The sequence below is a fragment of the Rhinolophus hipposideros genome, assembly GCF_964194185.1.
Source record: "Rhinolophus hipposideros genome assembly, chromosome: 1".
In the NCBI taxonomy this organism is placed as follows: Eukaryota; Metazoa; Chordata; class Mammalia; order Chiroptera; family Rhinolophidae; genus Rhinolophus; species Rhinolophus hipposideros.
In genome coordinates, this window is record NC_138047.1 from 110,572,897 (window position 1) to 110,626,533 (window position 53,637).

At 58.8% G+C, this 53,637-nt stretch overlaps 2 protein-coding genes across 2 annotated transcripts; one reads left to right on the forward strand and one right to left on the reverse strand.

The window, feature by feature from the left end:
* Positions 1–4,576: 4,576 nt before the first annotated feature.
* Positions 4,577–7,853, forward strand: NKX1-1 (NK1 homeobox 1; the record flags this gene model as incomplete). The annotated part of the gene is made up of 2 exons (XM_081053064.1): positions 4,577–4,988; positions 6,976–7,853. The coding sequence occupies 2 exons, from the start codon at positions 4,577–4,579 to the stop codon at positions 7,851–7,853; spliced, it is 1,290 nt and encodes a 429-aa protein (XP_080909190.1).
* A 12,072-nt stretch (positions 7,854–19,925) lies between these two features.
* Positions 19,926–47,655, reverse strand: UVSSA (UV stimulated scaffold protein A). Its single transcript, XM_081026213.1, has 14 exons — positions 47,622–47,655; positions 46,855–47,211; positions 45,439–45,769; positions 44,416–44,536; positions 43,329–43,688; positions 42,306–42,418; positions 42,092–42,220; positions 33,987–34,107; positions 26,954–27,080; positions 26,483–26,608; positions 25,792–25,975; positions 25,444–25,555; positions 22,879–23,053; positions 19,926–21,468 (listed from the first exon to the last, which is right to left on the reverse strand). The coding sequence occupies exons 2-14, from the start codon at positions 46,950–46,952 to the stop codon at positions 21,375–21,377; spliced, it is 2,091 nt and encodes a 696-aa protein (XP_080882339.1). The 5' UTR covers positions 46,953–47,211; positions 47,622–47,655; the 3' UTR covers positions 19,926–21,374.
* Between the last annotated feature and the right edge of the window lie 5,982 nt (positions 47,656–53,637).

The window sequence follows — 53,637 nt, forward strand, 5'->3', positions numbered from 1 at the left end:
CCAGTTGTTGGCTTCTGTTTTACGCTTAAAGGGTTTAAACATGACCTTTGCACCTGGCTGACCCCTTGCCATGAGCCAGGCCCAGCTCCATGCAGGAGGATTCAAGCCCAGGCAGCACAAGCCTTGTCAAAGTTTGCTGGGTCCTGGCTCGGCCGTGCTCAGTGGTCTGGCTTCTAATCTGGGCTGAGCATACCACACACACGGCCTGCCGCCCTCTTCCTCCTCTGGGGTACCCCGGAGTCTGGGGAAGAGAACCAAGGACGGGGCATAGACGTCGGAGAGCGGGTGGGCACCGAGAGAGCGGAGGCGCCGGGCCTGTGGAGCTGTCCGCCGTGCTGAAAGTGGGCGCGGCGAGCCGGGCACGGCCAAGCGGGCGCGCTGTCCGTGGTGCTGAAGATGCCCCGGTGCGAGCCGCGCGCGACGCGGACCCTCGTGTTCCCAGAGCTGGAGTGATCTGGGGGCATCAGCAACCCATATTCCCTCTCTTCTCTGCTGTTCTGAGTGTGGGGCCCCGTTTCTCGGGGAGTCAAGAGATCCCAGGGAAGATATACCTCAGAGAAGGTGAATGAAGAAACCAATCAGTAGAAAAGGTCATTTTCCAAACTCTGGGTGAGCAATAGGGACCCCCATGGAGCAGAGGGGTGCAGAGGTGAGAGGGGGAGCATAGGAGCCTTCTGTCCCATTCTCCTCCCCTGCCTCCTGCACCTTTCCTGCCGGTGCAGGAGAAGGTAGCCAGTTCAGAGACCCACGATGTCAGCAGCACCACCCAGAACCGTCTCTAGCTTGCAGGTGGGGATGGTAGTCCCTGCCCTGGCTATTTCACAGCGCTATTGGGAGGACCCCGGGGGGTCTGGGGTGGGCTGTGCTTTGCTTGAAGCAAACATTATACAAAGTGAGGGTTATTTATCCATGTGATCCTGCAGACCCCTGAACACTGCTCCCTTCCAGATTGTCCAATAAAGTTTTCCAGGCGCAAGAGAAGGTAAGCCCCCACCCCTTCCACCATGTGTGACGCACGCTGTGATCTTGTCATCATTCGACCCTTAAAGGGGAGGGTATAAGGACCTTAGAAGTCACATGGAATCCAACCCTAACAATTACAGATGGAAAACTGAGGCGGGGGTCCAGAAACACATGATGAGTTAGTGGCAGACGTGGTCGAGTATCCCTCCTGCTCTGGTCTCACAAAAACGGTCCCAAACCCAGGTGCTGGGGAGAGGATACAGGACATGGATTGAAAGGGCTGGGTGCTCAGCTCCTCCCATCCCTCTCCCTCAGACACCCCCTCCTTGTTCTGCACAATCTCAGCCGTCACCCACTCCTTTTGCTGGGTCCACTTCTAAGGCCGTTTACCACCAGTCCCTCCCCCAGATTTCTATCCTTGTCCCATGTCGGTTCTTGCCTTGACACCCCTCTTCCCAGCCCGCCAATGACCCCATCTGGTCCTGACTGATGTGCAGTGGGTGGGGGCTTGGCAATGAAGGGGTGTTTTCTGTCCACTGGGTAGGCAGGCGACCCCAGCTCAGGCGTTGATTTTCACCTGTCAGTGCCCACCTGGGGCCCCGCAAGTGAAGCTGGTGGCTTGGAGATAACCCGATATGGCAGATGGGCAAAGATTGCACAAATGAGGGTCTAATTGACAATCAATTGTGATTAGGAGCAAAAGAATGTCTTTATAACACCAGACGCTCTGGTTGAAGTTGGGGGGAGGGAAGTGTGGTTGAGGGTATCTGGGAGAACAGGAGGGGCGTTGTCCACCTGTCTGACTTGGGCTGTCCCTTAGAGGTTGGGGGTACAGACGGGCAGGAGAGGGTGTGAGGATCTCCCTGAGGCTTGTCCATACACAAGACCCCCCCTTCCCATGGGAAAGCGACTTGAGGTCCCCGATGCAGCTCTGGAGGTCTGTCCTCACATCCGGTTGCCCCAGGCCTGCTCCCCGGGGCCGCCATTTCCCTGCCTGCTGCAGCTCCTATTGGAATGTTGCAGGAAGGGGAGAGAGGGGAGCGCACGACCAAGGAGGGGAAGCTTGGCACCTCCAAACTCCAGGACAGTCACAGCGCTTCCTTCCGAGTGGCACAGCCGTGACCCAGCTCCCACCTCCCAGCAGGGACAGAATTCTGCTTGCTGAGTGTGTGCGCGTTTGGGGGAGAACACCGGGTGGTTGTATACTACGACTTATTGTTTCATTACGCCTATTACACATCATACTTAATATGCTGTATCCTATTGACTGCTTTAGTGATGCCCACCATGCATTGGGGTACATCTGCGTCATACAAAACATCGTTTCACGCGTGTTTGTGTTCGTGTGGAATGAAAGTTGTGCCATGCGAGCTCACACTTCTCACCTGCCAGCGTCTAATGTGTGTGGTGGGAGTGAGAGCAGAGCCAGCAGGGTGTGGGTGCCAGGGCGGGCGTGTTTGCCCCTCCCCTGGTGACTTGCGGTAGGGACAGACGACAGACGCTGTGGCATGGAGTGTGAGTGCTTGAGGGGACTGTGATGCTCTGTGTCACACCGAGACCACCGGGAGCCAGGCCGGAGGTCTGCACCGGGACCTGCCCCCAGGTGCCCAGCAGGTCTGCCACCTGGGGCTGCAGCGTGGCTGCTCGGGGCCAGGAATGGGGGGCGGCGCCAAGGCCAGCGCCTGGGGGAGGCTGGCTGCAGGGATGAGTGCCGTTGTCGTGGGTCATGTGCCCCAGGTGGCGTGCCTGGGTGCTCATGAATGAATTTGCGCACATGTATGGTGCGTGCTGGTGAATGAGTGTGTGTGTGTGTGTGTGAATGGGGTGTGCACATCTATATTCAAACTTAGCTGGGGGAGGGGTGAAAAGAGCCTAAGAGTCCCTCCAGGAAGGTGGGGGCGGGAAGGAGATAATTACCTCCCTGAGATGAGAGATTATCCACCCTCCTTCCCCAGCGGTGATTTATAATTTAAAGATAAAGTATAATCAGGTGCCGCCGAGGAAGGACACAGCGTCGTGGGCCTGATTAGAATCTCGGCTGGACGGCACGCGGGGGAGGGCGCGGGCTGGCGGAGCGCAGGCCTCTACTCCCCCAGTCCCAGGCTCCCTGAGGCTCAGCATGTCCGAGCTTGGCCCAAATTACAGCCGATCGGCCCCCATTATTTCTCCCAACTTTTAATTTCTGCTTCCAAAGGATCATTGCCCGCGGTAATTGCGAAGGACCCGTCCTTCTGCGCGGAGCAGGCTCCGGGGACCGCAGCGTGAGGGGCGCGCACACCGCTCGTGCACACGCCAGCGCACACTCACCCCTGTCACACACGGCCGCACGCCCTGGAGACACTCGCACCGGGCTCCCAGCCGGGTCCCACCGGCGGCCGGTGTGCGCGTGGGCGCGAGCAGGTGTGGTGGGAGGAGGGCGCGGGCGCAGGAGCCGTGGTGCCGCCCGCGGACACCAGCCGCAGCGGTCCCTGCGAGGGCAGCAGGCTCTGCGGTGCGGAGCTCCCCGCTGCAGATAAACGTGCACAAATAGCGCCCTGGACCGAGGGCGTCCTGGGCGTCCGGGCGTGGGAAGGGAGAGCTTGCCTTCATGTTTCCCCGTACTTGAAGAGTATCGATTTTTGTGCAGGTCGCCTGCCGTGGGTACGATTCTGCGGTCCCCATTTTGGGGGCGGGGCGGGGGCAGGAGGGCCGTCCAGCCGTCGTCCTTTTCCGTTCGGCTCCTAAGGAGCGACCCGGGGGGCCGCCGGCCCCGCCCCGCGCGGAGAAACCAGGCGGGGCCCTAATTTGACGAAGCGAAGGGGGCGGGCGCCGGAGGGGATGGAGGGGCAGAGACCCTGGGCGAGGAGCCCCCGAGATGCGAGTGGAGACTCCGAGCCGAGCGGCCGAGGGAGGCGGGAGCGAGCTCCACGGCACGAGTGGGAGGGGGCGGAAGACGCGGCGAAGACTGCAAGAGTCGGGCCGCGCGGACCCCAGCCCCGCCCCAGCCGCCGCGGGCGCCGGCGCCTCCCGAGCCGACTGGGCGCCGGGGCCGGTGGGGGAGCAGAGCCCGCGGGCGCCGCGTCCCGCGCCGGGATGTCCCAGCCCACTCCGAGCGCGCGGCCGCCCGTGCGCCCCGGGGCCCCCGCAGCCCCTCCGCCGATTGATCCCGCAATTATTTAAAAGCCGGACTGTCTCCTCCCCTTTCGCCCAGGAGGCGGGAGCGCCGTTTCCGGACGAGCGGAGGCGCGGCGGACGCCGCTGACCACCGAGCCGCTCCCGGCTGCGCGTCTGTAGGTCCGGCCGGGTCCGTCCGAGTGTCCCGCGCGGGGCCCGCCTCCTTCGCCCGGGATCGTTCGCAGCCAATTAGGCGCGCGCGCTAACGAGGGCGGCGGAGCCCCGCGGCCGCCTGCGGGCGCACGTGTGTGCGGCGTGTGGGCTCGTGGGCGCCGCTGGCGGGGTCGCCATAAATGCGCGGGCCGGGCGCGGCGGGCGCCTGAGGCGGCGGCAGAGGCAGCGCCAGGCGGCACCGGCCGAGTGCGGCGCGCGGCGCGGGGAGCGAGCTGAGCCGCGGCCGCCGGGGATGGGAGCCCAGTAGCCGGCGGGGCCCGAGCGGCCGGACTGGCTGGAGGCCGGCATGAGCGCGAGCGGCCCGGCAGCTCCCGGGGACGGCCCCGCTCCCGCCGCTCCCGCCCGGGACGCCATGGACGGGCACGCTGAGCTGCCTGCCTTCCCCCGGGTTGGGGCCCCGCCGCTAGCTGCCAGCGACACGGTGCCCGCGGTGCCCGAGGGGGCCGGGGCGGCCCGTCCCGCCCCGCCGCCGCGCCCCACTTCCTTCTCGGTGCTGGACATCCTGGACCCCAACAAGTTCAATAGCAGACGCCGCCGCTGTGTGCTGCTGGGCCCTGTGGCGCCCGCCGCGTGCGCCCCGGCCCCGTGCGCCCCCGTCGCCGCAGCCCCCGGGCGCCCACCGCGCGCAGAGGAGCTGGAGCGCCGCGCCCTCGCCGCCGCCAGAGAAGCCGGAGCCGCCACTGGAGCTGAGCCCCCGCGTGAGTAGGACACCGCTGGCGCCGGGTCGCGGGGGCCGGGGGCCGGGCCGTGTCTAAGCCTTACGCTCCCGGGACCCCTCCGCGAGCCTAGAGGGCCGGGGACCGAGGCTCGGTGGAAAGTTCGCAGCGCGCGGGGTCCGTCCCACCCGGACTCTGGGGCCCACACGGCACGGCGCCTCGCGATGGCTCTGCCGGGCGGGCCCAGGGCTGCAGGACTGCAAGGCCGGCCCGGGTTTGGACAGCGCGCGTCTCCAGCCTTGGGTGGGAGGGTAGTGGGTGCCAGAGAAGGAGACGCGCGCAGCGGCCGGCCCGTGCTCTCCCCACCCCCACCGCAGCCGCCTGAGGCCTCCTTTCCTCGCTCTTTTTTTTTTTTTTTTTGGACAAATCAGACTAATTGTGACAAAATGCTGGTTATCTCTGGAAAAACAATTAAATCCCTTCGATTACAGTTAAGGGGAAATGTGCTTAGCGGAGGAAAGCGGCCGGTAATGGGGCGGCCCGCGCCCCGGCGCGGTCGATATCCCATTACGGCGGCATGCATATCTCTTTCAAGCACCTTGCTAACTCCCCCCGAACATCTAAATTATAGGGTCAAAATTCGGATAATTACTCGATTAAAACCTATTACACTTATTAGGGGCCGCTATTGATCGAGAATTGCATTCGACCGGCTCTTGATTGCTTTTGGTTGCGCCCCCAGCCCTTCCTCCCTCCAATTTCCAGGCCCCTCGCTGGAGGGACCGGGAGCGCAGGGCGGGTAGGACTGGGGCCTGGGTACCTGCGCGCCTCTTCTTCCGGGTGACGAAGGAGCAGCAGCCCAGGCGGCCGCAGGGGACCCTGGCTGCTGTCTGCCCGGCCGGGGCTCTGGGAGTGTGCACGCGGAGCCTCCACCCGCATGGGGAACCCGTGCCAGGAGGAAGGCCCAGGCTCTTGCTGGTTCAGGGTGGAAGCTGAGCCCAAACTCCTCCGTCTTCAGACCAGCCCTGGACAGGACAGGGGCTGGACGGCAAGGTGCTGTCAGCGTCCGCGCTCCTGCTATGGGGCGTGGGCTTGGAGGCCGGGACTCCTGCTCTGTGGGCTTCCAAACCTCTGCTGTTGCCCTGGAGGAATCGGCCAGGGCCGGATTTGTGCCTAATTTCCTGGTTTCTCGGTGCCAACCTGACCGCACCGTGGGGCCGTGGTGCCCGCCTGAGCAGCGTGCTGTAGGGTGCCTGTCCTGGCTTCTCTCGAGGTGGTACAACCATTGGTGGGGCTGGGAGCTGCACAGATGCCCCCCAAGCCCTGCCCAGGACACTTTCTTCCAAATTTCCGAGACTCAAACAAAATGCAGCCACCGCTGGGCCTGTCCTTGAACTTGGTCAGTGGGTCTACCGGGGACTGCCACCCCGCTCGGGCCCAGCACTGCTCAGGAGCCCCAGCTGCTAGGCCAGATCGGCGGGGGCCTCGGCGGGAGCCAAGTTCCAGGGCCGGAGCCGTGAGGTAGAGACCGGGCCGGCGCGGCCGATTTGGGTGCCCAGAAGTCCCTTCCCGGTGGCGGCCTGTGGCCCCGCGGTCATTGGCTGGCCCCGCGCCGTGCCGTAATTGGAGGGTAATATACGCCGAAATAAATTAAATGGCCCTTAACTCGTTTGTACATTACACAAAATGAGTTTAATTAAGTTTGTATCTGCACCGCGGATCGATCTGGGTTTTCGCTCCGCCGGAAACTGCACGGCACCGGCGGGTCCCGCTCGTGCAAAGGCGCGGGGCTCGGCGACCGCGGGACACAAGGACAGGAGGGCCGCACGCGGGGAGGCGCGGCGGGCGGGGCGGGCGCAGGGGCAGGGAAGGGAGCGGAGGAAAGGGCAGGAGGCAGGTAAACGGGGAGAAGCAGCGGACGGGGAGGCAGCCGTTGCGGGGGAGCGGGACTGGCCGAGGGGCGCGCGGGCGTGGAGGGGCGCGCGTCTAACTGTGCTGTCCCCCGTCCCTGTCCCGCCCCCGCCCGCAGACGCCGGCGGCCCCCACCAGGCGGAGGAAGCCGAGGCCAACGGCTACAGCAGCGGCGGCGGCGGGGGCCGCAGCCCGAGCGCGGACAGCGGGGACGAGGCGCCCGACGACGACGACGACGACGACCAGGACGAGAAGCCGGAGGCGGGGGCGTCGCGCCGCGCGGAGGAGGCGCGGGGAGGCGGCGGCGGCCTCGGGGCCCGCGGGTCGGGCTGCTCGGGCGCGGCCGAGGCCGAAGCGGCGCCCGGCACCGTCGACGAGGCCGCGGTCGCCGGTCCCCGCGGGAACTCGCCCGGGGTCCCCGGCCCCCCCGGGGCCGTGGCGGCGCCGGGAAGCGCGGGGACCACCCCGCAGGGCGCGGCGACGGCGCCCAAGCCCAAGCGGAAGCGCACGGGCTCCGACTCCAAGTCCGGGAAGCCGCGGCGCGCGCGCACCGCCTTCACGTACGAGCAGCTCGTGGCGCTGGAGAACAAGTTCAAGGCGACGCGCTACCTGTCGGTGTGCGAGCGCCTCAACCTGGCGCTGTCGCTCAGCCTCACCGAGACCCAGGTGAAGATCTGGTTCCAGAACCGCCGCACCAAGTGGAAGAAGCAGAACCCGGGCGCCGACACCAGCGCCCCGGCCGGCGGCGGCGGGGGCCCGGGCCCGGGCGCGGGGCCCGGCGCGGGGCTGCCCGGCGGCCTCAGCCCGCTCAGCCCGTCGCCGCCGCTGGGCGCGCCGCTCGCCATGCACGGCCCGGCCGCGTTCCCGGCGCACGGCCCCGGCGGCCTGGTGTGCGCCGCGCAGCTGCCCTTCCTGCCCAGCCCGGCCGTGCTCTCGCCCTTCGTGCTGGGCTCGCAGACCTACGGCGCGCCCGCCTTCTACGCGCCGCACCTCTGAGCGGCCGGCGCCCGGCAGGCGGGTCCGGGCTGGCACACGGCCGTCGCCGCGAAGAGCTCTAAGTTTGTAAACGACTGTCGCGTCGGGCCGGGCTCGGCCGCTCGCCGGCACGTTGCCGAGCTTGACTCAATCAATAAAGCGCAGGAGGCCGCGCCCGCGTCCCTCAGGCTCCCGCTCCGCCCGCGCCCGGCCCGCCTCGCCTCCACGCGGTGGGGACGCTGGCGCGACCCAGGCGCCCCGGGGGTGTTCGACCGGCGCGGGGCTCGGGCCGCACTTTCCTCGCGGGCTCAGCGTCCCGCAGCCAAACTCGCCCGTTGCGATGTTGCCCGGGTCCCCCAACGAGCTCGGGGCTGCGCGAGCTGAGGTTCTGGTCCGAGACGCCCCTCTTACGCCTTCCCTGTCCCGGACCCCGACCCCGCAACCTCGGAACGTCCCTGCTCTCCCTCCTGCAGCCTCAGGCGGGGCTTGGGGTGCAGGGATGCGGGGTGCGACGGAGCGGCGCGGGGTCGGGCTGGGCGCAGCGCTCTCCCCCGCAGCCCCTGCGCCGCTCAGCACCAGGCCCGGGCAGCCCGCGTGGGGCGCACCCGCCTGCCGGCCGGCTAGGCCGGGGCTCCTGCAGGGGGGCGGTGGGAGGAGGCGGGGGAGGGGAGGGGAAGAGGGGGAGGGGGAGGGGGAGGGGGGGCCAGGGCGCGCCGGGGTTGAGCGGCCGACCTGAGGACTCCCACCCACAGGAGTCCACTGCTCGGGCCGGCGCGGCCACTCTCCTCAGTGACCTGCGGGGTCCCTTCTGGGCGCAGTCCCCACGTAGGATTCTGAAGCCCTGAGCCAGGTGGCTGCGAGGACGCAGGCATCACTGTTCGGTGACGAGGGGTCCCCACGGCAGCACCGCCCAGGACTCAGAAAGGACTCATAGGGGTCACAAAATGCTGAGCTTGGTGGGGCGGCGTGCCTGCCCATGTGGCTGGTCCCCAGGCCCGAACCCTGTGCCCTCCGAGGGATCGGGCCTCACTAGGCCCACGTCCTCCAGGTGTTCCCGCTGAGCCAACTGAGCTCTCTGAGGGGCTGTCCCTGCACCAGTCAGCCCGTTGCCACCACTGCTACAGGGCTGTGGTCTGATAATGGGGTTGGGGAGCAAGATGACCCTGCGGGGGGGGGGGGCAGTGACCCTACCTCGCCCCAGGCAGGAATGCCAGAGAGCACCCCACGGTGACTTCTTCATCAGCAGAGGGCAAAGGGTGGGTGGGGAAGCCCAGCCCTGCTCGTGCTGACACCCCCATGGCTTAGGGTGCCCTCCACGCTCAGATCCCCAGGTTCCACACATGTGGCACCCTCCTCCTCTGCTGTCCTTTCTGGCACAGCCAGAAGGATCATGAGCCCCGAGGCCTGACTCCCTGTTTCCCAGAGCATCACACTACCGGGGAGTAACAGGAGGGGCACAGGAGGGTGCGGCCTCCAGGGCGTAGCAGCTGACTGAGGAGCCCCAAGAGGCTCTTGGCCTCCCATGAAATCAGCAGCAGTCCTGGGCTCTTAGCCTGAGCTGGGCGCAAGAGGCTGCAGACCAGGTGTCTCAGCCTCCACCTCCGGCAGCTGGCGGGGGCCAGGGCAGGGTGCACCCACCAGGGCCTGGAAGGAGCCGGGTCTGCCCCCAAGGACTCCTTGGTGAGCTCATTGGGCTTAGAAGACCAGACACAGACACATGGGGATCCCAGCCCCAGCCCCTGGGTGGTGCTCAGACCTCGGTCCACCGTCCCTGCCTGACCTCTACCTGCCAAGCTGCACCCACCTCCACACAGCCTGGCAATCCCCCACCATGCACCAGAGAGGCAGGTAGGGGGAGAAGGACAGAGTTTCGGACAAAGACCGGCCTGCTCTGGCCTCCCTCTCCTCACCCCACATCCTGTCTTCACCCACGGAGGCTGACCCATCTTCCAAGTTCACCCAGAAGCACAGTGGCCACACATGTGGACCCTGAAACACCAACCCTGGCTGTGGAGCAGGGGTGCAGGGTGGGTTAGAGGCCATGAAGCCAGGGGAGCAACAGCCCCAGGGCCGTGCCCTCTCCTCCACCTCCAGGCTCCCGACTTGGCCACACTGCTGGCAGCTGGGAGGTCCTGCTGTGTGTGTGTGGCTGTCCCTGGCACATCCCTTCTGTCTCCGTGGTGCAGACCTAGCGTGTGCTGACCTTAGCAGGGACTGGCCTATGTCAGCCCATCCGAACTGTGGTTATCTGCACATTACAGGGGCGCAAACTGAGGCCTTGGAGATTATGGGGCTTGCTGGGGGCGGCCCTCACACTGGCCCCAGCCTGGGGGCTCCTGCTCCATCCTGGAGAAGCCCAGGTCAGGCCCGGCTCCAGCACCAGCTCTCCAGCTCACTGTCTCATCGGGTCCCCAGAATCCACTGTGCAGCTGGAGAGCTGGGGGGCACAGGCTCCCTTGGCTGCTTTCCCGGGAAACGCAGGCTGGCCCCACCATTCCCGCTCCCACTAGATTTGGAGGCCCGGCTGCCTGCCCAGCTTCCAGCCTCGGGTTCCTGTGTCTGACTCAGGGTTCCAGCTTCCCGGGCCCTGAGCTGGAGGCAGAGGTGAGCGGTGACCTTGCTGTTCCCTCATCCCTGTCGTGTGTCCTCCCCCCTCCCGTGATCCCACTTTGGTCTGTGTCTTGAGGGGCTGTCTCAGCCCCAGGATCTGACTGAACCTTGGGATGGGTCCTCCTAAAGTTGCTAGGCCCAGTCCTGGCCCAGACAGCATCAAGCCCACAATCCCAGAACTGCACCCATGTGGTTTCCACAACAAAGCCACCCACGTGGAAGGAGCCTCCTGTCCATAAACGAGGCACAGCCTCCGCAGGTGCCAGCCCAGATATGTGCAGGCCCAGCCGAAGGCCTCCCGGGGCTCCGCCCCCTCCGTGCCCAGCCCACAGCCCACAGCTGGCATGCTGGCGTCCCTTGCTGTGCGTTAGGATTGGCTTTGGCTGCAGAAAAGACAAAATCTGAATGAACAGAAGTTGAAAGAAGATTTTCTCTTGTGTGAGGGAATTTTGGCCCTGGACAGCTATGACACCTTCACCGAGTCCTTGGAGACCCTACTCTGTCCAGCTGCCTGCTACACAATCCCTGGGCGGGATCCTCATCCCCAAGGACCCAGGTGGAGAGCAATGCTCCAGCCATCACATCCCAATTCCAGTTAGCAAACAGGAAGGGAGAAGGGCACACCCTTTTCCTTTTAAGGAGCTTTCCCAGAACTCGGTGTGAATAGCTGCTCACATCTTATTGGCCAGAGCTTGGTCATATGACCACCCCTAGCCAAAGGAGGCTGGGAAATGTAGTTTTTTTAGGCTGATACTGCTATTATTTCCTGTAATAAGGGGAGAATGGGTATGGGGGCAGATAGCAGACCTGCCACCTCTGCAAAGAACCCTTGCCCATTTCCCTGGCCAGCTTAAGTTTAACCAGCTTTGTTCCGCTCCTGGAAACCCCTTGTTGCTGGGCATGTTGGGGACTGTGGGTCTCATCCAGCCATGGCCACACCCTCGAGTGGGCACTCACCTGGCCAGTAGCCTGCTCCCCATGCCACTGTGTTCACTTACCTCTCTCAGGACCCCTACCCCCACCCCTCCCACAGCACATTCCTGCTGTGTGCCCTCCCGCCCACATGCACCACCCCACACCCTCTCATCACCCACAACTCTCTGCTGGGCTCTCAAACTTGACCCAACCCGTATGGCTCCCAGCTGCCGTGGCTCAGCCCGTTTCAGGGCCAAAATTACCAAAATAGCTGCCTATACTCTTCTCTGCACCACGTCTCCACTTCCGTCACCCTGCTCCCTTGCAGGGGTCCCCAGCGGCTCCCTACATCCTGATGCCGGGTTCCTTCTCAAAACCACGGGGAACCCAGGGATCGCGGACCCCTCATGCCCACCTGCTGTCCTGCAGAGGCAAGATGAGCCCCGAGGGCCAGGCCCGGCTCCTTCCCATCTGGGACCGCAGCCCCAGCCCCACTTCACCTCACAGTAAGTCCTGGAGGCCTGGTGTGTCCTTGCCCACCTGCCAGCCAAGGCCGTGGCGCCACGTCCCCAGAGTGCCCTGCTCACGCAGGAGCAGAGGGCTCTTCTGTGGGTGCCTGTCCAGGCTGCCCAGCAGCCCCCACTCATTGGTGCCCCTCCTGTCTCTCCTCCCTCACCCGCCCCCTTTGTCACTTGTTGCGTACCCCTGGCTCCTGGTCAGCTGGCCTGAAATGACACGTCTACCATCCGAGGGTAGCACCCAGGACCCAGAGCAGAGTCCCTAGGTCTCTGTCCTGTGGCAGCATGAAGTGTCACTCAGCTCAGAGGGACCTTCCCCAGCCCCATGGGGGAGCAGGAGAGGCCTTCTGAGGGGTGGGCAGGAGGGAATGACAGCAGGCTAACAGTGGGGTGAAGCAGGCCATCCTTAGGGATACAGGGTGTGTCACAAGGGAGGCCATGGGGCTGAGGCCCACAGGCCCACAAGGGGGTCTCGTCCACTCCAGGGCACCATCCCCCACAGGCGGCTGCCAACTCCAGGAAGCCATGTCCCATGGCCCACCCATCTTACACAGTCCCCTGTAGTGGCCCCTGTGGAGCAGCCTGGTGGGGTGCTGGGGGCAGGCTGAGCCGCGGGTTAGCCGGCCCAGATGGCTGCTTCACCAGCTGCTCTGGAGCCCTGCTGGCATGGGGCCCACAGCCTCTAGGCCGTCTGCCACTGCCCCATTAGGGGGCACTCCTCCCACAGATGGGCTCATGCTGCTGGCTCCAAAGGCCCCTGCTGGCCAGGCCGTCCAGGCCCCTGCCCCTTCCTGACTCAGAGGGACCCAACCAGTTTGACAAGTACAGGTGGAAAAGGGGCTGCTGAGGACATGACTGGGGCCTGAGGCAAGTGGGGCCCTCCCCCAGGACTCCCAGCACCCAGTCACTTGACACCCTGGACCCCGAGTGGTGGAGTCTGCACTGAGCCCCCACTGCGGCACTGCCCTCTCCCCCAGTGGCCAGAAACACACTGACCTGCAGGTATGTCTTTTAAGAAACACTTGTGGAGATTCACTGAAAGATCTGATACAAAGAGCACCAGCAACAAATTACTCCTGAATTAAATTGTATAGAACTACGCTCTCCTCTTCTACCTGCTAGGTTTCTAACTATACCTCCAGAGGGACAGAAACATATGTCTTTGCCGTAGAAACGATTACAAAACTGTGGTAATTAGCACAGTGTGAGAACGTGTACGGAACAAGCTGACGGAACAGAACAGGAACAGAGCAGAACAGCTACACAGGGCACGTCAGGGCATGATCAAGTGCTGCTCCAGGTCCGCGAACACGCGGCTTCATTAATAAACGGCTGTGAAACTGGACAGCGTTCTGAAATAAAAACGCAGACTTCCTACGTCATATCTTATGTGAACATAAATGATAAGGAGCTCAGTGATGTAAATGTAAAGATGAAAGCCACAAAAGTACTAGAAGAAAACATGGGGGAATTTTTAAAATATCACCTATGGTGAAGAGACACAAAACTCAGAAGCCAGGAAAGGTTGATTAAATTCAAGGACATAAAAAAAACCTACGTGGCAAAAAAACAACAAAAGCAAAAATCAGAAGACAAACTGAGGGAATATTTGCAACTCACCACATAGGGCTAGTTTTCTTAATGAATAACGAGCACCTCCAATTTAATAAGCTATAAACCAATAAGCAAACAGGTAATGAACAGAGGATCAGAACACACCATCTATAGAAGAGGAAACCGGAAAACGTCTCACCACAAGAAAACAAGGCTCCACATCTCACTCCTAAGAGAGGGATCAGCGCAAGGCGACGTGCCACTTCCTCATGCTGCTGGCAGAGCTGGAGATGCCCGCGGACAGACCGAGTGGGAGGGTTCGGGGAAGCAAGCACTCCATCCCATTGCTGGTGGGAAAGGAGACTGACACAACTCCTAAGAGGAGCTCACACACACACCGACTCGGGAGTCCCACGACCAGGAACTCAGCCACAGGTGAACGTTTATGCGTGAAAAGATGGATGTGCACGGATACCTGCTGCACAGCTGCTGGGAATGGGGAGACTAGGAAGAGCCGCCATGCCCAACATGGAACCACTCACACAGATGACGGCACTGCCCACAAAAGGGCCCTTCAGGCAGCCACAACAAGAGCAGCACTTCCAGGAGGCAGAGGAAGGGCCTTCCGAGTCCATTCGCCTGGAGTGCCACAGAACACTGGAAAACTTGACAAAATCACTGTTTCAAAACTCTGGGAATTAATACAAGACTTGTAACGATCTTGGAGGGTTTATTCAAGAAAAGCAGCTGAATCTCAATAATAAGAGCAAGCTGTGTGGCTATTAATGTGTGCCATTTCCAGCCCCCTCACCAGCTCTGTAAAACCAGCAGCCTTACAGCCACAGCACATCAGCAGCTGGAAGGGGAAGAGCAACCGTGGGCACCCCCAAAAGCCTCATCCTCAGAAAACTGTCACTATTTGCCTTGTCTGGCTGCTGCCTGGAAAAACCCTTTTCACAGGGCTTGTCTTTATTTGTCCTGGCTCAATGCGTTCAGAGCAGGTTTGTCAAAAACAAACAGTGGTATTATTTAACAATGCAGCTGCCTGTGGTGGTGATAACCAGTTGGGGCAAACAAGAGGCTGGCCAAAAATCTCAAAAGGCCTGAGAAAGCCCTGGGTTCTCACCTCTGGCTGATCTTGAGTTCTACACAAGCAGGAAGGGAGTGCTAAGGCAGAGTTGGCAACTGCCTGGCTGAGTGTTGAAGGTATACCCACCGCCACCCCAAACACACAGCATGTTGGCAAAAAATTTCAGGTCTTATTGGATGAAAGCATTTCAGGAAATCTCTGTCCAATCATTAGCTGGTAATTAAGCTAACCAAGCAGAGACTTTAGTGGCCAAGCATGACAAAGATAGACTTTACAGAATTCATCCAGTAGCAACAAACAAGTAGCAACAACAAATTCTGGAGAGGGGTAGATCTGATTTCCAGAGTTTTCACATCATACTATTTAAGAGGTCCAATTTTCAACAACAAAAAAATTATGAGACACACAAAGAAAGTATGGCCCATCAATAGAAACTGCCCCCAAGTGAGCCCGGCTGTCGAACTTCTAGACAAACACTTTAAATCAGCTACTACAAATATGGTCCAAAAACTAAAGGAAACCACATCTGAAGAATTACAGTATGAGAATGATGTTTTACCCAATAGAGACTATCAGTAAAATAACAAAAATTATAGAAGAGAATCAAGTAGAAAGTCTGGAGTTGAAAAGTGTAAGAACTGAAACAGAAATTCACCAGAAGGGCTCATCAGATTTTAGTTGGCAAAAGAAAGAATCTGGACCTTGAAGATAGGTCACTGGGTGTAGTCTGAGGAACAGAAAAAAGGATGAGGAGAAACAAACAGTTTCTCAGAGACCAGTGGGACACCATCAACCATGCTAATGTACACAGGACAGGAGTCCCAGGAGAGGAGAAAGGGGCAGGAAGAATCTCTAAAGAAATAAAGGCCAGGGCCTGCCCGGTGGCTCAGGCGGTTAGACCTCCATGCTCCTAACTCCGAAAGCTGCCGGTTCGATTCCCACATGGGCCAGTGGGCTCTCAACCACAAGGTTGCCAGTTCAATTCCTCGAGTCCTGCAAGGGATGGTGAGCAGCGCCCCCTGCAACTAAGATTGAACACGGCACCGTGAGCTGAGCTGCCGCTGAGCTCTCAAATGGCTCAGTTGGTTGGAGGGCGTCCTCTCAACCACAAGGTTGCTGGTTCGACTCCCTCAAGGGATGGTGGGCAGTGCCCCCTGCAACTAGCAACGGCAACTGGACCTGGAGCTGAGCTGCGCCCTCCACAACTAAGACTGAAAGGACAACAACTTGACTTGGAAAAAAGCCCTGGAAGTACACACTGTTCCCCAATAAAGTCCTGTTCCCCTTCCCCAATAAAAAAAATCTAAAAAAAAAGAAGAAAAAAAAGAAATAATGGCCAAAAACCTTCCGAATTTGATGAAAAACAATCTCTCATTGAAAAAGCTCAACAAGTTCCAAGTAGGACACACGCAAAAAGGTCCATACCCAGACACTTCATAGTTAAACTGTCAAAAGACAAAGCAGCATTTTGAAAGCAGCAAGAAAAAACCCTAACTCGTTGTGTACAAAGCATCTTCCATTAGAGTAACAGCTGGCTTCTCGTCAGAAACCGTGGAGGTCAGAGGTGGTGGGATGACATATTCAAAATGTTGGAAGAAAACAAGAATTCTATATTCAGTGAAACTTCTTCAAAAGTGAAGGAGAAATGAAAACAGTCCCAGATAAATAAAAATGGAGGGAAGTCATTGCTAGAAGACCTTCCCTACAAGAAATACTAAGGGGTATCTTTCAGGACAACGTGAAAGACACTCGACTCAAATCCCCAGAAGAAATAAAGAGCACTGGCAAAGGCAACCCACAGAGCCAAATCAATGACAGTACAAATGTATTTGTTTGTAAATCTTTTCTTTTCCTATCTGATTTAAAAGACAACTGCATAAAACAATTAATTATAAAACTATGATGATGGGCTGACAATCTATAAAGATTTAAAAGGCATGACAAAAATAGGGCAAAGGAGCTGAGAGAGGTCAGGGCTACACTGGAGCGAAGTTTCTGTGCACCACTGAGGTCAACTTGGTAGTAATTTAAACTAGATTGTATTATAAATATCCATTTAACACACAAGAAAATAGTAACAGAAAGAAAGAGGAAAAAAAAAGAACAGTGGCAGACATAAATCTTACCTTATCAGTAATTACGTTAAGGGTAAGTGGACTAAACACTCCACTCAAGCAGCAGAGAATGGCAGACTAGATTAAAAAACACAATCAACTACACACTGTCTATAAGAAACTCTAGATTCAGAGATAAAATGAAAAGTAAAAGCATGAAAAAGATATACTATGCAAACAACAACCAAAAGCTATACTAATATCAGACAAAAGAGACTTTAAGACAAAAACTGTTCCTAGAGACCTAGAAGGCCATGTTATAAGATAAAAGGGTCAACCCATCAGGAAGAAATAACAAGTAGAAACACATATGGCACACCTCGTTTTACTGTGCTTCACAGATGTGTTTTTTTACAAATTGAGGCAAGACCCTCCACCAACAAGAGATTACAACTTGCTGTATTGGGACTCGCGTTATTGCAGTGGCCTGGCACCAAACCCACAATACCTCCGAGGTCTGCCTGGATGCGCACAGCAACAGAGCCAGAAAATACAGGAGGCAAAACCTGACAGAAATGAAGGAAGGAATAGACAACTCAGCAGTAACAGTTGGAGATGTCAATAACTCACTTTCCATAATGGCGAGACAAGCGAACTGAAAATCAGTAAGGGAAAAGCAGACTTCAACACACTGTGAACCACTGGGACCTAACAACACCTACAGAACACCCAGCCACAGGACACACGTTTTCTCAAGTGCACATGGAAAATTCTCCAGGACAGGACCAACACAGGTTAGGACATAAAATACGTCTCTCATTGCAAAGGATCGAAGTCACACAAAACACATTCTTTGGCCCCACGGAACAAAATTAGAAATCAAGTAACAAAAGGAAATTTGGCAAATTCACAACTGCATAGAAATTAAACAACAAATTCCCAAATACCAATGAGTAAAAGAAGAAGTCGCCAGAGAAATTAAAAAATACTGAGATTAAAAAAAAAGATGAAAACACAACATACCAAAACTTATGCGATGAAGCTAAAGCAGAGCTTAGATGGAAACTTATAGCTGTACATACTATATTAAAAAGAAGATAGATTTCAAATCAATAAGCTAATCTTACACCTTAACAAACCAGAAAACTAAAGCCAAAGCAACCTCAAGGAAATAATAAAGACTAGAATGGAAATGAATGAAATAAAGAATGAAAAAATAAAGGATATCAATAAAACCAGAAGTTGATCTTTGAATAGATCCATAAAATTGATAAGCCTTTAGCTAGACAGGCCAAGAAAATACAAAGAGAAAGAGGACTCACATTTCCAAAATCACTTCTACCAACCTTACAGAAAGAAAAAGGATTATAAAGGAATTCTATGAACAATTGTATGCCAACAAATTATAACAACCTAGATGAAATAAATTCCCAGAAATATGCAAACTAAACTGACTAACAGAGGAACAGAAAATCTAAACAGACGTATGACACTGAATTAGTATAAAACAAAAACAAAAACCTCCCACAGAGGAAAACCCAGGACCAAATGGCTTCACTGGTGAATTCCACCAAATATTTAAAGAATCACCATCAACCCTTCATAACCTCTTCCAAAAAACAGACGAGGAGGTAATACTTCCCAACTCAATCTACAAAGCCAGTAGTGCTCTGATACCAAAGCCAGACAAAGATATCTCCAGGGGAAAACCACCTGTTAATATTATATGTATGAATATAAATGCAAAAATTCTCAACAAAATACTAGCAAACTAGGTCAATAGAACAGCAAAATACTAGCAAACCAAATACAGAAAACACATAAAAAGGATTATACATCATGACCAAGTGGGATTTATCCCGTTGGTGTAAGGATGGCTCAACATATGAAAACTAATTAATGTGACACACACGTCAATAGAATGAAGGACAAAGACCAGTGATCATTACAATAAATGTGGAAAGCACATGTGACAACATTTAACATTCCTTCATGACAAAAACACTCAACAAACTAGGAATAGAAGGAAACTACCTCATAATAAGTCATATAAGGAAAACCCACAGCAGACATCAGAGTTGATGGTGAAAGACTGGAAGCTTTTCCGCTAAGATCAGGAACAAGATGAGAAGGTCCGTTCTCACCACTGCTATCTGATTCTCTGCTGTAGGCTCTAGCCAGGACAACTAAGCAAGGGAAAGCAACCGAAGAAATTCAAATTGGAAAGGAAATAAAACATTTCTATTTGGAGATGTCATGCTTGTGTGCACTGAAAATCCTAAGGAACACACACACACACCCCTAATAAATGAGTTCAGCAAGTTGCAGATATAAGACTAACATACAAAAATCAGTTGTATTGCTATATATTAGCAACGAGCAATCCAAATCCAAAAATGAAATTTAGAGAATAATTATATTTATAGTAGCATCAAGAAGAATATTTAGGAATAAATTTAACAAAATAAGTGCAAAACCTGTACACTGAAAACTATAAAACACTGTTGAAATAGAGAAGATCTAAACAAATGGAAAGAGAGCCCGAGTTCCTGAGTCAGAAAACTTAATGTTAAGATGACCACATTTTCCAAAGTGATTTGTAGATTCAATGCGAATCCTATCAAAATCTCCACTGCCTTTTGTGTGTGCAGAAATTGATAAACTGATCCTAAAATTCACTTGGAAATGTAAGACCCAGAATAGCAAAAACAATCTTGAAAAAGAGCAAAGTTGGAGGATTCATTCTCTCCAATTTCAGAATTACCACAAAGCTACAGTAACGGAGACGTTATAGCACTGGCAGAAGGATAGTCAATGGAATAGAAATAAAAGTCCAGAAAGAAGCTCATACGTTTATGGTCAGCTGATGATCAGTGAAGTTGTCAAGGTAATTCAACGGGGGAAAAAGAATCATCTTTCCAACAAATGGTGCTCAAATAACTGGATATCCACACTCAAAAGAATAAAGTTGGAAGCCTATCTCACACCATATACAAAAATTAACTCAAAATGAATCAAAGACCTAAATTTAAGAGCTGAAACTATGTCGGTATATAAAGTACAGCATAGAGAATACAGTCAATAATACTGTAATAACTGTGTCTGGTGTCAAACGGGGATTAGTCTTATCAGGGGAATGACTTCATAAATTAAATAAATATCTAACCACTATGCTGTACATCTGAAAGTAATACAAAATAATACTGAATGCCAACTGCATTTGGGGGAAAAAAAGCTGACACTGTAAAACTTTAAAAAGCAAACAGAGGGGGTATAACTTCATGACCTTGTATTAGGCGATGGCTGCTTAGATATGACACCAAAAGCAGAAGGGACAAAAGAAAAAGTAGATATAGTGGAAATCAAAATAAACAACTTTTATGATTCAACGGCACTATCAAGAAAGTGAAAAGACAAAGTGGGAGAATATATTCACAAACGATACAAGGGTCTCCTACCCAGAATACCTAAGGAACTCTTACAATTCAAAACAAACCAATTAACACGGGCAGAGGAGCTGAACAGACACTTCTCCAAAGAGGACACACAGATGGTCAGTAAGCACATGATACGGCGCCCAACGTCACTCATCAGGAAAATGCAAATCAAAGCCACAATGAGCTACCCCCTCACACCCACTCAGGCGGCTCAAACTGAGAGAGAACGAGCGCTGGGAAGCACATGCAGAAGCAGGAACCCTCATGCACTGCTGGTGGGGTGCACGGTGGTGCGGCCGCTGTGGACAGCAGTTCAGCACAAAGGTAAACAGAGAGCTGGCATGGGACCCAGCAATCCCACTCCTAGGTTTAAACCCAAGAGAAATACAAATATATGTCCACACAAAAACTTGTACACATGTTCACAGCGGCATTATTCGTAACAGCCAAAACGTGTGCGAAACCCCAATGTTAGCGATGAATGGACAGACATTCAATGGAGTGTTAGTGGGAAAGGAATGAAGTTCTGACCTGCGACACACAACGTGGAAGAACCTCAAAACCACTGCACTGTGAAGAAGCTGGACACAAAAGGCCGCCTGTTATGCCTCCAATCCCACCGAGTGCTCGAAACAGGGAAATCCACGAACAGTGGATCAGAGGGTGCCAGAAGCTGGGGAGCGAGACTGCTCGCGGGGACGGGGCTTCCTTTTAAGGTGATGAGAAGTTCTGGAACTAGGCCGGGTGGGGGCTGCACAACTCTGTGAGGTACTCAATGCCACTGAGTCGTACGCTTTACAAGGATGCGTGATACGGTGCGAGTACTACCTCAGTAACGTTTTTTAAAAAGTTCTCTGCATCCTGCAGAACTATCACCAAGCTGTTTGGAGTTGAAAACACAGGTGTGACAGAACAAATGGCTCACTTCCCTTTGTTTGTGTTAAAAGCAGCATTTATATAAAAGTGGGGGTTGTCCAGAATTCCTCTGAGCAGGCTGGAAAACGGGGGTCGGGGTCCCTGAATGCTGAGCTCAGGGACCATTCTATCGCTCTGAACCACTTCACAGTTGCGCAGGCTCTGCAGGACGCCCCCTGAGATGCGGCTACCCGAGTTCACCCTCCGGTCTCCAAGGGCCTGTTACGCAGCTAGACCAGCAACCCAACTGCAGGAGCCCCCCACAGCAGGGGAACGTCCACACTAGGGCATTTTAATCAGGACATGCATCATCGCCTCACATTTCATACACACAGTAATGGTGGCCATGGTTGCTGCCCAGACCGGTGTCTGCTCTCCCATCCTAGTGCACTGCCAGAGGAAGAAGAGCTGATGACCAGAGGGGACCACAGCACACCTGGCCTGGCCCTCTAATTCAGCGCATAGTTAAACTGGTTTGCGAACTTCTCGTGCTTCTTCTGGTCCATCTGGTTCATGGCTGTGACCACCCTCTGCATAGCCGCCCTGTGGGGGAAGCAAAGCAAGACATGACCAGGTAGGCCCAGAGCTCTGACCACAGCCTGCCTGGGACTGAGCACGGGTCCTGGGGTGGCTGCCGCACTCGGACCACTTGCAGACTCCCTGCTGATGAGCAACACAGCTCGGAAGCTCCGAGTCCAAAGGTGGCCTTACCAGTGCCAGGTCATGCCCAGGATGAGGGCCCACGGCCAGCATGGGTGGGGAGCAGTGTGCAGGACGTAAAGCTAGGACATGCGAGGCTCAGACTACTCATCCATGTGCAGAGACATGGGGGATACTTAAGAATGCGTAAGAAAAAGACGCGAGCGAGGAGATCAAGGTCGCCTCTGTCCAGGGGACCGCTGTGACGCTGAGCCTGGCTGCTGGCATGGTGGGGTCTGGACTTGGCAGGGGGGAGGAAACCATGTGTCCGGGAGGAATCCATGAGTGCTGGGCGCTGCTCTAGGGGCCCTGATGCCCTGCAAGGGGCTCGGTCAACCCGGCCCTCCTGTAGGGGACAGCTCCAGCTCTCGGTTCCACGGAGGACACAGACAGGACATTCCTCTGGGTCAGCACCCAGGGTGCCCTTTACTCCTAGCTAGTCCATGGGAAACCAGCCTTGTGCCCAGAGCCTGGGGGCCAAACCCTCCTCTGGACACTGAAGTCCAGGACGAACCAGCAGTGAGAAGCCCGTGGGACTCTATGTGGGCACCGGGGAAACTGCCCTCGTGTCCAGCCCCACTTGGGCCAGGAGGGCAGGAAGGGCCTCCTCTGCCCGGGATGCTGAGCTCTGCACCTTCCAGGGCCGAGAGAGGGGGCTGCCTAACGGGCCGGCACCGGCAAGGTCTCGGCATGAATCTGAGAAGTGGGGCAAAGCCTCGTGTGCTTTTCTAAACAAACACCCTAAATGCTTTCTGGCAACAACTTAAACACGGTGGGAACCTCTGGCTGACCACGGCCGTGGGATGGGCAGCGGGGCTGCTGGGCTGGCGACCTGTCTGCTCTGGTCCTGCAGAGCCCCCAGCAGCCAGGCTGGTCCAGCTGGGCTGGGGACATGCCCTGACCCACCCCCCGAGCTGGCGGTGAGAGTAGCATGCTGGTGACCCCAGCCGAGCTCTGTTGGGGCTGAAACTCATGAAGTGAACCCTGTCCTACCAGCCTTGGAGGTAACTGGCCTCCCTGACGTCACCATGTGGGCACCTGGGCGCTGACCATGAGGGGCTAGCCGGGCCGGCACCCAGCCTTCCAGGTGAGCAGCCCCAGGCCCACTCATGACGGACGGCCTGGCTGGGAGCCTGGTGGTCCCAGGAAGAACTTGTGGGAGACAGTGCATGCCAGGGAGGCCTGGGGAACATGCTGCAGCTGGGCTGGCTCCCCTCCAGCACCCCCAAATCCGGGCCCAGCGAGGAGCCTTACTTAGCGAAGACTTTCTTGGCGAGGCGTGAGCGGCTGGTATCGGCCCGCTGCTTCAGGTCGGTGAGGCCGGGGTGCTGCCTCCTCTTGCCTCCACCTCTCCTGCCAGCCCTGGACGAGCCCAGATCCACACCCGTGGCCATCTCCACGTCTCTCATAAACTCGCGGTCCTGCCAGTCTGCAAGCACATCCCAAGATCTCAGGAAACACATGGTACCGACCAGAGCCCCAACCTTCCCTGACAGGGCCACTTGGTTCACCCGTGACAGAGAGGGCAGGGCAGACGTCCTCCTACTCCCTGCGCCCGCACAGGCCAGATGGAGCTGAACGGACCCCAGAAGCCACTCCTGGGGCATCCTCTGACCCCTCAGACAGGACAGCAGCGGAGGCCAGTGGCTGGGGGACAGTGCCATCCGCAGCCTGTGCCCCACCAGGCCCTGGCTGGGCTTTCTGTGCACTGGTCCACAGGGAACTTGGCCACAGGTGTCAGAACAAGCGTGTTCACCCCGACAGCCCTGCTCCTCCCGCCGTGTCTCTCCCGGCCAGGCCCTGCGGGGCAGCAGAAGTACCCCCTGGGGAAATGTGGCACCCAGCCGCTGGCTAGCCCAGGCTGCCCCAGGCCAGGCCAGCATGCTCACGTGCAGGCTGCCGAAAGCATTAACTGTGTGTGTGGGGGCCTCCAGGCCGGAGGCAGGAGGCAGGCATCGGGGTCAGAGGCCAAGGGTCCAACCCTGCCCCACCAGAGCCCCGCTTTGGTGCCACTTCCCGCCTGTGCCTCTGCTTTCGCACCCCTGGGGGACCAGTCTGCCTGCGAGGCCACTCAGGGCCCAGCAAACGTGGGGTCAGCCCCGCCTGGCGAGTTTGGGAAGGCCACGCAGCTCAGGAATGACAGCAGTGTCCCCCACGCGCCCAGACCCACAGACGGTGGTCCTGGCTCGCTGGACACGGCACACACAATGGTGCTCCCACACAAACGGGAACCTTGAGGGCTGGCATGCGAGCAGGGCACGTGCAGCGTGGGAAGAAGCCACACAGCTCAGACAGACAGATGGCAAAGCCTCCCCAAGTTGATTTTTTGAAGTGAAGGACGGAGCTGCACAGCTCAGATACAGAGACGGTTAATCCAAGATTAAGGAAAACTGTCTAAACAGTTTATCTCCCAGTAATAAGAAGGCGTCACAGTTTAGGAACCCAGTGAATGGAGCAATTGTTTAAACACAACGGGAAAACGCGGCGCCCGCTAGAGATGGAATGAGCATCTCAGTAAAATGAAGGAGCAATTTAAAAGCCTTTGAGGAAAATCAATAGGTGCCGGGGCACGAGGCCTTCCTGCGCTGACGGCCCTGGAGCTCCGCACGCATTGTCACTGAGGTTCGCGCAGGGAAAAGAAAATTGCCCGCGTGCGAGGGAGGTGGATCGATAACCGCAGTTAGTGAAGAGACGCTATTTCACATCTGACTGGCCCTCGCCGTGCGGCCGTGGCATACCTGTTGTTAACAAGTCACCGCAGGCTGGAGCACCAGATACTCCTCAGGGTGGACACACAAATAGGCCCTTCATCGGCTCCAGTGTGAGCCCCCAGGGAAGGCCTCGCCCGCCCGCGTGGGGGATGAGCAGGTCGGGAGCCCCTCCTTCTGTCCCTCCCTCCCTCCGGCCACCATCCAGGGCCTGGGTCCCAGGTGTCCACCCTGGGTGCCAAGCTGAAATCTAGTATTTGTCTCTTATGACAAAAGGAAAAACCCTAATGACGACAAACATGGCCCAGCTGGGACCCTTACACAGTGCCAGCACTGCCCCCACGGACACAGCCACTTTCGGCCGTCCTCGGGATCCTAGGGAAAGAGGGCGGGCGAGATGGCCAGGGCCTGCAGACTCCAATGCACTGAGTGTGCCCACGGCCACTTCTGCATGTCACCACCTGGCTCTGCTGTTTGGGGTCCCACTGGGGGCTGGGCAGTGGCCAGCCAGCAGCAATGCCCCAACACAGTGCTGACACGTACCACGACGGCACAGCTCCCTAGACTGTCCTGAGAAGGATGTTTAGGCTTAAGCCCCCTGATCATCTGGTCTGAAAGGGCCCACTGGCCACAAAATGGGAAGCCTTGATGGGGACGCCCAAAGCGCATTCTGTGGAGGCCCAGCATCCACCTGCCGTCTGCCCAGACACGCACACACCATGCACACGCCATGTACATGTAGCCCACGTGCACATGCGCCCACAGCCAGCCCTGCCCAGCAGCCCTCCTGACGGCCCCCTGCGGAGGGGCCCCTGAGGCTTGGAGAGAACAGAAATGAGCCGGTTTCCTCTCCTTGCCTCAGGTTCTTCATCTGTTTAACAGACGACCGAGCGCCCAGAACCCTAACAAGGGACAACAGGCAGTTTCTGGTCTGGGTGTGCCCCCATCTCCCGTCAGGAGCTGCATGGAGACCTGGCCCCCTAGAAGCCTGAGCACTCTAAGAGCCCTCCGCAGGCACACACCAAGCTGGAGGTGGCAAGGGACCACGTGCAGATAGCACAGGGTGCCCCCCACGCAGTGTCTGCCCACCCCGCCCCACCCCCAGGCCGACCTGGGCGCTCCGCCTGTTTCTGCAGCTGCTGCTTCTGCTCCCGGGCCCTGTCCTCCGGGTGGAGGGGCCGCCCAGCATCGTCTCTGGGGATGATCTTCCCATGGAATGGGCACTGTGGCAAAAGACAGAGCAGCTCGCAGCCGTCCCGCGTCTTGCCTGCGTCACTGGCCTACGCGCCTCCCTTCACTCTGCAGGCCCAGCACAGAGCAGGTGTGGAGACAGGGACACGCACAGCAAACCGCCACAGACAAGCCCAGCCCCGGGCAGCAGCATTGGCACAGGGGGCTGGAGCCCAGCCCTCCCTCAGGCCACCAGGTCCTGGCCCACAGGCCCCAGCTGCCACGTCACCTTCAGCCGGTCCTGGCGCTCGCAGAGCCGGCCATCGGGCCTCGGGGCTCGGCACCGGTGCTGCACAGGCTCGAACGTCCCCGCAAAGGTGATGAGGCGGCTTGGGGGCACCTGGGACACATGAGTGCCGTCCAGCTCCGTGTCCACCTCACTCGGCTTCCAGAAGCGGTGCTGCGACTCAGACCTGCAACTCGAACAGACAGTGTGGGAGCTGTCGGGGCCACCGTGGGGCAGGGCCAGCAGCCTAAGAGACAGGTCCCAAGGACTTTCGGGCCTTGTTATAGACCTCAGAGTAAGACGGGAAGGTGCATGGGTGGTGACAGCACGAGGCACCCCCACCCGCCTCCGGGACCAGCAGCCCAGCCTGGACCTGGCAGGACGCACAGGCTCGCACGGGGGCTCCTGGGACACGCTCCCTGACGGACGGCGACAAGGAGCGCACACCCCCACCTCCGCCGGGCCGCCACAGCACAGACACACAGTGGAGGCAGCGCAGGGAGGGCGGCTTCCAGGAAACTCCTTGCGGAGACCCAGGCCCGTGAGGGCAGCCGAGTTCATGCCTTATGACGCCTGACCAATGGGAGGACAAAGGACGTATCCCCAGGGAGCAATGAGGTCAGAAAAGGCCCAGAAGGCTCTACAGCCCACACCCCACCGCATGCTGGGCGGCGCCTTGGGGATCTGTACTCACTTGAGGACCCGCCCGCCTGTCGGCTGCTCCTGGCCCCAGTAACACAGGTCCACCCCGAAGGGCACGACGGGAGCTCGGGCCCGCTCTGCTGCCAGCTTCCCGGCCTCCGCTGGTTCCTGGGATACCCTGGAGGGGCCACAGAACAGCAGAACACACTGACCGTGCAGCCTCCGCCAGCTGCAGCACCCCGCCCCTCCCTCTGCCCGTGCACAGGCCGGGGTCAGCACACTTCAGCAATGACAGCCGCCGAGGCCCTGGGGAGGCCCAGCCCCACTGTCCCCAGGGAGCTGCCCCTGGATCTGTGGTCCTCAGCCTGGGCCGGGGGCGCCCTGGGCGACATGCAGCGCAAGGACCCCCGGCCTGCCGTAGGCACGGGGTGCAGGTGCTCTCCTGGCCGACGCACAGCTGGGGCGGCATCGGAAGCTGAGCATCTGGCCGGGCTCTGGGCAGAGGCAGGCATTTGGGAGTCACCTGGGACACGGCGGGAAGTGGCTCCGGAGCCATTGGAGCTGGGCGGCAGTGGAGGTAGGGTCACACGCCTCCTTATCCGTCCTTGTCCTCGCCTGCATACCCTGCGCAGCTGGGTCTCCCTGCAGCCCTGAAACAGAGGTTTACCTACTCCTGAGCCTGGACAGACCCCCTGCCTGCCACCAGCCAGCCAAAGCCCCAATACTGGCCCTTCACTGACACCCACAGGAAAATGGCTAGAGACGAGGCCACTGGGCCACCAATCTCTGTAGGCCAGTGTCTGCCCCCAGGTTCCTGGGGCAGGATGAGGGCCGCATCTGGCACCACCAAAGCCTGCTGTCCACTCAGAGCTGGCAGAACATGAATGGAGAGAAAGCGAGATCCGAGAGCTATCATGAAGGTAAGACCACAAAGTGAGCAGGCACCAGGGAACAAGAGGACACACTCGGACAGACACACTGTCCAAGCACCAGTGGAGACGCAGGTCTATGCAGGAGACATGCGAACAGGAATTCGCAGGAGCACATGGTGGTAAAGACGTCTAAGAGACGATGGGCAAGCAGGGAACAGGACCCGCCGGGGACGCGGCACGCACCAGACTGCTCTGGGAACGAAGCACAGGGCCCACTCTGCCAGGGTGGAGGTGGGAGGGGGGACGCTGAGAGCACATGCTCACTGCAGGCCCAGGAGAGAAACCTGAAAGAAAGCAGGGCCACCCACTGGCATCGCAGAAAATGAACAGTAAAGACGGACAGAAAGACCTGAAAAGCCTCCTGAGAGAGGAGGCCAACTTTCCGACCAGCATGCTGTGGGGCGGAAATTCTAACTGCAATGGAAGCCGAGGCCTTGGGAGGTCGTCGTCAAAGAGGCGAAGGAGACACTCACGCCTGGGAGCCCAGGCCTCGCTCAGCACTGCGGGGAGCACACGGTGGTGCGCTTACCATGCACCACTCGCCAGCAGGGCTCAGACAGAGGTCAGAAGCAACAGTCCAACAGCACACGGGCTGCATGTCTGAGGAGCCCTTTCTGAGCGCACACTAAGCTGCCAGGTAAAAAGGTGGCGAGTCCTGAGATCAAGGCCTTCCGAAGACCCAGCATCACCCAGACTGCGTCCTCGGGCCATGGGTGGTCAAGGGCAGAGTGAAGGGCGCCCGGTGGAGATCCCAGGCGTGGGGACCTGACGGACGCAATGTGCTTCGCACACACACGCTCCTATACTCTGTGTGTGCACACACAGGCTGTGGTCTCACTGACTGCGTCCCTCTGTCCACCATCTACCTGCAGACTCACCAATAACACTCGACTGAGACAAAAGTCAGCAGGGAACAGACTCAGCACTGAGTGCTTCCACATGAGGGCGGGGACCAGCCCCATTTCTTGGGGTCCTGAGCTGAGTGGAGGACACAGGACAGAGCCAGAGGTGACCAGATCTACCTGAGCGCATGAGCTTTGAAGCCCTGGGCGCACTCAGGAGGCTGGGATGTCGACCCAGCTCCGTCATCAACACATCATCGCAGGCCCAGCTCACAGAAGTGCCCAAACGCCCACTCGGGGCTCTGGCCACGCCTCATCGGGAAGCCTCACCACCCTGCACTCGCACGTGCCACACAGCAGGAGGGAGGCGAGGCTGGTAAGTGGACACTGTGACATTTCGATGGACACAGTCACGGCCAAAGGATCGATATGAGGCTTCCTAAGAGTTACAAGAATGAAATATACTTTTCATTGACTTGTTGTTTTAAACCATTGAAAAGACAGGGAAGCGTGTTACAGCGGAGTAAATACTCATGGCACTAAAACACACAACCATTTTCACATTGTTGTAGAAAATCAATCTCGCTGACACACTTTCAGAGAGAAAACCCAAAAAGCAGACGGCGCTCCTCGGCCACGTGTCCGGGGTGGTGCAGCTGTGACTGTGGGCGGGGCCCGACCCTCACCACCTGCCCACTGCACCACCAGGGGTCTGACTCAAGTGTAGGGTCTTGGCGCACACTCACTCCCACGGCTCTTAGAATCATGAAAATGTCCAAATCCCCTTTCTGTTTAAATTGGCCGGTGGCACCTATTTGCCTGAAGCAGACAGGGCGGGAGACGGATCGATGGCAGGAAATGGAGGCTGGGCTTCCCGCAAACTTAGGCTCCCGCCTGACAGTATCGATTCCACCTCGTTCAGCTGGCCTTGTAATTAAAATGTAAATGTGAGAAAGAGATTATGTCCTGACAGAACCGGCAGGATTAGGGGAAGATAAAAGCCCCTCTGTGAAAATTCAGAGGAAATGAGAGAAAGCGCGTTCCCTGGGCTGTGGATTCCGACAACCCACTGCAGACCCCACTGCATTTAACTGCAGAACCGCTGAGGGAATATAGACCTGGAATGCAGACCTGGGGTAGAGACCCAGGGTAGGAACCAGGATACAGACCAGGATAGGAACTGACTCCAAGGTCCCCACCTGCCACCGTGCTCCCAGACACAAGATGGGTGTGTGTCCCTCACTGAGACCAGGACTTGCGAGTGACACCCAGGGTCAGGGGTCACGGGATGGAGTCTGACCCTGGACCACGGCCTCCCACCCTGCCCTCCGTGCCGCTAGCCCTGGGACCCCCTTTGCAGCCCTCCATGGCTGGGCTGGACAGTGGCTGAACTCGCCAGGCAACCCTGGCCCTTGGCTGCCCGTGTGCCCCACCGCCCAGCTATGTGCGACCGTTTAGAGAATATCAATTAACAGCACCTGGCCCAGACCCGCACCAACCATTGTCATCTTGAAGGTTACACACGATGTCGTGAGTCATCCAGAACAGGGGTAGCAAAAGCAAGAGGGCCTCTACCTCCCTCGTAAGGCGACTGCCACAGGCACTTCAGATATGGACCTGCTGGCCTGCAGCCCCAGAAGTAGACGGTCCAATAGAGGCGATGGGCCAAGGCACTGCGAGAGCTGAGCGGCAGGAGCAGAGGAGGGCGCCCTGCAGGCCAAGCTACTGCAGGACAGGACCCAGACTCAAGGAGGCCAAGGGACATGTCACCACAGCCTTCCCAGAGGCAGTGGAGTAGCCCCGCCACCACCCACTGCGGGGGGGGGGGGGAAAGGCTTCACCATCTTGCACTCATTTCCTCCTAGGTGGCAAGAGGAAGTGGCACAGCCTGAGCATTCCACGGAGGGTGGCCATCGTGGTCATTAATGGCACCTATCACAAGCCACAGGCCAGGGGGAGCCTCATGGCTTCTGCTCAAAGGACGCAAAGCTCTCAAAGTGGGGACCTAAGAGGGCACCGCAAAGTGCCAATGGCCAGAAATTCTTGGCCAGATGACAAGACCCCTGGCCCCTGCAGAGAAGAGGGTGGCACGCAGGCCTGAGGTCAGGGCAGACGACACCACCAGGTGCTGAGATGTGGCACTGAGGTAGGGCCCTCAGCTGCAGAAACCTAGAGCAGTAGCCAGGGGCTCAGCAGGCTGCCCCCTGCGGCTCTCTCCTCTGCCCACTGTCGACCTGGGCACAGGCGGCAGTCACTGCGCCTAGCATATGGCAGAAGTACCTCCCAGGTCCATCGTGGGTGTGGGGCGAGGCCTCTGGCTGCAAGGTCAAAAAAACACAGAGGGCGGGGGGTGGGGATGTGGTCCAGTGTGAGCGGGGGGACCTGCCCCAGTGTGGGGGGGGGGCGGGGGGGGACCTCCCCCAGTGTGTGTGTGTGGGGGGAGACCTGTCCCAGTGTGTGTGTGTATGGGGACCTCCCCCAGTGTGTGTGGGTGGGGGGGACCTGCCCCAGTGTGTGTGTGTGTGGGGGGACCTCCCCCAGTGTGTGTGGGTGGGGGGGACCTCCCCCAGTGTGTGTGGGTGGGGGTACCTCCCCCAGTGTGTGTGTGTGTGGGGGGACCTCCCCCAGTGTGTGTGTGTGTGGGGGGACCTCCCCCAGTGTGTGTGGGTGGGGGGGACCTCCCCCAGTGTGTGTGGGTGGGGGGGACCTCCCCCAGTGTGTGTGGGTGGGGGGGACCTCCCCCAGTGTGTGTGTGTGGGGACCTCCCCCAGTGTGTGTGGGTGGGGGTGACCTCCCCCAGTGTGTGTGTGGGTGGGGACCTCCCCCAGTGTGTGTGGGTGGGGGGGACCTCCCCCAGTGTGTGTGGTTGGGGGGGACCTGCCCCAGTGTGTGTGGGTGGGGGGGACCTCCCCCAGTGTGTGTGGGTGGGGGGGACCTCCCCCAGTGTGTGTGTGTGGGGACCTCCCCCAGTGTGTGTGGGTGGGGGGGACCTGCCCCAGTGTGTGTGTGTGGGGGGGACCTGCCCCAGTGTGTGTGTGTGTGTGGGGGGGGACCTCCCCCAGTGTGTGTGGGTGGGGGGGACCTGCCCCAGTGTGTGTGGGTGGGGGGGACCTGCCCCAGTGTGTGTGTGTGGGGGGGACCTGCCCCAGTGTGTGTGTGTGTGTGGGGGGACCTCCCCCAGTGTGTGTGTGTGTGGGGACCTCCCCCAGTGTGTGTGTGTGGGGGGGACCTGCCCCAGTGTGTGTGTGTGGGGGGGACCTGCCCCAGTGTGTGTGTGTGTGGGGGGGGACCTCCCCCAGTGTGTGTGTGGGTGGGGGGGACCTCCCCCAGTGTGTGTGGGTGGGGGGGACCTCCCCCAGTGTGTGTGTGTGGGGGGGGACCTGCCCCAGTGTGTGTGGGTGGGGGGGACCTCCCCCAGTGTGTGTGGGTGGGGGGGACCTCCCCCAGTGTGTGTGTGTGGGGACCTCCCCCAGTGTGTGTGGGTGGGGGTGACCTCCCCCAGTGTGTGTGTGGGTGGGGACCTCCCCCAGTGTGTGTGGGTGGGGGGGACCTCCCCCAGTGTGTGTGGGTGGGGGGGACCTGCCCCAGTGTGTGTGGGTGGGGGGGACCTGCCCCAGTGTGTGTGGGTGGGGGGGACCTCCCCCAGTGTGTGTGGGTGGGGGGGACCTCCCCCAGTGTGTGTGGGTGGGGGGGACCTCCCCCAGTGTGTGTGTGTGGGGACCTCCCCCAGTGTGTGTGGGTGGGGGGGACCTGCCCCAGTGTGTGTGTGTGGGGGGGACCTGCCCCAGTGTGTGTGTGTGTGTGGGGGGGGACCTCCCCCAGTGTGTGTGGGTGGGGGGGACCTGCCCCAGTGTGTGTGGGTGGGGGGGACCTGCCCCAGTGTGTGTGTGTGGGGGGGACCTGCCCCAGTGTGTGTGTGTGTGTGTGGGGACCTCCCCCAGTGTGTGTGTGTGTGGGGACCTCCCCCAGTGTGTGTGTGTGGGGGGGACCTGCCCCAGTGTGTGTGTGTGGGGGGGACCTGCCCCAGTGTGTGTGTGTGTGGGGGGGACCTCCCCCAGTGTGTGTGTGGGTGGGGGGGACCTCCCCCAGTGTGTGTGGGTGGGGGGGACCTCCCCCAGTGTGTGTGTGTGGGGGGGGACCTCCCCCAGTGTGTGTGGGTGGGGGGGACCTCCCCCAGTGTGTGTGGGTGGGGGGGACCTCCCCCAGTGTGTGTGTGTGGGGACCTCCCCCAGTGTGTGTGGGTGGGGGTGACCTCCCCCAGTGTGTGTGTGGGTGGGGACCTCCCCCAGTGTGTGTGGGTGGGGGGGACCTCCCCCAGTGTGTGTGGGTGGGGGGGACCTGCCCCAGTGTGTGTGGGTGGGGGGGACCTGCCCCAGTGTGTGTGGGTGGGGGGGACCTCCCCCAGTGTGTGTGTGGGTGGGGACCTCCCCCAGTGTGTGTGGGTGGGGGGGACCTCCCCCAGTGTGTGTGGGTGGGGGGGACCTCCCCCAGTGTGTGTGGGTGGGGGGGACCTGCCCCAGTGTGTGTGGGTGGGGGGGACCTCCCCCAGTGTGTGTGGGTGGGGGGGACCTCCCCCAGTGTGTGTGGGTGGGGGGGACCTCCCCCAGTGTGTGTGGGTGGGGGGGACCTGCCCCAGTGTGTGTGGGTGGGGGGGACCTCCCCCAGTGTGTGTGGGTGGGGGGGACCTTCCCCAGTGTGTGTGGGTGGGGGGGACCTGCCCCAGTGTGTGTGGGTGGGGGGGGGTCTGCCCTAGCTGCCGACTGTACCCTTTCACAGGCTTGTCAGGGCAGGAAGCACCCAGGTACAGGTCGCTCTGTCAGCAGATGGCAACCACGAGAGTAAACACAGACTATACAAATGGATGGTCGTTAAGTCTGGCTGTGCTAACTTGGCAGGACACTCTAATGGGTCACGTCTTCACACTCCAGTTGTCTAACTGTCTAAATTCTTTTAACAAATTTACGTTTCATCCTACACACTCCCATTCAAATCGACTTGTCTATTTCACCACAAAAGCTGCAGGTCTCGTTTTTGTTTGCTTCCTCCGGATGTTCAATCTCCTGTGTGGCCAGGGTGTCAGAGGCAGCCCTAACGTGGGACCACACTCCTTTTCCCTGGAGGCCCACAATCCTGGGGTGCAAGTGTGGCTTTTAGAGGATTTTTTGAAAAAAGAAACTTACAGACAGAAAAGACCTGAGGCAAGGGGGTTTGCACTTCCTGAAGCCTACGTCACTCCCTGTGAAAGTAATAGTCATCTGGGCCAGACACGGGTCTGTGACTCCATAAACCACAAGGACGGACGCTGCCTCATGACACCCCCAAGACATGGAGACTGGGGAGCAAGGGAGCCTGGGGAACATGCGTGGCCACCCCCCACACCAAGAGGCAGAGGCTTCCTCCCTCCCACCCCACATGGCAGGCCCACTAGGTCTCTCCTGAGGGTAGGACTCCTGTGCTTGTCTGCTCGGGGGGCACCTGTCCCACCCCCACAATCACTCCGTGGGCTGAGACCTTTAGTTCCCCAGATAGGCTGCCCCTCGCCACAGTGGGGAGGTCAGCGCAGGCCTGTGTCGTGCCGTGTGTGGATGGCCTGGCAGTACTCACAGGAAGTGGAAGTAGGGCCTGCCCAGCCGGGGATGACAAGAGTCCACGCAGGGCAGGCCTTGGGGAGGGTCCTGGCAGAGAGCACCCAGGGCACAGGAGGAGCACTGCACGACTCCAGACTCTGGCTGTGAGGTCACAGGCGAGGGCAGTGTCCTGAGCGCCCCCACCCGCCACTCACCATCCTTGGGCCACAGGTGGTCGGGGACGCAGGCCTCGTACCCCTCCTTCTCCGGAACCTCCACAAAGCCCTCGTCGTCGTCGTCCTCATCGTGCTCGCCCGGGTCGCCCAGGGCTGCTGTCTGTGGAGACACCAGCCCAGATCTGTATGTGGACGGACACGTTAGGCTGAGGCCCAAGGGTCCCTGGCCCCTCTGTGGAGTTCTCTGTGCAGGTGGGGGGCGGGTCAAGCGTCAGCAGGGCTGGACACACTGAGTGGCCTCCGACCCTGTTCCGTTAGTCCCCCATGTCACGCAGTTCTGCAGCACCCTCCCTCTGCATCCACGGGATGGGCGGACCTGCCCAACTGCCTGGTGACCTCCAAAATGTGTGGGACAGGCACCACTTCAAAGTCTCCCAGAGCAGATGACATGGCACATTTCACCCCTCCAGAGGCAAGGCCCTTGGGCATCGGTGGGCTGACAGCCCCTCCCTTCCAGACTGAGCCGCAGGCCCTATCCAGCTTTAGCACCAGCCCTGCTCTTGGGCCAGCTCCCCACTCGGGCCTGCGGTGGTGCTGATGTGACCACAGCACTTCCGGAATATTCTGTCCCTAACAGTGATGTTAAAAGCCACCAGTTTCCTTTGGACGAGGCAACCTCCCCCGTCCAGGTGAGTGTGGTGGGGTCACTGAAGCTGCAGTGCAGGTGGGGGGCAGTCCAGAGCCACCAGAAGGGCTGGGGCACCTCCGCCCTCTGTCCACCACCCCCTCCTGGGCAGCACCCGGCTGAGCGGGAGCAGCAGGGCCTCCACATGCAGAGGACTCATCTCACGAGGCAAGGCTCCACAGGAGGGGGCTTCCCTACTGGGTGACGGACGGCCACGCACACACTGCGGCCATGGGGTGCCCTGCTCAGAAAACCCTCCAGGGTCGGCTCAGCCTTCACCTCACCCTCATCCCACGTTCTCAGTGACACCTGAGACGGTCACAGCGGGAAGGCATCCCAAAGCCCCCTGCCCACTGCCAACCCCACCGTGGAGCACCCAGGGGACTGGCTCAGCCCAACCAGGGCGCTGTTTCTTGCCTCTAGCCCTCAGGCCAAGAGAGGGTGCTGCTCCCAGAATGGCAATGCCCACATTGCTGCCACGGCCAACTGCAGGCCACAGAAGGAAAGGTCTGGAAGGGAGACCCTGTCAGACAAATACCGGCATTGGGGCATGGTAATGCTGTCACAGGCAAACTTTGAAAACATAACCATCTGACACAGGCCTTTGCTTCTGAAATCCTCCTCGACAGTGATGCCCAGAGGGACACAACGGCCATGACCCCAAAGCCCAGCCCGCTGACCACAGGGCGGGCGACCACATGTTCATCCCACACTAGCCCAGCCACCAGGTCGATGGCACCCGAGCTGCCCGTCACCAGGGAGCAGTCCTGCGGCCCCTGCGTCCAGGGCAGGCATCAGGCGGTACTTGAGGGAGGAGCCCACAGCCAGAGGCATAATCAGATGCTAATGCACTCTGTTTAGGTACAAGCCACCGCCTTGCATCCGAAGGCGCGGGGGACATTAATCACTGGAAACTGTAATTTTTGTTATCAGTCTAACACTGATCAAAAGGGAAGCCTGTCTCCACCGCTGACCTGTGAAACGTCCCAATTATACTCTTTGGAAATGACAGGGGCACTTAACTCCCGGGCTGAGCAAATGACGACAATCAATCACGTTTGAATAACAATGAGCCACGGACCTGAAAATTATTTTTGTATAGAATCTACCCAGGAATTTATGAAAGGTGGAAAGCAGCCCAAGGTTTTAGGGCATTATGGTTCCCGGCCTGTGCAGTGCGTATCAAACACTAAACAGAATTTATGTGTTTTAATTTTCTAAAAGGTAGATGTGGACTGGAGCTACAATGCATAACACACAGTGCCAGAGTTTAAATATGGGGGTCATTTTCATAAAGTATTATGCTTATCGCTCCCACCACTGAATTTCACCGGCGACTTTTATTAAATTTTCATTTCCTAAAAAATATTTAGCAGCTTAGATAACTATTAGGAATTATGCCTTCTTTCTCCCCAACTAACAGTGTTTACTCCTGTGATTAAACGTGGAGCCCTGGGCTCCTTTGTTCTTAAATCAGCACATTCAAAGCCAGCCAGGTAGCGCCCATGTCCGGGACACACACACACACACACCCTCTGTAAATGCAGAGGGGAGGGTCCCCTGAGCCTGTAGGAGCGCCCTCCTTAAGATTCCCACAGCCTGGCGTCCAGCCAGAGCTGCTGCCAAGGACCGGGGCTCTCCCGCAGACCAGGACACCCCGACCTGTGCGCAGAGACGACATGGCTCCTGGGTACCCACTCACTGCAGCACCGACACTGAACTCAGGCTCGAGCGCTCCCACTGCCACATCAGATCCCAGAGCACCGTGCCCTGCGTCCAGCTCCAGGCAGACTGCGCATCAGGGAAGAGCTGTGACAGCAGACATCCAGAGGCAGTGAAAGCTCCGCGTCATGGAGCTGTGACAGCTGTGTGACCTGCTCACGGGCCTCGCATCCAGTGCCAGTTCAGAGAAAAGCACCACCACCCACCAGGTGAAACATCAGAAACGCAGCACGGCTGGGAGACAGGCTCCTACGCTGCCCAGGGGCCTGTCCTGTGGTTCCAGGTACCAGTGATGGCAACTTCCCCTTGAGGTCAAAGGTCACAGATGGGGTCAGCAGTCAGCAAGAAGCCAGGCGGGGAGGCACTGGGGAGGGAGGGGGCAGAGCAGGGGTGCAGGGACACCCGAGGTCACACCCTGGGGGCATCAGCTAGAGGGGGGCCATCTTCAAAATGGGTCCGACTCATAAACTGGTCTCAAGAGCACTTTGCTGGCCCCGGAGTTTTCTGATGGCGATGAAACCAGACAAGACCGTGCCAGGCCGCCCCTCCTGGGGCATGCACCCACCTCCACGAACAGGTGACGGCCTGGGCAGGTGGTCAGCGCCCTGCGGCCAATCGGACCCCTCCCGTGCTTTGTGGAGGCCGCAGACCACCCATGGCCCAGGGAGGCAGGGAGGCCTTCTGCTGGTTTTATACAAACTGATTCTCACCCAGTTAAAAAGATTTAGAAAAATGAGCCTCCGTGATCATAATTAAACAAGCAATAAAGCGGCCAAAATATACAACGCAATCAGTTTACAGAAGTAGGGCAGCGAAGGACTAATTATTTGAGAAGGGACAGGCAGGCGACCCCGCCCGGGAGCAGCATGCCCACCACCATGTGCCCAAGATACAGCTGGGACCATTAAATAAATTTTGTACGATCTAATTAACTTGGTGCACAATCTCAATTACTTTTCACCCAAGAAATCACTTTTGTTCAGTTTATGTGTGTTTCCCTTTTAAAAAAAAAATGATGTAAGGCCCTCGTCAGACAAGTGAGCTCCCACCTGCATTTGTCTCCCGGCGCTTGATGGCTATGCATTTAAAACCCCATTCTGTCTTATAAACTAAAAATTAAACGTGCTCAGCTGTGCTGGTCGCCATCGTGGCTGCTATTTATATGCTAATGCCCTCCCTGAAGGCCCTGCAAATTGCCCAGCAGGCCGGTATCTCATGTGCATCTCTGGCTGCTGGGACGCACCTTCAGAGGGCACAGGATGATGGTGAGGCGTGGGCTGACCACAGCCAGCATGCAGCCCCTTGGGCAAGCACCGCCTGCCAGGGTGCCGCTGAGCCCTAGAGCATGAGGTCCCCTCCTGAAACTCCTGACCAAGAACCTGAGACTGAGGCCACACAAGCCGCCATGCTCTCGACAGGCTGTCACCTCCAGCTCTCGTCTGACTGAATCAGCAAAGGACCGAAGCTCTGAACAGACCTCATGTCGGAGCCGCTCCAGTGCTCCCGTCAGTCTGCTGGGGGTGGGGGAAGGCGCTGCCACCACAGGTCAAGGGGACACCTGCAGGTCCACTTCCAGGGGGAAGCTGCGGCCTGGAGCTCTGCTGGGTCTGGGCAGGCAGCCAGGAAGACAGGTAAGGGCGCTTCCGTCAACCCAAGGCAGGTGCCACAGGCGCAGGCCGGGCATCAGTCTGTGCTGCAGTCCAGATGGACGGCCCTCTCCTCCTGGTGACCACCTGGGGCGTGTGCTGGGGGGCAGCCACGTCCTCACTGGGGCTCCCTACACTCCTCGGAGGCCGACATCACACCCCAATGGAGCACAAGTGCTCCTTGGCTGGAGCAGCGGCCGCTCCAAGCCTGGATAGAAAGCTTGGGCCGATGGTTCCCACGTGCTCTCCAGCCCTGCCCAACCTCCTGGGTGCTCGGGAGGTAGGACTCCAGCCAAGTCACTGCGAGTGGCACCCTCCTTGGGCGAATCGGCCTTGGGAGGAGGCCAGAGCTTACACAACTGCCCCCAGACTCAGTCTCCTCACCTGTAAAATGGGGAGTCATAGCCTAACCCACTCATGGGGCTCCTTTTGGAATTAGAGGGATGACACGTGCAAGGGTTCAGAGAGCAGGGCCGTTAGTGAGGCCCGGTGAGGCAGGTGTTCGCATAGCAGAGCAGGGAGAGGCCGGGGCTGAGATGCTTTCCCAGGCCTCGCGAGATCGGCGTGCAGACCCCTCCCCTGCTCTCGCCCCACGATGCAGCAGTGGCATGGCCTTCAGTGTGATGGAGGGGCAGCGTCCCCGGGAAGGTTGTTTACTGGCCCTGCCGAGTACAAGGTCCCCACGCTGCTGATTTAGTTTCCCTGCCTCCAGGGGTGCCTGACGCATCCAACATTTCATTCTTTGGGTCTCCGGCTCTGCCCTTTTCGCCTGCAGGAAGCCAACACTCATACCCCAGCACAGGGCAGCCAGGGCCTCCTCGCACGGTGGCGGGTGAGCTCCGAGGAAGGCGAGGAAGCAGGTGGCCACACATTCAAGAGCTCAGGTAGGGTGGGGTGGGTGAGTGGGGAGGGGTCGCAGTTAAGACCATACGGCTGCTGCACCGGACCGTGGACGGGAGAGGACGATGGCAGCTGTTGCGCTTTGGACATTTCAACACGTCCCCAACACCTACAACCCCCACGCGTGGACGGATTAGACAGGCTGATGCTTAAAATTGTTTTTTTTCTGACTTAGTGGTTGGTGGGAAATTATTATTTTCTTAATTACACAACACAAAATAATTGGTGATCTTAGCTACCTAATTAAATGGCAGGCAATTTGGAAGTTTCCAAAGGATTTTTATCAGTGTAACGGATGTAGCAGCTGGGGACTACCACCCATCACTGAGAACGGCAAGGCTGGAACTAAATCTACCCAATGACGCTCACTATTGATCTGTTTAAGATTTATCCCAGCCGGCTTCCAGACGGAACCGAGACAGAGACACTCTATAAAACAAACAGTTAAACCTACTTAAACCGGCTTAAATATTTTTTAAAGACAGGCATCTACGTCAAGAGTAAAACAATACGTAGACACCACTGGCAACAAGGGAGAAACAGGAAATCAGAGTCACGGCGCCTAGTGGAGCCGCAGACGCCAGCTCCCGCACCCCACACCGCCAACTCTTGCCCCGCCTTGGGCCAGGAGCTCCAGGTCTGCGTGGGTCTCAGGCACACGCTCGTGAGCTCTCAGAGCGTGTCCGGCTCGACCTGCCTCTGTGCACTCAGGACGCGGAGGCCAGGACAAACCCCAGCATTTATGTGGACGTGGGGACAACAACTCCTTCCTACTTTCCAGTCACCACGCCGCTCACTGGCTGGCGGCCGGCCGCCCTGCGCAGAGCGGGAGCAGATGTGCAGATACGGCAGCAGCGCGTCTATTCTGGGAAGCGGGCCTTGCCAGAGCGGGGCACTGCCACTCAGCCAGGCAGCCCCAATCGCTTCATCTACAGCCCAGCGCTGAACGAGCAGTCTCCAAGGATTTCGGAGCAGTGTCTGCAAAGTGTCCGTCGGCTGACAGAGGCGGCGATGCGCTTCCCGCTGAAGCCTCGGCCCTGCAGCGGCTCCACCCACCAGCATCAGACAGGCCCTCCCTGCACCTATCAGACCGCAAGGCCAGAGGGGGCAAGGGGCCCTCCACTGCCCAGTGCAGGGAGGGCACTCCTCGGTGCCTGCCTTGGTTTACCCTGTCGTCCCCATGTCAGTGGAGATACGGCCCCCAGGTCAGCCAGTCAACCTGGCCAGTCCCTCCAGCCTTCAGAATGGACAGTGCATCTCCTGAACGACCGCCCCCCAAGCCCGCTCTGCCACTGAGAGCCCAGCCCTGAACACTGCATGCACCCTGCAGGGGTGCACAAGAAGCCTGCATGTCGTCCCACAGGTGCTGGGGGTGTGGGGGTGAGTGCGCGTTTCTACTAGTGAAGGTCCCAGTCCCACGCAAGCTCGGAGGTGGCCAAGAGGCTGACAGGGGCCCCAGGTCTATGTGGGGGAGCAGCAGCCAAAACACAAACAGGTGCCACCCCCCGAGGTGACCAAGCCTAGACACGAAACCCAGGGAGGGCCCACCTCCACAGAAAGCCTGAGCCCCTTCTGTCTCCTGGCAGCCATGTGCCTCTTCAAAAGAGGACACATCCTGGTTGTTACCCACCCGTACCCAGCAGGGCTTCGGGTGCCTTGTGCCTCCTGGCTGCCAGGCGCAGCTTCCGGTGACGCAGTGACACTCAAGCCAGCGCCAACAGCCAGCTCGGAGACATGGCCACGGGGAGGTGGACTTCGGCGCAGGGAAGACGCCCGAGTGCCCACACTCACCGTGCTCAGGCCCAGCCGTCTAGCCCATGACCCCGTGTCTGCTGAAACTGAGAGATAATGAGAGATAAACTCCCCCCATGCGCTAGGACACGCTGACCAGATCAATCACCACCCTCCCATGACCAGAAAGACCTCTTTCCACTGAAAAAGAAGTATCTTGGTCAGAGTTCACAGAGCTGACTTATTTCGTGGTTGAGTTACACCCCGGAGCGCAGCTGTCAGGCCTTAACGAGCCTATGGAACTGTGGCCACAGCAGCAAACGTCGCTAGGTTTCCGAGGACAAGATCGCCCTCTGCCGGTCCCCAGGGGCCGCACAGGCGTCAACAGCAGGCGGCCGTGCACTGCTCAGCTCACCTGGTGGGGCAGGTGTGGGGCAGCCAGCTGCACCATGGACACCTGGACAGTGGGGGCCAAGACCGAGAGGGTCAGCCACTCTCCTCCTAGGTCTCAGTGGCTTGGAACTTGATCCTCTCCTCAGCAAGGAAGTGTTCTTTCCACCCCAGATCCACACAGACCCCTGCTCTGCAGGGTCCCCATGGATGGGAAGCTGTGGCCCAGGGCCCAGGGCCCGGGTGAGGGGAGCACTCTAGTGTCACCAGAAATGGACTAGGACTGCATCCAGCCCCGGAGGTCCCCTCCTGGTTGGTACTGCCAACGAACCCCTGGGAGGACCCAGCTCCAGACCCTTTCAGCATTAAGGGCTAGGTCAGGATGCAGGCTGGACAGAGGGGCCGGGGGCCACATGAGGTTCGAAGTCGCTGCTTGGTGCCTAGTGCCCCGGGAGTGGTGGGCTTCACTCTCACGCCGTCACCAAGTGCCCCCTCAGGCCTGCCCTGCTAAGGGACTAGCACTCAGGACCAGCTCCTCCCTCGAGAAGCACAACCTACAAGGCCTGTGGGTGTCACATGCCCAGCAGACTGCTGCCTAGAGTATCCTCCCCAAGTGGCACCAGTCCCCACATTCACCCTGCTCAGCCACCTGGGAGCTCCTCAGCCTGCTCGGGATGGCTGAGGTACCCACCTCCGCAAGTGGGGGCACTGCCCTCTGCATAAACCTTGAGGAAGACGTCCTATCCCTGTTCCCTGCAGGCACACTGGCTCCCACGTCCTTGGCTACGGTGTGGACGAGGGGACGGGACCCGAGGCCTGGAGTTGGTGCTGAGCTCATGGGAGGCTGCACACGGTGCCCAGGCGTGCCAGGTGCAGTGGGGCCTCAGCCAGACCCATGGCTGCCGCCTCCTGCATGACCCAGGAACCCCCACACACTCCCTCCTGGACCCTGTCCCACATCCTCCATCTGCAGGGATGGCCAGGGCTGAGTGAGGAAGGAACAGGAACATTCTGGAGCCCAGTGGGTCCTGCTGAGAGGGCTGAGCTCGGACTGGGGCCACCGCACTCACCTCCCGCCTGCGTGCGCCCTCAGGCTTGATGCCCAGCTCCCCACATCTCCTCAGGGTGCTTTCCAGCTCTGCCTTCAGGTTGATGGTGGCCTCTAAGTGCCCGCCGTGCAGCCCTGCGCGGGTGAACAGCTGCCACGAGGGGGCGTGTCAGTGCGGGTCGGGCAGCCCCCACGCCCAGCACGCCCACCTGAGGGTCTGACAGGCAGTGGCTCACCTGGACCCAGGCGCACACGGCCGGCAGGTACTTGTTCCCGATGAGCTTCAGTGCGTCCCGGGCTGACTGGAAGACGGCGCAATTGTCCTCGTCCTCCCGCACCCTCAGGCTGTCTGCAACAAGGCACATGGGTCACCAGGGGCCCAGGGCAGGTCGCCTGCCCTTCCAGCCATCGCTGTCCTATGCCACCCGGGGCCCCAAACCTACAGAGGTTCACCACTTCGTGATTTTGGCAAAGACCGCTTCAGCCTGACCCCAACCTCCCTCCACGGGACTCACCGACACAGACCCGCCCATCCACAAGCCCGCGGCGGCCCCAGAACTCCTGCCCCGCAGACGGAAGCCCCGGGTCCGCCCTCTGCCCCACCACGCCAGGCACTCCATCTCCTGCACCGCTGGCTCCTGGCCCCCAGCCACACAGTGGGCAGCTCCTTGGGGTGCCCAGGGCTCAGGGTGCCTGGGGGTGGCCAGGTCTTCCTGCAGCTACAGAGCCTGCTGCTCCCCCCACCAGAACATACCTGAAGGGCCGCAACCCCAGCCACACCTAACACGGAGGTCAGGGTGCCTGTTGAGAGGGCTGGGCCACAGGGGGTGACAACGGGCAGCTAGAACGTGGGGCCATGTGGGGCTCTGCACCTCACTACCGGCATCATTACAGACACACGAGCAGCTGTTTCTCCCTCTCACTTTTCTCCCAGGCAGGAGCGGGTCTTGCTGACCCGACGGCCACCTTCTGACCCTGATGGACTGGGCAGCACGCCTGCAGCTCCCCCAGGGCATCCCGGGTCACGTGAGTGTCAGGCCCACCCTAGCCACCCGCCTGCACATCACGAGGGCCGCGGGATCCACAGTCGCAAGTGAACCCTCACCCCAACCTTGGGGGTCCCTCCCCGCTCAAAGCCCCAGGAGGTCTGAGCCCTAAGAAGTGGCCCAGGAGGCCTGGTGCGGGGGGCAGCCCGGGAAGCCCCGACCAGTGTAAGGAGCGGGGCACAGGCGCAGAGCAGCGGCCGGCAGCCCCGTTACCTGAGGAGAGCTCCACGTCCAGTGTGTACTTATGGGAGCCCAGCCCATGGCACCGCACAAACTCTTCCTGGTCGCTGACCTCGTCCTCCTCGGAGGAGCTCCCTGGGGTGGCCTGGGACAGCCCTTCCCCATCAATGGCTGCTGGACGCCATGCAGAGGCAGGCAGCGCCTTGCTGCAGCACGGCTGCTCCTCATCCTCGAGGTTGGGGACACCAGCTAGGCAAGGGGCACCCTCCTCAGATGCACCAGAGGCCACAGTTGGGGAGGTGGGCCCCAGGCTCGGCCCCAAGTCAAATGGCACCAGGAGCCGGAAGCAACTCTCCACCTCCGTGAGGCAGCCCTGGATTTCTTCAGACATTTCTGCAAAGACCAACACGCTGCTTGGTGGTCACGTCCTAGGACAGCAGCACCCGCCCCAGGGCAGGGCCCCCTGTCCGAGGGAGGCCTGCACACCAGCCTCTCCCCTCCGGCAGAGACCAGCACCGTGGCTGGGAGGGTCAGCGGAAGCCCCAACTGCTGAAGAAATCGTCCAGCTCAGTGCTGCAGCCGTCCTCCCATGTTCTGGGTGATACAGGCAGAACTTCCAGAGGAATGGAAAGGCGAGAGCCATGAGGACGCAAGCCACGCTCCAGCCCCCAGCCTGAGTGCGGCTGTACCACCGCTCCCCACCAGGGTGCAGGGCTGGCTTTGTGGCCTTCTCCCAGGCCTGGGCTCCCTGGAAGCACCTTAAACCAGGCTACCTCCCATGTGCCTCACACACGGGCTGTCAGGAGGCAAATGTTGGGGTTCATGGGAGGGGCTGGCAGGAGCAAGGTCAGACCACCGACTGCTGCGGGAACCTCCCTTCTCCCTGCTGCCCCACCAACCCTGGACACAGGGAGGTCGTTGGCCAGTAGGACCACCAGGGGGCGCAGGGTCCCACCCAGCTGCCAAATGCAGGAGGTTCCTGGCAGCGGTGGGAGGTGGGGAACATAAGTGCCTGTCCAGTTGTCTGCCCACCTGCCGCGCCCCTTCCCCACGCGGCAAGCGCTGAAGCCCAGGAGTGGGGCCTGCAAGGCGTGGCGACATCAGGGTCCTGGTAACTCACCCTCCAGCTCTCGTACAGCCCGCTCAGCCCTTTCCCGGTAGATCCTGTCCAAGCGCTTCTGCTTGTCCTCTTCTCGCTTTCTTTCTGCTGGAGTCCTCACATTCACATCTTGAAAATCCACCTGAAAGATTGAGTTAAAGATGAGACCCGACTGAAAAGAACACAAAATAAACAGAAGTCAAAAGGGGTCCCAGAGGGTGGCCGGTTTGCTCGGTGCTTAAAACACGACACTCATAACACCCAGGTCGCAGGTTCGAGTCCCACCTGGGCCAGTGAGCTGCACCCTCCACTAGACTGGAAAACAACGACTTGACTTGGAGCTCATGGTCCTGGAAAACCACACTGTTCCCCAACATTCTCCAATAAAAATTTAAAAAAGGCAGGGCCCCCAGAGAAGACGCACCAGCACATTGACAGATCTGTGGATCTCTTCCACTCAGTGTTCAAAACACAAGGAGACACTGAACTGTATGTTTAATCCCTAGAAAAAACACAGCCAGCATTTCCCCACAATGTGAAAAAGTGCGGGTGGGAGGGCAGCGTGTCCGCTCCCTTCAGCACCGGAGGGAGGCTGCTGGCGGACCCAGGAACCTGAGACCACCACCTGCGCATGGGCCCCAGATCTGTGGAGGGAGCGCTGGCGCCCACAAGCCACAAGTACCAGGTAAGGCCTGGGCTGCCGCAACGAGTAGGGGAGGGTGGCCACAGCTGGCCCTGGTAGACTTCATCCATGCGGACCCACGTGAGCACAAAGCTCCAGGGTGGGAGGGATCCCTGCTACACAGAAGGGCTGCATTGAAGAAGTAGAATCTCACTTTCCTCTCATTTATACACCGCGGAAACCAGGCCCACAGGCTCAGCCCCACCCACACCCGGGCGTGAGTTTATGCTCTTCCTCCCGAAGCTACCCTCTCATTTTGGGAGCCCCCAGACCTCTGCCTGCTGGTAACCCACAACCCTGGCCCAGCAGCCAAGGTGCCAAACAAGGCTGCCCACCAAGACAGCATGCCAAGGCCCACGCACCTGTTGGGTGTGTTTCAAGAAGTGGTGGCCCAAGGCGAGCTTCTTATAGGCCGCGCCGAACCTCTCATGCCAACCTTGGACGGCCCGGGTGGCGGCCTGCCTCAGCCTCTGGGCCACCTCCCTGGGGGGCGGCAGGGGCCGCCTGTGGTCGGTGCCCAGCGTGAGTTCTAGGAACTCCTGGAGGTCGGAAACGACCAGCACCCTGAAGTGGTGAGACCGGGTGAAGAGCTCGTCCACAATCTGGAAGGCAGACAGGCGGATCTCGGCATGCTCCCGGCTCAGCTGGGCCATCAGGAGGCGGTAGGCGTGGCTCAGCTGCTCCTCTGAAGCCCTGGGGATGCCAGCAGTCCTTACCAAGCGCTCGACGTCAGAGGACAAGGAAGTTAAACGCTCTGTGTGGGGACCGCATTCACAAGTGGCAGGGACCTGTGCCCTCTCCCAACCCTCATTCTCCTTCGTCCGGAGCAGGGTGGACAAACCACTGCCCTCGGCCAAATCGGCCTCTGCCTGTTTCTTAAAACCCACAAGACAAGGACAGTTTTTACATTTTTAAATGGTTAACACAAGTTGTGAGAAAATGCTTCATGACATATGAATTTAACTAGTTGACACAAATCATGAGAAAATACTTCATGACAAACAAAAATTATGAGGTTTCAGTGTCAGTGCCCATACGTTTTACTGGGACACAGCCACGCCTGCCCACTCCTGTCCCCATGGCTCTCTTCCTCAGCTGAGCGGCTGTGGCAAAGGCTGAAATGCCACCACCCCCACCCTGTTTTAAGCACTGCTGTTTGGGGTTTTCCCGGGCATATAGCGAAACCTGACCTGAGCTGAAATTTTGTAACTGAAACGTAAGCTATTCGTCACTTAGTAGCAATACCTGCGTTTCTTGTTTTGTAAACACAGGAAAAGGATGCTCAGTAGAGCCCTGGCTTCTATTCCCAGGGTCTGAGGCCTGTCAGCAGATCCCAGCTGACCGTCTGCAGACAGAGGGCCGGGTGGACACAGGCCGTGCTGCGCCGGGGGGCAACCCGCCCACCTGTGACACCCAACTTTCCTCCCATCGCACATTCCAACAGTAAAACCAGAGATGTGCGCGCATCTTTTAAGTCACACGTGTGCACTCAAGGGACGTGCTGCACGGCACACACAGGGGCGTGGACACACAGTCCCCACGTGGTCCCCCAGCTCCGCAGGCCCACCCTGGGGCCCCACAGCACCAGCAGCTGCCCGAGCCCTGCAGGGCCCTGTGGCGACGTCCCGGGTGTGCTCCTTCGGGGGGTCTTTCCCAGCACAGAGCCGCCCGGCCGACCGGGGAAGGCCTGGCCCCACGCGAGGCCCCGGCGCGTCCTGGGGCTGTCACGGACTCGCGGGCCGGCCAGCCACCATGAAAGGCTGACCCTGAAGACACACCTGCAGATTTTCTTCAGCTCCTTGGTCTTCTCAGGATTCAGCTGGGGTTCTCCGGAGGTTGTGAGGTCTTCTACCAACTCTGACAGTCTCTGCTCCATATCTGGACACGTAACCAAGGCCACCCGGGACCAGCCGGCGCTCCCCAGCTCTTGACCCCACCGAGAAGCGTGTCCTGAGCCCCGCCGCACGCCGCACGGGCGAGGCGGCGGACCTTGTGCCCCGGGCCTCCGACGGCGCCCTGGACGCCAAGACCGAACAGCAAGGCGCGGGGCCGCGCGGGTCAACAAGGCCTTCGGTGGCGGTCACGACGAGGCGACAGGCGAAGCTGAGGTCGGGACGCCCACACTCGGCGTCCGGCTGAGTGTGACGAGGGAGGAGCCGGGTGTCCGCGCCAGCACTGCACCCGGAACCGCGGGCGCGGGCGGCGGACTTCTCCAAGGAGAGCGCGGTGCGCCTGGGGAGCCACCCGGAGGCCCAGGACCCGGCAGCTCACGGCAGGGGCTCAGGCGGGCAAGGCCGGGCCGTTCCACGAGGGACGGACGCACGGACGGAGGGAGGGGCGGCGGCCGGGGAGCTGGGGCCCGGGGAGCAGGGACGGGCCGCGCCGGGGAGGAGAGGGGAGGGGCGTGCCCCGCGGAGAGGACACCCCGGGACGCGGGCCCGCCCACCGCCCCCGGCCCCCAGCGCCGCTCCCCACTCGCCGCTGCCGCCGAGCCCAGGGAAGCACCCGCGCGACCCCTGACCCGCAGCGCAGTCAAAACACCTACCGCACGACCAGGCCGCGCGCCTCGCCCCGCCCCTTCCGGCGGAGCACCCGCCTCCTGCCACGTGCCCCAGATCGCTACAGTCATTGGCTCGCCCTAGCCTGTCAGTGCGCCGACGACTGCACCTCCCCCGCGACGCGGTCACTTTCACCTCAGCCCCGCCTATTCCGGCGGAGGCCCCGCCTCCTCTTGCCCTGGCACTGGAGACGGGGGCGGGGCCAAGGTCTGCGTGGTGTTGCCTACGCATTCCCGGCGGGGGCGGGGCTAGGTGCAACCTCCGGGTTAGGCTGAGCGCAAGAAAAAAGAGGCGGGAGGGCGCAGCAAGTCCTTAAAGGGGCCGGTCCCAGGGCTCCGAGCTCGGCGCCCACGCTGCGCCCGCCGGGAGGCTCGCGGTCCCCAGGCCTTGCCCATGCGACGGGCCAGCCGGGACAGGCCAGGTGGGCGCCGGTGCCTCCGCCCACACGCGCGGCCCACCGATTCTCCGAGGAACCGGGAGAGGGTGGGGACCTCCCGGGGTGGGTTGGGGGGGCTCCTCCCTTGGGACCTGAGGCGTGGGCGTGGGCGTGGGCCTAAGATGCGCATCAGCGAGGTGAAAGGGGCGGCGCGGGAGGCGGCCTGGGGAGAGGCTGTGCAGTTGGTCCAGAGGCCTTTCTCTCGGAGGTTTCCGCGCGCGCCCACGCCTTCCTTAGCGTGTGACACCGCTGCAGGGGTCTCTGCGGCCTGCGCAGTCCACGGGCCTCCACCCTTCCCGAGCTCGTCTCTGCCCAGGACACCCCTGCCCGCGGCCTGGCCGCCGGAGCCGCCGCACCCCACACACGCCCGTCCTGGGAGGCCGAGGGCTGTAAACTTCGGGAGTTCTCGTTCCTCCTCCTGCCGCCTGGGAACTAGGGTGCCCAGATGATAGCCCGAGGCCCACACCTGTGGTCCAGCCACACGTGTGCTCCCAGGCACCAGCCTGGCCATGACCTGCCCTCTAGGGCTCCTGGCCAGCAGCCCCGAGGGGACCCTGGGGGTCGCTGTCACAGCACGCACAGCCAGGCTCTAGGGAGATGCTCCCCTCACCTGTCAGGGCCCCCCCACGCCCAAGCGGGCATCTCAGAGGACAAGGTGCGTGGCCTCACCCCCAGGTAAAGCCCCCACGCTACCTCCCCTCGCACTGCGTACTGGGCCTCAGCCCCTGGGCGTGCCACGTGCCGTCCAGCCAGTGTAGTGCCCCCCAGGCTGCACTGTCACCTGCCTCAGCAAAACCCGTCTTTCAGATTCTGTGCTGCTCTTCCTGAGGAAGGCCCGCTGGGGGCAGACTGGGTGTTTTCTAGGACCTGGGGTGGCGGCAGAATGGGATGAAAGCGCTGAGGACACGGGCCCACACAAAAGTGTGGACACCCACGTCCACTGCAGCACTGTTTGTAGTAGCCCAAGTGGGAGCAGCCCAAATATCCATCAACAGGTGGTGGATGAACAAAATGCGCCTGCCCTTCAGCCTCCAGGAGCCAAGCACTGACACACGCCACACGCGGTAACCTTGAGAACCGTTACCGGAAGTGAAAGTAGCCCGAGAAAAAGGCCAGAAATGGTCATTTCCCTTCTATGGAATGTCCAGAAAAGGCAAATCCATAGACGCAGAAAGCAGACTCACGGTTCCTAGAGGAGTGGGGGTGGTGGGAGTGGCTGCTGATGGCATGGGGTTCTTGGGGGGGGAGGGGTGACGACATGACCTGGAGTTACAGGTAAGTGGTCGCACAACCTCGCTGTACAGAGACACTGAGACGTCCTAGTACAAGGGCGGCCTTTATGGTGAATTGCGTCTCAATAAAGCTGTTGTTATAAAAAGAGGAAGGTGGGTTAGTGCTGCCTGCACCAGCGCTTTGCGCCCAGCTCCAGGTGACCTCTCCTGCAACGCAGACACTGATGTTCTTCCATCCTCACAAAGCTCTTCTGTTTGTCCGATTTCCCTCCCCAGCCTGTTGCATTTGGCTCGCTGTTGCAGCAAAATTCATACGAAGACCATCCATTCGCCCGGGCCGCACTGTCTCCACACCTGCAGCTGCTGGGCTCCCGGACGCATGTGTGGCTCTCTGTCTCCTGTGTCACACTGCCTGAACGAACTGCCCACCGCCAGCATCTCAGCTGATAAGCAGATGTCCCTCCTTCCAGTCGGGCCAATAACCTTGGAGTCCCCCGGACCCGGCTTCTCTCACCCAACCTCCATTTCATGCAGACAGCCCCACTTTCAGAAAGTGCTCAGAATATGAGCACTGCCCAGCACCCCGCTGCCGCCATCCCCTCAGCGAGTCCCCAGCTCTGTCCTGTGCCCCTGGAGTTCATTCACCATGCAGGCGCCAGGGGTCCTTGGAGCCTAAAGTCAGATCACTTGACCCTTTCACCGCTTCATGGGCTCCCATCCCAGAGAAAACAGAGCCCTTCCACACGCCACAGGGCCTTCCTGCCCCCACAAGGTGGTTCTTTGAAAGGATCTATAAAATTGATGAGCCTCTCACTGGACTGACCAATAACACAAGAAGCAGCAGATGCCCAGGGTCAGGGTGACAGGGGCATCACTACGTGTCCTGCAGACATTAAAAATAATAGAGTGCAGCATGGAGGACTCCCCTAGCAAGGTTGAGCACACCCAGTGTGAGCCACCTGTGACACAGCTGTGCCAGTGCGCTCATCTCAGGAGTGAGAGCTTTGTTTAACAATTCAAATCAATCGGCGCAATTCTGCAAATCAACAGAATAAAGCAGTAAAAACATAGGGGAGTTTCATTAGCTGAAGAAAAGAAAGCACATTTGACAAAGTGCAACATCCATTCAGGATAATAACTCAGGAAAGAAGTGAACTTGCAACCTGATGACCCACAAGCCAAGGAAACCTGCAGCGATTCATCTTCACAGTGAAGGGTGGTGGTCCACCTGAGATTGTTCTGACCGGGACGGCCCTCACCTGCCTACTGAGCAGCGCTGGAGGCTCCGGCTGCTACAAGGGAAGAGAAGGAGGCGGATGGCAGAGAGAGTAGGAGAAGCAAGACTGTCTGTCTTTTTTGCAGTCTGTCCATAGAAAGTGCTTTAAAATTTACCAAGAACTAGAACTAATCAGCGAGTTCAGTAAGGTCACTGGATACAAGATCAATACACAAAATCAATTGTATGTCTATATGTTACCATATGGGAACAATTGGAAAGTTAAATTTTAAAATTACATTTACAATAGCATTAAAAATCATGACATACTTAGGGTTAAATTAACAAAATATGTGCAAACAAACTACCCTGAAAAATACAAAGTGTAGATGATAGCACTGAAGGGGGTCAGACATGGAAGCACGCTCGTGCTCAGACGGGAGGACTCATGCTGTCGAGATTTTAAAGTCCCTGTTAGGGACTCAGTTGTGCCCCCGGCCCCAAACTTATGTTGAAACCCTGACCACCACCACCCCCACCCGCCCTGCTTTTGGAGGTAGCTAAGGTTAAATTAGGTCCTTAGGGTGGGGCCCTGGTCCCATAGGATTGGTGTCCTTCTAAGAAGAGGAAGAGCTAGTGTTCTCTTCCTCCTGGGAAGAGGGGCCTCAGCAGGAACCAGCCTTGTTGGCACTTTGATCTTGGACTTCTGGCCTCTGGAACTAAGAAAATTGTTTTCCGTTATCAAGGACCCTAGTCTATGGTGTTGTTATGGCCGCCTGAACAGACGAAGGCATCCCCACACCGATCTGTAGACTCAGTGTTTTATATATATATATAAATGTTTTATGTATATTATATACGGTAAAGCTACAGTGGCCGAGAGCTGGGGTGTTGATGTGGGGACAGCAGTACAAGGTTACACAGAACAGAGCATCCAGAAACAGACCCAGTAATGCAGTCAGGGGATTTTTTTTATTTTTATTTTTTTTACAAAGAAGCCATATTATTCAATGGGGAGAAAAATCTTTTCAGCAGATGACGTTGACTTCTTTCACACACACACTGAAGGTAACCTGCAATGTGTTACAGACCTAAACATAAAAGCTAAAACTAAATCTTCTAGAAGATACGAGGCGATGTCATTGTGACCCTGGGATGGGCAAGTATTTCTAAAACAAAAAAGGCATTAACCATAAAAGAAAAACTGATAAAGTAAGTTTTACAAAAATGAAAGCATCTGCAGATCAAATGAACGGTCAATAAAGTGTAAAAACATCTGACTGTATCCAGAATCTGTATCCAGAATATTTAAAGAATTCCTACAAATCAAGAAAAAGCAGATAATCCCATAAAAAGTGGGCAGATATATGATGAGACAGTGAGCCCGTGGCAGGCACTCGAATGGCCAGGGACAAAAGGCTGCCCCACTGTGGGGCACACACACCCACCTGGATTGCTAGGGGACAGGAGGAAGGCATGGAGCAGCTGGAACCCTCCGCCCTGCTGATGTGGGTGTGAGCCAGTGTCACTTGGGACAAGATGGCCCTCGTGAGGTTAAACACACAGCTGCAGTATGACACATAATTCCACTTCCGGTACTGCCTGAGAAAAAGGAAACGCTGTCCACAAAGACGTGCGCACCACCGTCCAGCCACTAGAACCCGGCAGCACACTGGTGCCCATCGGGAACAGACTGAACAAACGCGTGCTGCACTGGGGACCGGTCACTGCTCAGCAGGGTGCAAGGGGACCTAGGCACGTGCCCCACCGGAGGCCTCAGGACTTGCTGGGTGAGCTGGTGGCACCAGTGGGCACAGTCTGCGATGGATGCCCAGGGGCCAGAGCTCACCCCTGCTGTTGAGAGTGAGAGTGATGGCCCACCGTGTGTGGGGGTGAGGCCCTGGTCTGGGAATGCTGTACACCCGGGCTTGGGCTTCCATGTGTGTCCACACTGATCAGAACCACCCAGCTGTCTACTTCAGATCTGTGTGCTTACGTGTGCACAATCTTTCTTCACCTCAATTATGAAAACCCGCAGTGAGCTGCCACCCCACGCAGTGTCCACAGACTCCGGGGCCCAGCCTGAGGACCAGTCACAGGCACCGCCACCCTGGCCAACCGCCATGTCCACTCAAGTTAAACATGTGACCCAGTGACTGCTCGCCTCAGCACCTTCCCACAGATGGGTGCGCCTAACACCCACGAGTTAAGTCACAGCCACCATGTGGGGACGGGGTACACGCATGCTGTGTCACTGGGTAGAACACTGTAGGCAGCGGGTACGATGGAGCCACCCTGCCATTCCATGTCCCGCAGCTTGGGATTGGCAATGACCCATTCCTGTGGGAAAGGCCCTGTGGGCAGCCTTGGGGCTAAGGCGGCCTGTGGTGGCTATCCAGGTGTGACACAGAGTGCCCTCGCTGGACTGGCTTTGACAGGAAAGGAAGAAAAGGAGGGGCTGGTGTGAGCGGGGCGATCAGGGAGCAGCCAGCTTAGCCCAGCGCTGAGCGGGCTCACGGTCACGCCTGGCACAGCCTCCACACGGCTAGGCTGCCGCATTGTGAGTCCGTTTTCAGTGTCACCGAGACGGCACCGGCAGAGCACAGCGATAGCCCAGAGGGCATGGTCTGCTTGGGACATGGATCCCAGGTGGGTTGGGGAGCAGAGGACCACCTGCAGGACCAGCGTGCAGGGCAGGGCGAGGCCGAGGGCGGGGCCGGAAGCAGGAGCAAAGGAACCAGAAGGTGGCCCAGTGAGGTGTGGAGACCACCTGCAACCTGCGGCTTCAGCAGGACCCGTTGGATGAAGGGGCAGAGCGGGGAGAGAAATTGCCAGCACAGAGTGGTCAGCGTCCAGGCACTGGGGCACAGGACAGGTATGTGGGGCTAGCGCCCCAAGCGCTAACCAGATGGAGGGTCTCAGCCCCTTTGGCAACAGTGACAGAAGCTGTGCAGGCTGAGGAATTTGCCACAAGGAAAAGGGACAGCTCCTAGGGCTCGGGCAGTGGTTGGGCCCCTTCACCAAGGACTTGCCAGGCAGGCAGAGGAGCCCCATGTCACCACGGAGTCCTAGTTTGTGCCGCCTTGCAGCCACTGCCAGAGGCAGGCCAGAAGGTGTGT

Excerpts from the sequence above, each read along its gene's own strand:
- UVSSA (XM_081026213.1), bottom strand. The coding sequence starts at position 46,952 with ATGGAGCAGAGACTGTCAGAGTTGGTAGAAGACCTCACAACCTCCGGA. Across the intron at positions 42,419-43,328 it reads GGACGTGGAGCTCTCCTCAG|ACAGCCTGAGGGTGCGGGAG; the intron begins GTAACGGGGCTG and ends GCCTTGTTGCAG. Across the intron at positions 26,609-26,953 it reads CACTTCCCGCCGTGTCCCAG|GGTATCCCAGGAACCAGCGG; the intron begins GTGACTCCCAAA and ends TGGCCCCTCCAG.